Consider the following 72089-nt stretch of genomic DNA (forward strand, 5'->3'; position numbering starts at 1 on the left):
AGGGTTGGGCACTCTTTGGAATGAAAACAGATTTTCGCTGGTGGCAGAGGCATCAAACACCCACTGGGCGATGTTAAAGATGCAGCATGTTATTACAAAAGAAATCCTTTGCCTTTTCAATGTTTATGTTCCAGTAAATGCTGGAGAAAAAAAGAGCTGCTGGGACTCCTTAAGGCAGCAAGCAGATCTGGTTACTTTAGAAAATGTCATCATAGCAGGCGACCTGAACATCACTTTGCATTCTTCTGAAAAGAGAGGAGGCTCCATTGTACGAGATCCGGCAAGGGAATGGGTCGAGGATCTCCTCCAAGACTGGGATCTGCTAGATATCAAGCCCGTCTCAGGTATGTACACTTGGTCCAATAAAAGAATAGGTCCAGGCCATATTGCAGCAAGGCTGGATAGATTCTTGGTGCATAGCTCTTTTCTTCTGCTTGGTCTAGACGCTAGCATGCATATTCTTCCTTGTAGCATCTCTGATCACAAGCCAATCAAGCTCACCCTCCGAGCTCACGTTGATCTAGGTCCCATTCCCTTCAAGTTTAGCCCATTATGGATCAAGGAACCAAATTTCTTGCAGATTGTGAAAGAAAGCTGGTCTCAGCCAGTCACTGGATCTCCATTTTATATCTGGGAAGAAAAACTCAGGAGATTGAAAACAGCCCTGAAGAGCTGGGCCAAATCTATTGCAAATCCAGCAGCTGATAGGAAAAATATCCAAAGTCAGCTTGAAGCATTTCAGCTGAACGCAGAAGAGGCGCACATAACCAGAGAGACTTTAGACAAGGAGGCTCATCTTCAGCAATGCTACCATAAAGCTTGCCTGACTGAAGAGGAAACATGGAGGATCAAATCGCGATGCCTCTGGCTAAAGGCAGGTGACAAAAATACATCATTCTTTCATAAGCACGCGGAAGCCAGAAAAGGTTTCAACTCCATCAATGAAATTAAGGAAGCGGATATCACTCATAAGGACTTTGCAAGTATCAAACAGGCAGCTCATCTCCATTTCAAAGGGCTGTATAGTAAAGATAACAATACGAACCAGAACTTTAGTTTGTTGGACGGGATCCCCTCCTCTATATCTGTTGATATGAACCAGCATCTAGAAAGTAAAGTGTTGAGTCTTGAAAATGTCATTCATTTCCATTACACTTTCACTATTATGTCCATTATATCACCTCCATTTCACCTCCATTTCACTACTATGTCACCACATTCATCCCACTTTCATTATCATTGGGCCACCTTTATGTTTTTCCAATCTTTATTATTTCTAAGTCTTTTAAGTGAATTTGTGGTTAAAAATTAGAAAATAATGTGCATATGCTTATACCTAACAAATGGGTTGAGATTGTTGACATGTGTAGGTTAAAGGAGACTTCTAGAAGACCCTTATGTGGCACTCTAAGGCCAAATTCGAATTTGGTTGGAAAGAATCATGGGATCATGAGGATATGTGTCACATCTCCTAATTGTATTGTAACTCTAAAAAGACATGTGTCTTATCAGTTCCTATTTTGATTAGGACTCTAGAGGTAGAGGGAGAGATTCATGGACTATCATTAATGAGATGGCTCTCATCTTTTTGTATAAATAGGAGATCTCTCTCCTTCATTTGTTAGTCCTTTTTAGTCTTTAGTCCCTAGTTCTTAAGTTTGTAGTTCTTCCTTGATGGCTTTTGAAAGCTTTGGAGAACTTTGTTGTACTTTGTACTTTTGAAGAATTTGAATAAAGCTTTGATGTTCTCAACATGGAAGGAGATGTGAAGTAGATGTCATGGAGCATATTAGGATGTAAGGTAGAGTAGATTTCATTTTGTAAATATTGCTTTGTAGAATGTAAGGTAGATTAGATTTTTCATTCATGCAATTTTAATTCATGCAAGTGTGTTCAATTTTGCTTTGATTTCATAACTAGTGGCATGTGTGATCATCTTGTCTATGTTGCTGACCTTTATTTTTCTGTAGTTTGATTTTCATTAGTATCATTTCTTTAACTTGCACTTTACTTTCTGCTCTTAGATATCAAGTTGTTCATCTATTGATGGTTCTTTTTCCATAATCAAATAACTTTATTGGAGCCAAAATATCACTTAGTACAGCTTGGTTTAGTTTGCTTTAAGACTCACATTGCTGACTTGTTCATAACTGTTCTCACATGATAAATCTAGCTGAAAGGCAAAAAGGTTAAGAAAATGTTAAAGTAGTGTAATTTATCTCCTTTATGTAGTGTCACTTAGATTTCACATTGCTTAGATTAAGTAGTGTGAGATAGTTGTTCTCACTTTTAATTGAATTTAATATAGATTTCATTTTCATTTTAAATCAGCAGCAGAGATACTGGGCCGATGTCATTAGTCCTTTATTTGATGTCTTTATTTTCCTTTAAGCATTTGATTTCATAGGTGGTAGAGGGCCCCTGCCTTGTATAGTTGTCATTTTATTTTTGCATTTTATTTCACCATGTATATTAGTTGTACATAAATTGCTTTCAAGTTGATTGTAGATTAGTGATGCACATAGCCTTTTAATGAACTAATGACGTGATAGAATCATCTTGTCCTTTTGCTGAAGCAGCAAGGATACTGGGTCACATAGTCATTCTATCATTATTTGATTATTGCATTTTATTTTGATTGAACTAGTTGTATATTTACACTTTTGTTTAAATACTAACTCCATCAATAACATGTTTTAAGTTCTTTTGAAGTGCTAAGTTTTGGAAATTACCATTAGGGACAAAGGCCTTGTCTTGAAATCTTTATCCATACTTGTCCTTTAAAAGTATTCTTAAGACCTTAGAATAGGATTTCCATTTGCATTAAACACTTTAGGAAACCAACAAGAACAAAATCCCAAAAACAACATAAACTATAAAACAACGAAGTAAGAGAAAGGTTAACTAAGCACATATAGTGCACCACACTTCATCAGTTTACGATACCCGGATTGATAATTTATGTAGAGCAATTTAAGACATTAAATTGACTAGACATTTTGGCGCCGTTGCCAGGGAAGTGTAATTAGGAGACCTTATTTCTTACATCTGAAAAAAAAAAAAAAAAAAAAAAAAAAAAAAAAAAGAAGGTTAATAATTCTTGAGTATGCTCTCCTCTTGCACTTTGTGTGATCTAGAGGATCAGAAAAAGGATTGTTAAGTTAAAAAAAGAAAAAGAAAAATAATAATTCTTGAGTATGCTCTCCTCCTGCACTTTGTGTGATCTGGAGGATCAGAAAAAGAATTGTTAAGAAAAATAGGAGACAAAATAAACTTCATCACTTCAATTGATTCAAGAAAAGAAAAGAAGAAAAGAAAAGAAGAAGAAAAAATAAACTTGATTTCATTTCCATTTTCACTCCATGCCATCCATTTCATTTCATCAATAAAGGTTATTTCCCCATGATCATTTCCATTAAGATTGCCTAACTATCTCTATTTAGCTAAGTGGTTGCTGTGCCAAGTTTCCGCAGCTGACACTGGTTTCCGCAGCCACCACTCTGTTTTTCAAATTTACAGTCAAGATGTTAGTGCAATAAAATGAAAATGCAGGTATGACTAAGCAATATAAAAATTCAAAAATTCAGAGAAAAAAATGCATATAGAAGTGAGTTAGGTTTTTCTTTGGCTCTGCTGTACTTCACAGTCTTAAGTTTTGGTACCTTGATGACAGCAGCCTTAGAATGGAGAGGTATTCCAACCTATGTGTTGGGCCTTGCCCGTGCAGTAAGTGTGATCATTGGATTCAGTGGCTTTGGTCCATTTGGATTCAGTGGTGGATTTTGTTGCCATGTGTGGCTTCAATTTGGGTTCAAAAGCAACAACTATCATCTTGGATGTTAATGGGAGGAGTGGTTGCATCTCGCTTGGGACTATGGATGTTTGATCTTGTTGTGGTGCAAGAAATGCAGGATTCTGTCCCTGAATCAGATCGTGGTGTTGTAGGTGGTGTTCAAAACTCTCTTCAATCATGCATGGACTTGCTGGGTTATGTCATGGGAATGATTGTCTCAGACCCTAAGGACTTTGGAGTGTTAATACTTGCCTCCTTCCTATCAGTTTCATGTGCAGCGCTTGTCTATTCTCTTCATACATATCGTATATAATTGATGATGATTTTGAGCTTCTTGTAATTTTTGAATCTGTGTAATACACCTGCAGAACAGTAGATCAAACAAGAAAAATGAATGCAGCAATAAAAACATCAACTCAGAAAGAATGCAGAACAGAGAATTGTTAACTCAGGAAAATGCGTAAACAACAGAAAAAACGGCAAACTTCAAACGTTCGATTTGACCAAACAGAGACGAATTTAGAAAAACTAAAACATGGGTTTTTTTTTCCAGGTGGGTTAATTAGATAACCCAGAAACCGTTTGAGGAAATTCGCGGCGGTCTGGGAGAAATCTTCGGTTCTTTGGAGCATCTTTTTTTGCCGCCGCGTGAAAAAAAAAAAAAAAAAAAAAAACTGGATTTGAATTGATTAACTGATAGTTTGAATGCGTGATTCAACTCCGCGTGCCTGAGGGAAAGAATTCTAATTGGGATCAACTGCATGCTAGCATCTAAAACCAATTACACGCCTTCCATCTTATTCAATTCAAACCTGTTTAGAGACGTGTTCCAGTTGAACACGACTCTCTGCCATTAAATCCCATGAAGTCGCTGCCGGTTAAATGTTGGGAGAAAATCATGTTTGAAGAACTCAGGGAAATGAAGGATCCCCTGATTAAGGATAATACCCTGCAGGCCTTGACATCTCTGCGCTTGGCTCTTAAACATGCTGTGGAGACCCTCAAGTTTGGCCACGAGAGCAGCAAGTTGTTCATGGTTCTAGAAAGAAAGCAAGCTGCAGGCAAATTTCACAGTGTAACTACTCAGTTGGAGCAGGCTTTAAGTGAATTGGCTTATGAAGAACTTGGATTGTCAGATGAAGTTCGAGAACAGGTTGAACTTGTACATGCCGTCATTTGTAACCATCTTATAGCCACTTCACATGAATTTTGTGGTTATGGCTCTGCTACATATGGGCAACCTGTTAGGGCTATCCTACTAAATTAATCTTGCATCAATATTACTGACGAAAAAGCCCATGTACATAATGCCTTTACTTCACCAAAGGAGGAGCAATAGAGCAGGCCAGGTTATTGCCATTTTAATTTGGAAACTTTCTTCAGGTTGTAGTTGCCTCTTGAAGGGTTGGAAGGATGTACGATTCACTGATGCAGACTGCTTATTCTTGTTGCTCCCTAAAGTCGAATCTAGTTAAATGCCAAACAATAAACCGGTGATAAAAATGCTGAAGGTGATGAAAGGTGGAGGATTATAGATTAATCCCTTCTGCGTGCATTGGATAGTGTTTTAAGGGACTGAATGCCTCAGTTGGTCTATTTGTTTTAATTTCAAACAATTGACCCGTCTTCGATGCAATCTGTGATTTGACTTGAATTTTATTTTCTAAAAAAAAAAAAAAAATCAAAACTGATGGTTGACTTTTTCAGTTAGCTCAACTTTCCGCAGCTAGCACAACTTTCCGCAGCTAGCCCAACTTTTCGCAGCTGTTTTGTTAAACTCTAGGTTGCAGGTGTCATCAAGCAAAACAAGCCACATGGGTAGCTAGGGGAATGTCAGTACATGGATGGTGTCCTATTCATTTGGTCAAATTTGATGAAAAAGACCCCGGTCAAAAGGAAGTCAAGTTGAGTGTTATCACAAAGTCGCCACACTGAGTCGCCACACTAAGTCGCTACATGTCAAGAAAAAAATAATAATTTTGAATCAATGAAATGAATAAGTTATTTGCTCACTTTTCTGAAGGTATTGATTAATTTTGGATTGATGATGAAAGATGAATGGCTAACTTTGTATTCAAGATTTTTAGCTACAAAACTGTGCACATTCCGCAGCTAAAGTCCAATTCCGTAGCTGTTCTCCAATTTCGCAGTCACAAAAAACCTCATTGTTCAAATCAGCCTAACTTTTTCATACAAAATCAGATTTTGATGATTTAAGTACCATTGGAAAGATCTCAACAAGATCTACACAATGAGAAATCAATCATTTGAGTTTGAAATGGCAAATAATGAAATAAATTGCTGAAAAGAAGCAACATCAACTTGAGGCACTAATTCCAAATCAGGTATAAATTCTTTTGATTTTTCCTTTGAGAATTTGTTTCATTAATACAAATTCTTAGTTTTGTGTGTAAATATCATAACTAGAGAGATTGGCCATCTCTCTCCTTTGATAATCTTACATTCCATTGCAGAAGAAGTATTAGTTTTTTTGCAGGTTCCAGGAGGAAGGACAAATGACTATAAGAGAATGGTGTCTCTCTAAGAGACCAATTTGTTTCATAAGAGGATGATCAACAACAAAGAGGAAATATGCTGATGCAAAATCAAATCCAAACACTTGAAAAACTTTCAGATACTATTGTCTCCATCACATCCATACTTCATAATAAACCATTCACCTTATTCCACTCCATATTTTCCACTTACATTCACATACACTTTCCACCTTTTTTTGTCCATTCATAACCCACAAATAAAAGCAAGAGGTTCATTCACATGCTTATTGCCCATTGACATTTCTGTTCTCCATTGCCATTTTCCATTTTCATCTTCCATTCCTTGTCATTTTCATTCCGCAAATAAGCCCTGCTTCAATGCAAATTATTGAGTCCATAGTCCTTTGAGTCTAAGTTCTTTGTAAAAACACCTTGAGGCTTGCATGCCTTAATGGCAAGTCCTCATGCTGACAAACAATGGGAATACATTAATGTCCCTTGTTCGTTAGATCTTCTAGGTGACTCGACATCAGCAAATTCATTCGTACCTAGCAAGATGTGTTTGGGCATCTTGACTCTCATTGTCATCAATGGTGAGAGTTCTCGTGTTGACTAGTGGCATCTATTAATGGCCACTAAGCCAATAATTTCCTACTATGTTCAACATCAGAACATCTTTTCACATAGTAGGAATTGTGCCAATGAGTTTTGAAGACATGAAGACTATTATTTTCAGCATTTTGGAGCAGATTCAACAAGTTTTAGTAGAAGCAATAAAAAGTCATCTTATCTCTCTATCCATGACTCCTCTTGTTCAGCCACTTGAAGAAGAATATGATCAGAAATTTTCAGCCACTACACATACAACTCATCCATTCCAAAGGGTAAGTGAAGGTACGCCATTTTCTAACTTTTGACCATAGAATTCCATAAAAAGCTAGAATGATAATTGTTGGAAAAACATTTCTCTTCCTCATTTCATAAAATTGTCAATACCATCAGTTGGGGGGGGGATACATTCATATTCATATCTTGCCATGTCCATATCATATTCAGGAGCTCACATACTTCCAACATATATTAATTATTACATTGCTATTATGAGCATACAATGGCTTTTGAAAAAGTTCTTAAAGGATAAATTGGATACAAACAAAATCATGGTTGTCACACAAGAACCAACCATCATGCAATCCAATAAAGATATACTTTGCAACAATAATCAAAATATCATTATGCAAAGTTCAAAGATCAAAATAGAAGAAAAAAAATGGTTGTAACACAAGAACCAACCATGTTGCAATTCAAGTGAAACACTTTGCAGAAATATGAAGTTATCAAATGATATCATGCAAAGTTAAGCCAAAGCTCAAGGATCAAAAGAGTTAATGTAATATATATTGTATGAGGACATGCAATAGCTTCAGTTGGGGGGTATGTTGAGTCTTGAAAATGTCATTCATTTCCATTACACTTTCACTATTATGTCCATTATATCACCTCCATTTCACTACTATGTCACCACATTCATCCCACTTTCATTATCATTGGGCCACCTTTGTGTTTTTCCAATCTTTATTATTTCTAAGTCTTTTAAGTGAATTTGTGGTTAAAAATTAGAAAATAATGTGCATATGCTTATACCTAACAAATGGGTTGAGATTGTTGACATGTGTAGGTTGAAAGGAGACTTCTAGAAGACCCTTATGTGGCACTCTAAGGCCAAATTCGAATTTGGTTGGAAAGAATCATGGGATCATGAGGATATGTGTCACATCTCCTAATTGTATTGTAACTCTAAAAAGACATGTGTCTTATCAGCTCCTATTTTGATTAGGACTCTAGAGGTAGAGGGAGAGATTCATGGACTATCATTAATGAGATGGCTCTCATCTTTTTGTATAAATAGGAGATCTCTCTCCTTCATTTGTTAGTCCTTTTTAGTCTTTAGTCCCTAGTTCTTAAGTTTGTAGTTCTTCCTTGATGGCTTTTGAAAGCTTTGGAGAACTTTGTTGTACTTTGTACTTTTGAAGAATTTGAATAAAGCTTTGATGTTCTCAACATGGAAGGAGATGTGAAGTAGATGTCATGGAGCATATTAGGATGTAAGGTAGAGTAGATTTCATTTTGTAAATATTGCTTTGTAGAATGTAAGGTAGATTAGATTTTTCATTCATGCAATTTTAATTCATGCAAGTGTGTTCAATTTTGCTTTGATTTCATAACTAGTGGCATGTGTGATCATCTTGTCTATGTTGCTGACCTTTATTTTTCTGTAGTTTGATTTTCATTAGTATCATTTCTTTAACTTGCACTTTACTTTCTGCTCTTAAATATCAAGTTGTTCATCTATTGATGGTTCTTTTTCCATAATCAAATAACTTTATTGGAGCCAAAATATCACTTAGTACAGCTTGGTTTAGTTTGCTTTAAGACTCACATTGCTGACTTGTTCATAACTGTTCTCACATGATAAATCTAGCTGAAAGGCAAAAAGGTTAAGAAAAGGTTAAAGTAGAGTGATTTGTCTCCTTTATGTAATGTCACTTAGATTTCACATTGCTTAGATTAAGTAGTGTGAGATAGTTGTTCTCACTTTTAATTGAATTTAATATAGATTTCATTTTCATTTTAAATCAGCAGCAGAGATACTGGGCCGATGTCATTAGTCCTTTATTTGATGTCTTTATTTTCCTTTAAGCATTTGATTTCATAGGTGGTAGAGGGCCCCTGCCTTGTATAGTTGTCATTTTATTTTTGCATTTTATTTCACCATGTATATTAGCTGTACATAAATTGCTTTCAAGTTGATTGTAGATTAGTGATGCACATAGCCTTTTAATGAACTAATGACGTGATAAAATCATCTTGTCCTTTTGCTGAAGCAGCAAGGATACTGGGTCACATAGTCATTCTCTCATTATTTGATTATTGCATTTTATTTTGATTGAACTAGTTGTATATTTACACTTTTGTTTAAATACTAACTCCATCAATAACATGTTTTAAGTTCTTTTGAAGTGCTAAGTTTTGGAAATTACCATTAGGGACAAAGGCCTTGTCTTGAAATCTTTATCCATACTTGTCCTTTAAAAGTATTCTTAAGACCTTAGAATAGGATTGCCATTTGCATTAAACACTTTAGGAAACCAACAAGAACAAAATCCCAAAAACAACATAAACTATAAAACAACGAAGTAAGAGAAAGGTTAACTAAGCACATATAGTGCACCACACTTCATCAGTTTACGATACCCGGATTGATAATTTATGTAGAGCAATTTAAGACATTAAATTGACTAGACATAAAGTCACTATGGATGAAGTCAAAAGAACCCTCTATGCCATGAATCCTGACAAATCCCCTGGCCCTGATGGCTTTTCCGCCTCTTTCCTCCAAACCTGCTGGCACATAGTGGGGAAAGACCTATATAAAATGGTCCTAAAATCGCAGGCTTGCCAGAAATTAGGAGGAAGTACCAACTCTTCCTTCCTAGCTCTCATCCCCAAGGAAAAGGGAGCCAATTCCTTCAATAGGTTTCGCCCTATATCCCTGTGCAACATTGGCTACAAACTGATCACAAAAGTTATTGCTAATAGGCTGAGGCATATTCTTCCTAAAGTCATCCCGGAGAACCAAGGAGGCTTCATCCACGGAAGACATTTAGTGGACAATTTCACACTTGTCCAAGAGGCAATTCTATCAAGTCAGCAACGCAAGGAACAAGGTATGGCAATCAAACTAGACCTAGCAAATGCCTTTGACCGAGTTAATCATAGTTTTCTTTTGAATGTGTTGAAAAAAATTGGTTTTGGGGAGAGATTCATCAATTGGATCTGGGCCTGCATCTCGGAACCATGGATCACCCCATTAATCAATGGTAGATCTGCAGGTTTCTTCAAAGCTACAAGAGGGTTAAGACAGGGTTGCCCCATGTCTCCCCTGCTGTTTGTAATCCAAGCTTCAGTTCTCAGTTTCCATCTAAACAATCAAATGCAAGAGCAGGAGATATCAGGGATATCCATAGCAAGGGGGGTCCAAAACATAAATCATGCATTATTTGCAGATGACACCCTGCTGCTTGGGACAGCCTCGATCCACTCGGCCAGAAGATTTAAAGAGGCGCTCGATGAGTACTGCATGGAGTCTGGTAGCAGCCTCAACAAGGGTAAGTGCCACACTTACTGCTGGAATACCTCGCCCTCTTTGATCAACTCTATCTCCAGATGCCTAGGATTCGCAGCTTCCTCAGAATGGACATCGTTCAAGTATCTGGGGCTGCCCATCTTCCTCAAACGAGCCCACAGTAGGGACTGGATGCCACAGGTAGAAAAGTTTAAAAGTAAACTCCAGGCATGGGGAGTTAATTGGTTAAATATGGCAGGTAAGACAGTCCTCATTAAAGCTGTCCTTAGCAGCCTCCCGTTATTCCAGTTTTCTGTGCTTCTGGCGCCCAAGGGTATACTCCAGAAAATGGAACAATATATCAGAAATTTCTTTTGGAAAGGGGGTAAACACAATGAGAGAAGATTCCAGCTTGTCAATTGGGAGACTGTACTCAAGCCTAAGATGGAGGGAGGGCTCAATTTCAAAAAACTCCTTCATCAGAACATAGCAATGGGAGCTAAACTTCTATGGAGAATAATTGCGCCTAAGCCAGGCTGGGCACAGACAGCTCTCTGGCGAAAATACCTCAAAGGAGCAAGACTGAGATGCTTAGACGGACCCCTGCCTCAAGGAAACACGCCTTTCGTCAAACTTTGTTCCAAAGCCGCCCCCTTGATTCAATCAAAAGCCTATTGGATTCCCGGAAATGGTAAAAAAATTAATTTATGGAAGGACCGGATCATGGATCGAGATCCTATCGGAGAAAGTCCAAATCTGAAATCGCTGAAGGATTGGTTGGTGGCTGCAGGGAAGAACAAATTGTGGGACATCTCCACTTGGAATGGTGCGCAGTGGGCGGGCTGGAGCCTGCCGGATCTGCCCTCAGACCTGCACCAAGAAGCCGCCCACCTCCGCGATCTACTGAATGGCATAGCACCCGCGCGAGTTAACAAGAAGGACAGGCGAGGATGGGGCGATCATTCGACGGGTTATACAGTCACCCAAGGATATGCGTGCCTAGACGCAATTCCAAATGCGCCCATTGACCCGACCCCGTGGAAAGCAGTATGGGGCAATCCCACGCTGCCAAAAATCGATATCTTTTGCTGGATACTGTGCCACAGGAAAATATTAACAGAAGATAAACTTCAGAGGCGCGGTTTCTACGGACCATCCAGGTGCTCGTTGTGCCATGACTCTGAGGAAAGCGCCACACATCTGATTCTTAATTGCAAATTCTCAATTCAGGTCTGGAGAGAACTGATGGAGCATTGGAACCCCAAATTCGAGCTTCCAGCGACCATATTAGACCTGTTTGCCACCTGGAAAACTTGCTATCCCGGACCCCCTCCCAAAAACAAAGGGATCAAAGCGGCCTGGGCATCACTGCTAAAAATTTGCTGCTGGCAGCTATGGCTTGAGCGCAACAGCAGAATCTTCAGGAACCTCCATCACAATGCCAAGACGGTGGTGACCAAGGTAAAGTCCCAAATAAAAGAATGTCTGGGAGGTCACAAAGATGACTCCAACCTTACTCAGTTAGACAAAGATTGGGGGTCCTCCTTGAACCTGAATTTCCAACAAAATATCAGAAGCATGGCTCCTCCAGAGGAATGGAAAATAAGGGGAAAAGGCAGAGAGGACTTTCAAGACTGGATTCTCAACCAGAGGATGCACTCCCTCTTCTTTGACGGTGCAGCAAAAGGTAACCCGGGCAGCGCTGGAGCAGGGGGAGTAATTAAAAACATAGATGGTGCAGAGATCCTCCATTTTGCCTGGGGATTAGGAATCAACTCCAGCATCCAAGCTGAAGCATTTGCCCTCTTCCAAGGACTCAAACAACTTCAGAATCTGGAAATCAAAGAGGCCAATATCCTGGGGGACTCTGAAGTGATCATCAAACTTATGGTGACTAGCTCCATTCCACGAGATTTAAGATTAGCAAGACTGATCCATAGAATCAGAGGAATGGCAAAGATGTTTCAAAATCTGAAATTCTTTCATGTGCTGAGAGACAACAACAAGGAGGCAGATCTTGAAGCCAATAAAGCTGCTCTGCTATCGGTCGGGACATTGAAAAGAGATGGAGAAGAAGCATGGGTTCCAATTCCTTAAAACAGTTCAGAAGATGTTTTTTTGCTTAATTTTAAAGCTGTTTGTATGTATATTTAAATTGGGGCAAATAGGAAATAAAAGCGCAATTGCTGAATCCAAATGGAAGCGGACAGCAAGGCTAAAAGAATCTCAGAAGGAAGAATCCAATTGGATAGTGCCCATACCTATTGTATTCAGAAGACTGGTATTTAGACCAACTCATTCATACAATTCATAACCATTCCTGTTAAAAAAAAAAAAAAAACATTACATATGACGTTTTAATTTTTTAATCAAATTAAAAAAAATTGCATTTCTGAATGTGTAATATCCTACTGCGGTAGGAATAATAAAGTTATAATCTATGTTACACCATGATTTTATATTTTTTCCCCAATCCACTTTAACTTTAAGCAACCAAAATTTGTAGTTATGCTAATAGGCATCACACATGGAAATAAGGTTTGAGTACATGGTAAGAGGTGATTTTATGTGTTTTTCTCAAATTTATTTTTTCTTCAACTAAGTTTGTTCATATATATATATATAAGTTTTTGAAAGATGAAAAATGTTTTGCTATTTAGATCGCTGGTTTAGTTTTTGTTGATATTATTTCAAAAATTTGATGTGTATTTATATTATTATGTAGAGACAAAACTTTGTTACTTATAATAATTCGTTGGCAATTTATAAAAGGACAAATTTATGTTCTTGCCATATATTTCTCAGTTTTGAGCTATTAAATTGTTTCCTTATATTGACGAAAGATGAATTCTTAACCAAGCAAAAGTAGTTTTAGGCCATACTCCATGACTATCAAAATTTATAGCTATATTAATAGGCATACTCACATTTTCACCTTCCTTGAATTTTTTTATATTTCTTAATATAATTATTACTATAGATGGATAATATTAGTCTTATAATCTTCATGAAGTAGGATGGAGTTTCACTAACAATTCAATTGCACCACAATATAGAGATAATGGTTGAAATTATGATACTAATAAATTTCATGATTATGAATCTAAATTGATAAAATGTCAATCAAATTTACATTTACATTGGTAAGCTTGGTTATTTTTTTTAGGCAAAACTTTATATTTTCTAACTCACAGTGAAATAAAGTTGCCACATTGTTATCCATACGATGAATGAAGGCGAGGATTTGTTGAGAGTTTCATATTGTAATATGGAGATTATGTTGATTTTATAAGGAAATATTTTCACTCCACCTTCACATACTTAAGCGAGAATGGTGTTGTTGGTACCAAGCTAGTCCTTATGGAGTTCATCCCTTAGAAAGTTCTAAATGGAAAATAGATTGACTAGCAACTACATAAGCAATTGGTATCCCTAAGAGACGAGATGAGATTTGTTATTGCAACTTATATGGACTTAGCATGAGAGCATCTATCAGTTGAACTAACCATGGGGTTGATAAGAGTCAAATTTATGACAACTTGGAATTTTATTATTATGAATATGGAAATCTATCCTCCTTTTAACACTCACACAAACAACATTTACATTGATAGATGTACTTACCTCTCTATTTTTTTTGGAAAGAAGTGGTATTTTATAATAAAACAATAAGTATGAATGGATGAGTTTTGCTTCATTATCATTCATAAAAGTAAGCAAGGTGGGATTCATCCATGAAGTAAGTGAAGTGAGGATTTGCTGATATTTCAACTAGACCTTGAAATGGAGATCAAAATCAAATGTATTACAAATATTGGATTCCATTACTATGCATTCAAATCTATCAACCTCAAAACTAACTAAATTCATATTTATGTTGGTACACATATTTGCATCAGAGCTTATTAATAAACTCAATTTTTTTGTGAGTTAATTTTCTTTGTCAAGGCAATTTTTGTCTTGATGCACTAATTTTGTTTTGTTTTGTTTTTAGATTCAATGATTTAAGCCATCTTGAAATGAGCTAAAACCCTCCATTGTAACATTCTATTGTTAAAGTTAACATCAATAAGGTAGAACTATAATTTCTAAGAAAATTCTTATTAAATTTGTTAAAAATTTTATGTCACATAAAAGGTTGAGCTTCTTCGCTTATTAAACTTATTCTCACTAATTTCTATGCTTTGAGGATATTTTATATTTTTATTATAATATTTAATTGTAAAATAATTTTTTTATGCTTTGGTCATTTTTTGAGCATATTTTCTGGTTAATTTTACTAGAAAATTTGGTAGGAAATCATTGTCAACATAAGTTTGAGTTATGAAATCTGCATAATCTGTGTGCGACAATGATTTCTTAGGTGTTGAATCCATTTATGCATTCAAAAACACATTTTAAACAACAAAAAACTATAATTTCATAAAAAAATATTATTGTCAAATTCCTAAAAAATCCAAAACATAAAAAAAACATTAAACTGTGCCTAATATAAATAGATGATATTTATCATCTACAAATTTAAAAAAATAACAATTTCATACTCATTCAATAACTTGCAATAATTTTTTGATACACAATTTTATTTAATGTAATTGCTTTTTAAATTTTACCATCCATTTTCATATTTCCTAAATTTTTATATTTAACATAATTATATCAATACCCATTAAATTATCATATAATAATAAATAATATAATATATTTGGTAAAACTTAAGTCACTTATAGCTCAAAACTCTACACAAATTCAAATCCCATACAACAACCAAATAAACCAATTAATAAAAGTTAACACAATTAAATCCAAACTTATTTTATTTTTCCTATTTTCAAAATTTTAAATTTAAAACAATTGCATTAACGTAAACTAAATTATAATCTAATAATAAACAATTGATAATTACATAGTAAATAAATATTTAAAATTGATCGAACTTTACCAACCTATAATTCAAAATTTAAACCACTCTACACCAACTAAATGAACAAATAATAAAAAATTCACAATCCAACCTCAATTTATAGCATATACCAAGTTTAGACCACTTCTACTTTAACCGAACACTTAAATTCCCAAGCGGGAATGAATGTGAGGAGACACTAAAATAGAGGTGGGGAAGTGGGGCCTCGGCCTACTGCTCCGCATTGGGCCCCTGCATTGGAAGAGGAATCACATGAAAAGTAAGGGGAGAGGAAGGAGGGAAGCACCTTTCACTACCAATTTTGTATCCCAAGGCACGTTGGTCCACCAACAAACAGCTCACCTTACTTCACCATTCTATTCTATCTCCAACTTACCTACTTTAATTTCTCTTTACTCTTTCTCTGCTTCCAGATCGATGGTTCTCGTACATTTTTTTGGAGCACAGATTCAAAGTGGCCACTCTGGAATCATTGCATTTGCCATTAATTCGCATTAGGGCGCTCGGTCCTCTGCTTTTTCTAATCATAAAGGATTTTGATAAGGGAACGTTTTTCTGTATTTTTGGGTTACCTTTTACTCCCAAGCCCAGGGAGCCCTCGTGTGACCGGGTGCTGGACCCTTAGTGTTATGGGCACTTTGGAATTGGAGAGAACAGGTTCTGTGAATTTTGTTATGCATTTCGCGTTGGATCCATTGACCTTCAGTTTAGTCTTCAATATGCTGCAAGGAACTCTGTGAGTTTCCATGGGGAAACGGAATAACAATGTGGCAGACCGAGAAGTGGGTGAGAATGAAGAGGAGAACGGTGGGGCGTGTTGTAATGCTTCTGGGGTTTGCAACAGATCAACATGGAAATGCGTTGTGGCAGTGATTATTAGTTTGACTATACTGGTTTTTGGAGTCTACAACCTTCCATTTTTTAGTAAAGGCCGTGGGCATAATGGGCTGATTGCAATAGGAAATACAACAGGTAAGGGTCCAGAGCTCTATTAACCCAATTGAAAACTGAGGTTGTATATGTGTGTGGTCACTGACTATTCATCAATAAAACACTATAACTCAGTTTTGCATTGAGGCCATAAGGTTTCTGTAAAAATAATATAAATCACATTGCAATCAATACCAAAATCCCTTTCGGTCGCATCTAGGGTTCAGATCTGGGGCCTGTCTAAGCCTTGTTTTTGTTGTGTGCCTACTGTGTCCTTTTCTCTTTCCTGTTAAAGTTTTCTCAACAAGAGGGAAGTTTACCAAATTAGCTTTTATAATTGAACCACCTTGAAGAGTTGGGATAACTTTACCTCCTAGCTCGGCCAGGTAAGACCATTTTCAGGACCTTTTTCAAATATAAAGAGTGACTCTCCATTTATCAGCTTGATCGGCGCTAGCTAACTGTCAAAAGATCAAGGGTTGGAATAATCATACCTTGTAGCTCAGGCAGGCAAGTGAGACCTATCAGGACCTTTCTCAAATAGGATGTGACTGTCTCCTCATCAGTGCTAGTAGCTAGCTGTCGAGAGGTCAAGCCTAAGATTCTTAGCTCTAGGTGCTTATGCTTGCAGCTTCCTAAAGGTTTGCTGTCTTTTACAAAATAATGCCGTTGAGGATGCTCAACCTAATTTCACTTGGTTTTGAACTCACAACCAGCCTTTTACTATCAGCCTACCCCAGTTTATGCTTTACATGTTATGCATAATCGTTAATATTTACATTGGTAACGATATAGAATTCATCCTAGTACATAAGAAAATTTGTGTGAACCCAGATGAAATGATGAGAGTATTTTAGCTAAAACACCTCAGAAAGCCCTATACGTTTCTTGGCATGGCAATTGAGAAATTGTACGGGTTAAATGAGATTTTTGCAATTTTTCCAGAAAGTGTATATGGGCATACTTGGAACCATAGATCAAAAATTACCAAAAAAACTGGCAAAATCATAACTCCAAAACGTAAACAAAAAAAAGGCCTTTGGAAAATCAGAGATTTGAGGAGAATGTTATCAAAAATTCCTAACGCTATGAAAGCCAAAAAATTGTGAGGCTGTGATTTTTTCGGAAAATTACCAAAAATTGCAAAGGCTGTGAAAATAGGCCAATACAAGTCTGAAATTTGATTTTTTGAGCCACTTCTCTGGCTTTTTTTTGTTGGAAGCCATAACAGCGAAAGAAATTTGACTTTCTCCTTATCTTTCCTTTTTCTATTCTTTGACTTTTTAGCATTACTATTAATGATTCCAGGATGTTTGAGACTGGTTCCAACCTCATCAAACGTCACATGAAGAAAGTAGAATTTCGTATCCTATTCAGAATTCTGCAGAATTAAAAAGTTCTCGGGATTTGAGTGTTTCAGGATTAGTGCAATTGCAACATTTCAATCTATCATGTATGAGGGTATGGGATTGGCATTTAATCAAGAGCACCAAGCCATATATGTACCCATTGTCAGTGGTGTTCGCTGTTGAACTCATCTGTGGTTGCTAAGTTTTTGCTGATTTTTTGCTAACTGGCAACGATGTCAATGGTCTGATGTCCAGATCCCTGAAATTTTTTTCCCAATGCCAATTTTTTGATCAATGCTTGGAACCAAGTTTGGAGCTAAGAGGGAGGATTTCCTTGAGGCCAGACGCTGTACTTAATAACTTGCTTTCATAGAAATAATTGATGATTTTTGTGGTGGGTCTCAGTTTTACCTTCATTCTTTCATCATCGTTTTAATTTTTTTTAGCTTGGTTTAGGGACCGGAGCTGCAAGTATCTGTCCAATCCACTAGTTTTTTTCTAATGACCAGCATATGTTGACACATTTATAAAATCTCAAAAACAGGTCAGAATTGATGGTTTAATTTATTTATAGATTCCCGTATATACCCATGCTATCCGGAAGAAACAACTTTGCAGTAACACTTAAATGAATTAAACAAGTATGGTAGGAAAAGACGATTAAAAAGAGTATGGTAGTGGGAAAGATGGCAGCAAAATATGCTAAGAAAACTATGCTAGTAGGAGAGAGCAACTATACTGAACCAGCTTCAGAGACGGTTTTTGAGACACCCAGACACCATTCTTCAGCACTGGAGTACTTCTCTGTGTTTCAACAGATATTTATACAGCTGTGTGTCAGCCCTATGGTACAGATTGCCTCAGCATGTTGCCTACGGGAGAATTTGAGGTTATTTACAGCCTGTCCACAACACTGTTGGAGATCAACCCTCTCAAACATGGCTCCCTATGGGCAACACAAATTAGATCCAGATTTACAACGGTGGCAGGTCTTGTGGACAAACTTGTGAAGGTTGAGCTTGAAAACCAAACTCTGAAACAGTCTTTCTGAAAAATTCAGTGTCTCAGTGACCTTTTCAGCCTCCTACAGGAGTCCAAGTGATACGGATACCATATTGCTGCTGTCTGAAATTTCAGATCTTAAGGACATCCAAACAGGAACCTGAAACCAGCAGGAAAATTTAAACAGGAAACATAAGAACAACAGCAAGCCATGCAAAAACAAATTGGTCATAACTCTTGGGTTCATGTGGTCAAGGAGAAAAAAGCACCCTCGATTGTGGACTTTATTGTGCAGGTCAAATTTAAAAATGATGGACTTAGGTATCTAAGGAGTTGAATCTTAGACTACACGGTCTTCTGTCTTCTGACCCATTCCGGCATCTCCCTTTTCTTGACAGCACTTTAGATTTGGAATACATCAAACTTGAGTTGAATTGGAGGTCAACAGATTTTTCTTTTGTCATTTGATTCCACTCTTCCAAGCCTCCCTGTGAACTCTGAGAGCCAAGAAGAAACCTGTCTTACTTCCCGATTCCCACTAAGATTTTTGAGATGTCAATCTTACATGAATGTAGGTGGATGAGCTCATGAAGGCAAGAAAACAAGTTTAGCTGTGAGGGAAAAGAACAAATGAGCAGTGATCTAGAATCTTAGGGCTGTCATTTGTGATTTCTCTATTGGGGGATGGTCATGGCCTTGGCCAACCAATAGACATGATTGACGGGTCAAAGGTGGGTTAACATCCACCTACATTGCTTGCTGGAACTATAATAGGTCAGCGTGGTCCTCTCTGGGGTACTTCTCAAGATGATGTGCTCTCCACATGGGACTTGATTTTCGCATTGAGACACATGAGAGTTGTTGGAACTGTAATGGTTCAGTGTTGCCCTGTTAATTTTAGATAACAATAGTATGTTCTATGCTTAGCACAATTTACTTCAATGTTTCTTTAACAGCCAAATAACAATTCCAATTATTTCCAGTAGCAATCACATTAACCATTAATCACATTGACAGTAAATGCAGATAGAACATAAATCAAGATGTAGAAGACAAGCCAAGACAAGGGAACACCGGATTTGGCGGATGCCAGGGAAAACCCCTTTGATCAAATCTTCTTACTATTATTCAATAGTTCAGCAGAGAGAGAGAGTACAAAAGTCAAATTGATTAGCCCAATGTAAAGTCAAATCAGCCCTTTCAAATTCTACAGTCAACTGCAGTCAAACTTCAGCCCTAACCAGAAAGTCAATGCTGGTGAAAACAACAACAATTCTTCCTTGAAGCAGCTCCGTCTTCCTCAAACTTGGCCTGATCAGGAGGATAAATTCAGCCCAAAGCAGCTCGGTCAAAGGAGAGAGAAGACTTGTAATTTCTGTGGTCAAACAGCAGTCAAACCTGAAGTCAGTGCATGTCAACCAGCCCAGAATTCCTCAATTTTTGTGCCCAGCAATGCAGCTTGAGAAAATCAAATTGTTGACCCAAAAACCGACGTCAAACTCAGTCAAATGCACCTTGGTCAACGCTGGTCAAACCTGTTCCTGAAGTCCCAGGAAATCTGTCCTCCTAGCCACACGTGTGAGAGAGAAAGAGGCTTCCCAAGAGCTGTACAAATCGCTCTGATGAAGAGAGGGAGAAGAATGTGAGTGATGGATGTCCAAATGAGGTGTGAGGTCTCTTCTACTTATACACTTTGTTGTGGGTGAAGAGACACATCCATTGGGCTTCTTGAGCCCACATTTCGCTGAGGCCGACTTGAACAATTTGCACATGTGTGGTCATAAATTCAAAATCACACTTCTGCTTGTCTGAATGAGATGATCTTTATATCAATCTTGGACTTCTCGAAAAGAGGAATCCAATGCAATCATCATCTCCATCAAATGAGCTGACCCAAGGTGGAATTTGGCCCTAGTTGCCAATTTTAACACCCCCTCTCAACTAGGGAGAATTCCACCTGCTAATCCATCTGTTGTCATGTACCATTTTTGTCATCTCTGCTTTGCTGAACCATGAAGTAATAATGAAGAAGAATTGATCGAGAGTGAGTCACAAGACCTTACCACTCTCCACTGACAAAAGTCAGTCCAAAGGTAGAACCTCAAATGATCCCAGATCAAGTTGTTGAACACCATGCATCCTAGACATAGGGAGTACGACAATACACGATGCATCCATCGGTAGTGCTATGGTCCCTATCCACGTTTCCCAACTCATTGGCCAGATGAGAGGTACTTCCCGTTAGTTCTGGACTCCATGGGTAGGATTGATGCTGGGGCATCGGTAAGAGAAGCTGAACCACTCATCCTGCTCATATGCCATAGGAGAAGGTGAATCACTCATCCTATGCATATGTCAATTGTAGGGGAAGGTGAGCCATTCACACTACACACATGTCAACCATCATGGGGTATCACATGGGAAGGTGAACCACTCACCCTGTACATAGCGCACCACTAGGAGAAGGTGAACCACTCAATCTATCGTCACTCATAGCTCCAAGAAGTACCCCAAGCCCTTGGGAGCTTCCAAAGCTCAGTGTCTAACTCATGCGGGACTCTCATAAGAGGGTCTTTCCATGACTCCAAGTCTCTCACAGAAGGCTAAGAATTTGACCTTCCCTAAGGGATTCGTGAGAATGTCTGCGACCTGCTCATCCAACCTGATATGTTGGAGCCTTATTGCTCCTCGTTGTACCATATCCTGGATAAAGTGTTACCTAATATCAATGTGCTTGGAGCTGTCGTGGAACACGAGATTCTCTGAAAGGTGAATCCCACTTTGGTTGTCGCAGAAGATCGTGGTGGTATCCAACACGTGCTCAAATAACTCACTGAAGAGCTTCCTCAATCAAACAACTTCACAACAGGGCATACTAGCAACAATGTATTCGGCTTCGGCGATGCTTAAAGCAACCGATTTCTGCTTCTTGCTCATCCAAGATATTGACGCAAATCCAAATGAGTTGCAACATTGAGACGTGCTCTTACGATCCACCACACTGCCAGCCCAGTCAACATTAGTATATCCATGTAGCCTCAAATTCCCGACAGTGTATCTCAAACCATAGTTGATTGTGCCACAGAGATATCTCAAGAGATTCTTGGCAACAATCCAATGTATGTGATGAGGCTCGACCATAAATTGACTCAATGTATTCACGGCGAAGCATATGTCTAGATGAGAGTTTACCAAGAACATTAGGGCCCCCACAAGTTGTCGATACTCGGAAGGATTTGCCAATTCAGGCCCAACAACACTTCCACATAGCTTCTTGAAGTTGAGTTCCATCGGAGTAGACACAGACTTGCATTCCACCATCCCACATCTCTCGAGTAGCTTCACAATGTATTTTCCTTGAGAAAGGAAAATCTCACCTGGCTTTTGCCAGACCTCTAAGCCTAGGAAGTAGTGCATCAAACCTAGGTCCTTCATCTCGAATTCAGAAGCCAACTCCCTTTTGCATTGATAAATGAGAGGGTTTGCACCTGTCAAAAAAAGGTCATCCACATAAAGAACTAGAATGAGAGGCCTGTCTTTTTCAACCTTGAAGTATAGGTTCAGGTCAACTTCACTCCTTGTAAAACCTAACTTCATAAGATAGCTATCAATCCTCTCATACCAAGCCCTAGGGGCTTGCTTCAACCCATAGAGGGCTTTCTTCAACCTGCATACATGTGTCTTCCGATCTTGAACTTCAAACCCCTCAGGTTACTCTACATAGACTTCCTCCTTAAGTGACCCATGCAAGCAAGCAATTTTGACATCCATTTGGTGTAGGCTACATCCTTGAGAGGCAACAAGAGCTATAATTGAAGAATAGTGGTATATCGGGCAACCAGTGCAAATTTCTCGTCATAGCCCACTCCTTCCTTTTGAGAGAAGTCTCGAGCAACGAACCCGGCCTTGAACTTTTCAGCACTCCCATCAGTTCCATGTTTGATTTTGTAAAGCCATCTTGAAGCGACCACTGACTTGTCCTTGGGTCTAGGAACCACATCCCAGACATCATTCTTCATGATCGATTCATATTCCTCATTCATTGCATCCTTCCATACTTGGTGCTTCGCAATTGCTTCAAACACACATGGCTCAGATTGAACAATGGTACTCATAGCAGCAACTAAGTACTCTCGGTACCTGTTTGGCTTCTTGCTTTCACAAAATGTCCACCTTGGTGCAACATATCTTTCAACATCTTTGAGAGTATCTTTGAGCCACAAAGGTCTTTTCTTTGAGGTAGAGGGCTCACCAGGAGGTGGATCAATGGGATCCATCGGGTCTTCAACATCGGGCGTTAGATCATCTGTCGGAGATTCATCCTTCTTTCCTGCATCATCATCATTGTCCTTCCTAGGGATAAGAAGATCTTTCACTTTCCCAAGGGCAGAATCTTCATCGAAGGTGACATCATGACTTATTTCCACTTCTCTTTGACCACACACAGATTTTATATGCCTTCGAAGTTTCATTGTAGCCCCCAAAAGTTCCTTTCTTCCAAGATGCATCTAGCTTGTTTCTTTTCTGCACATGAAAATATATAGGACAACCAAAAATTCTAAAATGAGAAACATTAGGTTTCTTACCAGTGAAAACTTCTTCAGGTGTTTTGAAGTCCAATGCTTGATGCGAGCATCTATTTTGAACATATACAACAGTGTTGACAACTTCTCCCCATAAGAACTCTGGTAGGCCTTGGTCATGAAGCATAGCATAGGTAGCTTCTATAATTGTTTGATTCGTCCTTTCGACAACTCCATTTTGCTCAGGAGTATACGCAGTAGTGGTCTCCCTTTTAATGCCAACTTCTCTACAATAATCATTGAATTCATTTGACTCATATTCGGTTCCATTATCGGTCCTCAATATTTTGATCTTCTTCCCCGTTTGATTTTCGACCAAGGCTTTGAAAGAGCAGAGCCATTTGAACACTTCATCCTTCTTCAAGAAATAGATCCATGTTGTGCGAGAGAAGTCATCCACAAAATTTGCATAGTACAAGTATCCTTCCAAAGATGTTACAGACAACATACTTGATAGATCAGAATGAACCAATTGAAGAATATATGTAGTTTGAATTTCACTTGAAGGGAATGGTTCCCTTGTATGTTTTCCAGCTGCATAATCCTGACAAACTCCTTCATGATCTATGTTGAATTCGGGCATACCTGTGACCATCTTCCTTACATCAGGTAAGGCTTTGTAATGAAGGTGAGCAAACCTTTGGTGCCATAATTCGGATTGAAGAGAAGTATCACAAGTCATAGCTCTTAAAAGACTTCCTCCAACTTGATAGAGACCTTCAACCCTAAATCCAAGTGTAAATGCATCTTTCACGTTCCTTTGCCAAACACATACCTTCTCATCAACAAATGTTACCTTGAAGCATGTATCTTCCATCGCATAAATAGTTACCAGGTTCTTTTTCAAATCAGGTACATACAAGTACAACACTTCTTGTAGATGAAGGATTTGATCTTGATTCAAGTGAAGAGTGACAATCCCAATCCCTTTCACGGGGTAGGTGGCATTGCCCCCAAGTATGATCTCTAAATTTATCCTCTTTTCAACCAAATTTGAGAGGGCCTTGTTGTACCTAGTGAAGTGCCTTGAGGAGACGCAGTGGTGAGGGCAAAAATAAGATACAATTATTTTTACTTGTCTACAACATTAATTTCCTCATACTTGGAGTTTCTCGACTTTTTGGGAGGACGACCATTTCTATATCGAGCAGCGGGAGCATTCCTCTTTCCTTTGTTGTTGAACTTCTTGTTCCTTTGATTTCCATTGCCTTTGTAGTTGTTGTCATCATCCCTTGGAGTATCCTTCTTATGAGGACATTGTCTAGCATAGTGGCCAAACCTGTTGCAATTGAGGTATCTTCCTTTTCTTCTTTCTTTGAATCCCAGCTTAAATCCTTGACCTTCTCTTCTTGGACCAACATTATTCTTCCTTTTAGCATGAGCGAAGAAAGTAGTAGGATTATTTCCATTTGAGGGCTTATCTCTCACCATCATCCTTATTTCTTCTTCAGTGCATCTAGCCAATTCATCAAAACTCAGAATTTTGTCATTGTTGAGGATGGTGGTGTTAAACACATCCCATTCTCTTGTAAGACCTCCAAGTGCAATAAGAGTGAGCTTCTTGTCACCAACAACTTCTCCAACAGATAGAAGATCATTCTTGATTTCAGTAATCTTCATGAAGTAGAATTGAATGGACTCTCCTCTATCCATCTTGATGTTTTTCAACTTGTTCTTGAGAAAGAGGACTTGATTTGCATTGTTTACTTTGTGTGAAAATTCGGTGACCCCCGAATCCTATTGCAATAAATGATTAAGTTTCTTCTATTTGTTAAATTCACCGAACAAATCATTTGCAGTTTCCTACGGCAAATATCGAAACTAATACACTGCAGCCTTCACAAATAAATATTGCGGAAACTAAATATTGCACGGGAGAGAAATAAACACACACACAATTACGCCGTTGTTTTTGGACCAATGTCCCTGGAAAACCCTAACTTTGGGAAAACTGGTGCAACAGCTGAGGGTTTGATTATTATGCAGTGGTAATCTGAGTACAAATCACTGGATGCCCAAATTGGCTATCCGATATAGAGAATAAACTGGCAAAGAGGTAGTGAAAAAATATCTCACATTGTCACTGGAGATCTGACACTGATCTGGGCTCCGGATGAGCTGCCCTATGCTATCTATGCGTAGTCTCTGTGTGGGCTCACGCAGTCACTGTGTCACAGCTCAAGGGACTGCATCGCCCTCTCCTTTTGATCTTCTACCCATTGGAAACTCGACTCCCTGGTATTCCGGACTCACACCCCGACTTCTGGCTCTGGACCTCGACTGCTTTCCAGCAAAATTGTGGACTCCCTTTGAAGCACTGCGCTGCCTCTGCGTGGCACTACGCTGCCTCTATGGACCTCTCGATGCCTCCTCTGCCTTGCACTCACTGGGATTGGAAAAATCCCTTCCGGTCTACTATCCTTGCCGCTCACTGCAAGAAAATCACTCAATCTCTCTTCGGCAACTCAGCGCCGCTACGCTTGAGAAATACAATCTCTAGATCTCACTATCTCGGTGTGTTCTCCAAGTGCCCATCAAGCTCCTTCTTATAATCTCTTGTTGGAGCACCAACGACCAAGATTAAAACATAATCAAAGGTTAAGATTAACTGGGAGTTGATCCTCGTCTAGAAAATTCTCAAAATATTTAATTAATACCCTTTGATTAATCACATATCCTATGTTTAGACTTAGGAATACATTAAAAAATGATTAATTATTTTAATTAAACCATATCTAGGTGGAAATTTCCCAAATGATTTTTGGGTTTTGGAGAATACATGTGTCTTAGCCTCTCTGCAAAAATTTCGAGGCTAGAGCACATCTGATGCTACAAAAATCAGCACTCCCTCTTAGCGAGGAATGTGCTCTAGTGCTGCAACTCACTGAAGCATCACTCTGTACTCTGTCTTTGCACCATCTCCTTCTACGCTGCTGATGTCTGGCTTTGCTGCCCATCAACTACTACGCAACTCTGGTTGTTGCATCCATGCTGATGTCTGGCCTTGCGGAACTGTTGCCAACACTGCATCTGCATTGCAACCCTCTCCAACTGCTGCTGCTGCAACTGCAACAACTACAACGGAAAAGCATCCAAAATACTGAACCAACTGTGGTCAGTATGATGCATCTGTCACCTAAGTCCTGATTGCTGCTAGACTCTGCGCTATCACTAAAGCCTCTTCGCTGCTGCTGACTCTGCTTTGTGCCATCTGCACTGTTGCCAACTCTGCTATGTGCCATCTGCACTGCTGCCAACTCTGCTCTATGCTGCTTAGTCTCTGACCTGCTACTAGCTACTGCATCTGTCACCATGGCACCTGACTGCATCGACTACCACTGATCCATCCTGCTACTGCATGACTTGGGCTCTCACAGCAAGGTATTGATTCATGAGGTGGACCTCCTCAAGAATCCTGCCCATCCTGTAGCTCTCTGGGGCTACAACTCCAAATCACCCCACCACACCCCTAGAGGTAACTCGGTGATCATGGCAAACTCTTCCTCCAGTTTGGAGGACAACCTGTTGATCTTTGTGGATGCAGCCTGCTGATCTTGGTTCTCCTCCTTGTCCTTCTTTCTGAGAGGACATTGAATGCTGTAGTGACCAAGCTCACCACATCTGAAGCACTTGATCTTTGAAATGTCCTTCTTCCTATTGCGCTGCCCCTTAGATGCGAGGGCCATATCTTCCTTCTCCTTTACTTGCTTCGTCCCACTATTGCTGCTACCACCATTGATGGTGCTCTTCTCTAGATCTCGCCTCATCTCCTCCTGCTACAGATCAACCCACATCCAATCCCACTCTGGTAGTTTTTCTCTGCCCAGGATACTCTGGACGAAAACTTGCCATTCTTTGGAAACACTATTTAGAGTTAATCGCACCAACTCTGTAGGTTGGGGCCCTGACCGTACTAAAGCCAGCCGGTCCCAGACATCCCGAAGCCTAGTAAGGAAGGGGTCTATACGCTCCTCTTTCTGCATCCTCGTGCATATTAGCTTCTCCTCAAGATACATCTTCCGCTGCTCGGAAGATCCTTCGTATAGCATAGCTAGTGCCTCCCACATCTGTCGGGTAGTATCTTTGCCAGCGATGTGAGATACCACGTGATTTCAAACCCCATCGAGAATCAACCTCTTAGCTTTCACCATCTCCTTCTTATATTTCTTAAGCGGATTTGCATATGCAGGTACAACTACCGCACTATCGATGTAAGCTTTGAGATCATGTTCATCTAGAAGGCAGTAAATTCTATCCTTCTAGATCATATAGTTGGAGGCTCCGTCCATCCGATCTTGATTTCTCAACCCTGCTGATGCCATCTCTCTGAAAATGTCGAACTTCTCCTCCTCCCCTGCGCAGCTGTTGCCCAGCTGTTTGCATTCCCTTCTGGAGTGAGAAACTTTGCACACAACTACCACTGCTCTGCTAGGAAAATTTGAACTTCTTGGTTGGAAGTCCCCTGAGGAAAGAATTCCCTCAGTGTGTGCTCTTCCTCCCTCTTGACGCTATTTGCACTAGCAAACTGCTGCAAAATTCGCGTCTCAGCTGAAGATTTGCTCTGCAAGGAAACTGCTGCTACTCCCTCTGCCTTTGGTACTCTTCGATTTGGAAAATTTTATTCTCTGTCGACTCACTCAGAGAAGTAAAATTTCCATGAAAAACTGACCCTCGTGGCTAAGGAAATACACTGCCCCTGGGGTTTCGAATTATTGCCTACGCAGAAATTCGAACCTCCTTTTGCCTTTCTATTATGAGTTCTTCGACTTACGAACTGCGATGTGAAAATTCGGTGACCCCGAATTCTACTGCAACAACTGATTTAGTTTCTTCTATTTGTTAAGTTAATTGAACAAATTATTTATAGTTTCCTATGGAAAATATCGAAACTAAGACACTACAACCTTCACGAAATAAATACTGCGGAAAGTAAATACTGCACAGGAGAGAAATAAACATACACACACAATTACACCGTTGTTTTTGGACCAATGTCCCTGGAAAAACCCAACTTGGGAAAACCGGTGCAACAGCTGAGGGTTTGATTATTATGTAGTAGTAATTTGAGTACAAATCATTGGATGCCCAAACTGGCTATCCGATATAGAGAATAAACTGGCAAAGAGGTAGTGAGAAAATATCTCAAATTGTCACTGGAGATCCGACACTGATCTGGGCTTCGAATGAATTGCCCTACGTTATCTCTGCGTGGGCTCATGTAGTCACTACGTCACAGCTCAAGGGACCGTGTCACCCTCTCCTTCTGATCTTCTGCCCACTGGAAACTCGACTCCTTGGCCTTCTCGACTCACACCTTGACTTCTGGCTCTGGATCTCGATTGCTTCCCAGCAAAATTGCATACTCCCTCTAAAGCACTGCGCTGCCTCTTCGTGGCACTGCGCTGCCTCTTTGGACCTCTTGATGCCTCCTCTGCCTTGCACTCACCGAGATTGGAAAAATTCCCTCATGTCTACTATTCTTGCCCCTAATTGCAAGAAGATCACTCTATCTCTCTTCGGCAATTCAACGCTGTTAATCTTGAGAAATTCGATCTCTAGATCTCACTATCTCGGTGTGTTCTCCAAGTGCCCATGAAGCTCCTTATAATCTCTTGTTGGAGCACCAACGACCAAGATTAAAACATAATGGCTAAGATTAACTGGGAGTTGATCCTTGTCTTCTTCTAGAAGATTTGCACCAGATTTAATTAATATCCTTTAATTAATCACATTTCCCAAGTCTAGACTTAGGAATACATTAAAAAATGATTAATTATTTTAACTCAACCATCTTTAGGTGGAATTTTGCCAAATGATTTTTGGGTTTTGGAGAATACATGTGTCTTAGCCTCTTTGCAAAATTTTGAGGCTAGAGCACATCCAATGCTATAGAAATCAACACTTTGAACATCCCAACCAGCTTGTCATACATCTCCTTAGATGTTTCCAAATTGGAAATATAGGCAACCAAAGGCTTGTGAATGGAATATACAATAATTTTCTTAGCTTTGACCTCACCTTTCTGTTGCCATAACCACCACCCTATTAAAACATGCTCTGGTAGCAAATTTGAATGGGTCCCCTAGAAGTGTGATCTTTCACTTCTCCGAATGATCTGTTTTTATCCCAAGGATTTTAACTCTGTGCTGAGTCAAATCTTCAATTCTTAATGGCCAAGACCCCCTTTAATAAATCTCTAATGCATGATTCATTCACAACCCAATCTAGCCCTTCATTCATATCCTTCATCGGGACTCTTTCAAATTCTCATAAACATTCATGGTGCCCTATGCCCACACATATAATCATCCCCACTCTTTACCATGGTCGTATGTGGACTCAACCCTCAAAACGTTCTATCGCGCCGCTATTTCTATTACAATACTTTGTAATAGAAATACTTTGCAAACATATGTAACTTACCTTTCGGCGCTGTTTCGGTCTTTATGCATTTCTCAATACCTGCCTCTATCGCTATCGCAATTTCTCCATTTCTGCGATTATACTGCCCCTTCCTCTTTCGCATCCGCTTAGCGAGAACCTTCCAGACTTCAAATGCAATTAACAGTAACACATACATTTATTGGGTCGGCTTCCCCAATCGCAAATCGCAATCGGAAGAGTCCATGGCATATACATAGAGCACGATGCGATATGGCGGACCCGCCGATGTTATTAACCACAACGCATATATTTTTCGGGTTCGCTCCCCAATCATAAATCGCAATTGGCGGAACCCGAGGCCCATACACGAGGCGTTCTGTGATATGGCGGACTTGCCGATATTATCAAGCGCATCGTATATATTTCGGGTTCGAAGCCCATCGCATATCGCAATCGGCGGAGCCCAGGGCTTGTATATAAGGCACACTGTGATCTGCGGGACCCGTCGGGATCATTAAACATAATATAGATATTTCGGGTCCGCTTTCCTCTATCGCAATCGCAATCAGCACAGTTCATGGCATATACATAAAGCACGATGCGATGTGGCAGACCTAATGATAACTTTAGACCCGGGTGCATAATATTTCAAGTCCGGCCTTATGGTCGGCCGCGGGTTTTCTCGTGTTTTCCTGTGTATTGCGATAAAAGGCTGTGGTCCGGGTTTTCAAGGGAAAATCCCGTAAAGTGAATGGTCCGCTTTGGATGCATTGATTAAGCAATCCTTGAGTAAAATGAATATTATGGCCAAAGGAAATACATGTCACAGCAGGTTCGGTGGGTTGATAATCCTAGTTGCTTTGCGTTGTAAGATTAAATAGAAATTGTGGTTGAATGAAAGGTTTGTTTGTGAGCATGTTGGTCATATTTTTCATATGAATTATTTTTGCAGGCGAGTTCGAGTGGACCCGGTAACGGATAAAGACGAATTATATCAAGATGACACCTCTGTACCACCGGTGTCGGTATAGCAAAGGCATGTTCTACAGAAAGGGATATGAACTACCATAGTGCATAAGGGAAGCACAATGCCGATACATCAAGATGTTATTACCTCCAAACAAACCTTCAATCATGCTAGATGGGGAATGAAGAGCATGTTGTCTTCAGTTTCCTTAAGGAAATGATAGGGAATAACGTCTGCTCAATACAGGTGCGAAGGGATGACACACAGTCATTCTCTTTTAATCAACATCCATTCATTTCCCTAGAAAAGGAAGCATCGCAGCAGATATGCCTTCTACGTGTCAGTAGTGACACCGACTGTTCTACGTCTGTGTATTTTGATTTGTATATTGAAAAGAACAGGGGGGAGGCGAAAATTCAAGGGAAGACCGAGAGTCATTTCCAGCGGCATAAGTATTACCTCCAGATAGGAGAGGAGGACTTTTTTTGGGCAGAACAACTTTTGATTTATTGTGAATAAAGAAGACTGTTTGGTCGAGAAAGAGCCTTTTTTCAGATCTATTTTCCTTTCTTTCATGTGTTTAGAATCAGACTGTTGTCGCTGGCATAAATATAAATATGTTTTGTTTTTGTGCATATTGATAACAGACCGTTCGAGACTAGTCTTGGTCATTCAAATGTGATTTGTTACCATGGTTAATTCATGAAAGGTCGCTAATTCGAAACCTTGTTAAACATCAGTTGCAAGTGTTATTTATATGGAAAGGAATGTGTATTCCTGTATAAGTAATCAGAGTGCAATAAAGATTGAATACAACCTTGTTCATCTGTGAACTAGTAATTGATTCATTAGGACTTGGAATTTATATATGATGTTTAACTTCCTTTTGTTATGCTCCTACAGGATAGATTAGAATAGTTAGAACTAGCATAAGTAATTAGATTTAGTGTAGATAAGATTTGATACATATAGGTTAGCTGTTTCGTTTGTTGATTTAATTGAAGTCTTCCTCCAAGAAGCAATTTTTTAGCACATATAACAGTTTACGGGATCCTTAAAAACCCGGGGGAACTAGCCATTCCAAACGAAAGTAGATCTAATTGGGGTCTGCAATCGGGCTAGTTCCCCTTGTTGGCATAGCGAACATTCGCCGCGTCAACACTTTCTTATAGTTTGTTTTTGCAGTATCGGGTGCATTTGAAGGAGGCTCTACCATTCTTCCCTTTACATAGTCCATAACATCATTCTCTTCCAAAGTCAAATCTAGAGACATCTTTCATGCATGATAGTCAGATTTATTCTTGAGCTTGTCCTCGGATTTGAAGTATGATGTAGTCATCATTGAAGCTAGTTCAAAATTCTTGTCCAACAACTTTCCTTAGTGATTGTTTTTCTCACTCTTGCTTGGGCTTTTTCTTTACCTGGGTTCCGATGCCATGTTAATTTTAGATAACAATGGTATGTTCTATGCTTAACACAGTTTACTTCAATGTTTCTTTAGCAACCCAATAACAATTTCCAATTATTTCCAGTAGCAATCACATTAACCATTAATCACATTGATAATAAATGCAGATAGAACATAAAACAAGATGCAAAAGACAAGCCAAGGCAAGAGAACACCAGATTTGGCGGATGCCAGGGAAAAACCCCAATGTGGGGAAAACCTTTGGATCAAATCTTTTTCTTATTATTCAATAGTTCAACAGAGAGAGTACAAAAGTCAAAATGATTAGTCCAATACAAAATCAAATCAACCCTATCAAATTTTGCAATCAACCGCAGTCAAACTTTAGCGCTAACCAAAAAGTCAACGTTGGTCAAAATAACAACAATTCTTCCTTGAAGCAGCTCGGTCTTCCTCAAACTCAGCCCAATCAGGAGGATAAATTCAACCCAAATCAACTCGGTCAAACTTTGTTAAAGGAGAGAGAAGATTGTTGTAATTTTTTGCGGTCAAACAACAGTCAAACGTGAAGTCAACCAACCCAGAATTCGATATTTGTGCCCAACAATGCAGCTTGAGAAAATCGAATCTTTGACCCAAAAATCGAAGTCAAACTCAGTCAAATGCACCTTGGTCAACATTGGTCAAACTTGTTCCTGAAGTCTAAAATTTGGCCTGTAATTCTGCCCAAAAAATCTGTCTTCCTAGCCACAAGTGTGAGAGAAAAAGAGGCTTCCCAAGAGCTGAATGAACCAATCTGGTGAAGTGAGAGAAAATAATGTGTGAGTGATGGATGTCCAAATGAGGTGTGAGGTCTCTTCTATTTATACACTTTGTTATGGGTGAAGAGACACATCCATTGGATTTCTTGAGCCTACATTTCGCTGAGGCCAACTTGAACAATTTGCACATGTGTGGTCATAAATTCAAAATCACACTTCTGCTTGTCCGAATGAGATGATCTTTATATTAATCTTGGACCTCTCGAAAAGAGGAATCCATTGCAATCATCATCTCCATCAAATGAGCTATCCCAAGGTGGAATTTGGCCCTAGTTGCCAATTTTAACAAGTCCTCTCTAGGGTACTTTCTAAGATGATGTGCTCTCAACACGAGACTTGATCTTCCTCACTAAGACTCATGAGAGCCTCGAGGTAGCTTTTCCTCCCATTATGGGTTTAATTTGGGTCTCAAAATTCTGCCATTAGACATAGAGATTTGGAAATGTTCATGGGAGTTGCTTATCTCATCTTTGATTATCTTTGATCCAAGGTGTTAGTTATGGTTTTTAACATGCACTCCAAATACATGTGGCTTCGAATTTGATGAGCTTGGTCCTTGTTGGTATGTTTTCATTGTTGTTTGTTACTTTCTCCTTACATCCTTGTGTTTTTGTGCTCCACTCTGATGGGGACCCCTTCCTTGACCTATACCTTGAGATTTTCCATTGCTTATCTTTTGATTTTTTCCGTGAAATATACATACTAGGGAAGCCCATTGGACAATTCACCTCATTCCAAAGATGGCACCTAGGGTAAATTGAATTTCGTAGAAGCTTGAGGCTTTGTTAACATAGGGCTCAAGATAGTTACAACAATATTCTCATCAACAACTTAACATGTCACTGGTGGGAATTGAACATGGGTGGGGAGGATTATACACTCCTCATGATTGCCTAGTCTAGACCCAATTGGCAATACTCCTCTTTAGATAATATCATAATTATGGGTGATTGAAATGTTTGCACCAAAATTTCAGAGGTCTCAATCCATGATCAATGTGGGGATGTGCTTTGTTTTTGTTTCTTACTTTTATAGGTGTGGCTTTTTCATTCCCACTTTTGTATTGCCACATATGTACTAAACAATCCCATTTACCTACTTTTGGTCATTTTTGGACATTAATACGCCTATCTTATCTTATCACATATTTCTCCATGATCTAAATCACTAGTTAGTGGGTCTTTAAAGAGATTTGATAGATATGTCTAGCCCTGCCATGGCATACAAGTGAGTTAGTCCCATGTGCCTTTTATCCTCGTTGGGCTCTCTTGTTTCCTGAACTCTTGTAGGTATTCTTGTTTCCTTCATAGTGGTGGTGCTAACATAGTTGATTATGTCACGATTAACTCCGCCCTTATCCCCTACATTCTATTTTTTTTTGTGTTGCCTCCGCTTCCTCTTGTTGATAATGCTTACATTGTCTTCACTCCGTTGGATTCCTCCCAATGCACTACCCCCTTTATCTTAAACCTATCTAACAATTCATGCATCACCATTCATTTTGACAGTGAGCACATTGATGCTTATGCCTCTCACCTTTCATACCTTCTCCCGCACCTTTCTCATTTCTCATCTCTGAACACAGTTACTGCCAAATATGATGCTTTATTAAGGTTTTATGGAATGTTGCCTTGGACTTCGATTGCTACATCATCTTCCATAGCACCTCCATTTGTCCCATGAACCATTAATATGATGAAGAATACAAGAACATGCATAAACATCTTTGTTTTTCCCTCCTCCATGATTGATCCTCTATCATGTTGAGGATTTTAGTTTGAATAGGAATTTCCGAATAAGTTCAATATGAATGTGCGAGAAGAAGTTCGAGATATTTTCAAAAAGTAATTCTATTTTTGGAAAAATAATTGTGTTTTGTAATTCATTTTAGTAAAGAAAAAGGTGAAAGTCTTACATTAGCAGTTGAATCTAGGAGTAATCTAAAAAATAGATTCTTAGCTAAAAGTATAAAGACAGGTCAAAGTAGAGGCTTTCATCACCACATTAGTAGTTGATTAGGTCGAGTGACCAAGAGAGACAATGTGTAGGTAGCTAGGAAAGAGGCATTTATGGGCTGTGCATTGTTCCATATGGAATAATCTCGTACAATAGTATGAAAGTGCATATAGGCGTATGGACATCACCGTATGGATCCATACAACGATATGGAATCCAATAGAGTTGTGTGATAGTTGTACAATTCATATAGCAGGGCCATATAGCAAAGAACTGTTGTTTTTGTTTCTTTTTGTTGAAAATTGGCAGCTAAGGGATGGATTTCCTTGCATAAAATCTCATTTCTAACAATTCTAGAGTGACTTTCCAAAAATAGAAAGTCATGTCTATCATTTCAAGCATGACTTTCCAAAAATAGTAAATCACCTTGCTTTGATTGGTAATCAAGTATGGATGATGGAATATCACGGGTTTTTGATAATGTCGTGGTAAAAACTCTAGTCCTTTAGGGTTTTCTATTAATGTTTAGGTTATATATAATGAAACCCTAGATTTTTAGGGATTGGTGAATTAGGGTTTATGACTTCATCAATTAGGCCTTCTTGTTTAGCCTTTGCCTCTATCGTGATCCTTTAAGGACATCAATTGACACCATCCAATTTTGATGAAATTGCCTAATCCAAGCCTTAAAATATGGTAGAAAAAACTTAACATGCCTAATTAATTGTTTTGGCTTGAGTGAAGGGTACATTTTTGCTAAGGCCATGACAAAGGATTTCAACAATCAACACCACCAACATTGAGGTACATAGATGGCTTGGTGCTATTGGTTAATGCCAATGCTATACCCACATACATGATAGAATCAACGAGAATTGCTACAATCTTGCCATTCTTGAAATGTTGAAAATTGTTAGGTTTTTTGAATTCTAAATGGGGTATGAAATTCTAATTTCTCCTTAATTCTATAGATGATGGGGGCCTTCTACATTAGGCACTAATATCTCCTCTCGTATGCATATGATGTTGTCCTCTTAGCATCCTCCCCATAGGGCTTACAAAAGTAGTTGGGTTCCCTTGCCATTTTTTGGGACCATTGGTGAACTTTAGAAGACCAAAGTCATGATCTTCAATATGTCTAACAATGCTATGTTGGAATCTCATTTCTTTTTTGGGCGAAGCAAGATTCAGATCACCACAACTTACGCTGATTTGGGAGTTCAATTCACTAACTTGGATTCACTTTAAAGCTTCATGTCCAACTCCAACTTAGCATGGGTATGGGTCTCTAATATCTATTCATGCTTGACCACTATTGCTTCTAGATATAATTTCATGTAAAATCATTTAAGATGCATCTTTTTGACATGACCATCAATTTATGTGTTCTCTATGGGGTTGATATCTGGGTTCCTAGCTTACTGCTTACTTGTTGATTGAGATCACATAGAGTGAGTACATTCCCTCATGTAATGTATGATTAAGTGCTATCAAATGGCCTTGCAGATCATCGAGTTTGGTGCCCATCCCTTGCATATTGAAAGAATTTTTTGTTCAGTTTTCTTTCTTCATAGAGTTTGAACATTAGCGGAGTGCATGAGAAATACACCTACCTAGCCTTTTGCTCTTCCATGGAGATTTCCTTTATCCCTTCAAGATTGAGATAAATGGTTCTCTAAGCTTCCTTGCTACTTTAGCCCATTGGCATCTTTATTGAGCAACTCCCCACTTTCAACGATTCTTTGGACACTCCTAGCCACCTTTTTTTTCTTGAAGCACGAGATTATGGAGTTGTTAGGGATGATATCTATTGGCCACATAGATAGGCTACATGGATCTCCCCTCCTAGGCTCTTGGCCCTAAGATGGCCTTCTACTTGGAGCATTTTGTGTAGTTGAGTGATGGTCTTATCATCCACCTTAAGTATACTCGACATCTTTGGTCTCATGGCCTTAGGTTCCCACTCAAATAGTTCAGTGTATGCTCGCATTAGCTCTAGATTGAGTTTGATCAATGTATCCCATGAGAAGAGAGGATATGTTAGTTATATCATTTATAGGAAGTTGAGGCCAAGAAACATTTCATCTTTAGGTGCCCTCTCTATTACGATATCCAAGGGAGATATCACCATGTTTTTTATGATTTAGAGAGGTCCCTCTCCAATCTTGCTCGGTACCTTGACTAGTGGTGTGTAGGCCTTTACATATGTGAGCTTGTGATTTATAGATGGCAAAACTTATAGATTCTTCTAGCCCCCCCTCTCAAAGTGATTATCTCCTTTTTACAACCAACCTTAACACTTGTTGATGCTAAGCAACAGGAAAATCGTCCACTGCTCATAAAAGCAGGTACTAGGTCAATGAGACCATGTACAACTTCTTGTGCAAGCGCTGATCAAGTCCTCCTAATGGGGGGAATAAAAGAATGCTCATCCTCAACATGGATTGGATTGATGGTCCAATCTAGGCTAGGCTCATATCACGGATAGTAGGAGAGGCTTTGTTCATGGCTCTCGTGCTCCTCTAAGGGTTAACCAAACATGCCCTCCCAACCTTGGATATTCTCCAAATGGCACCATTAGACAAGATATTGGTGCCGCCTTGGTGCTTGATGAACTACTTCCTAGTCTTGACTATCTACCTCCTCATCTCCCCCTATTGACGTTTATTAGATCTTTCTTTCAATATTCCTTTCTTTCTTTAATGCTTTACATATTTTCTATAGTTCTTTTCATTTTTATGCCTTTGGAATAACCTAGTGCATTTCTACAACATAATATCATTGCATGTCTCAAAACTCTATTTTGTTAAAAAAATGGCATGGGTCATCAACTTGTCAAATAGACAAAATTGGGAAAATCGACAAAACTTTGCAAGCATAAATGATGTAGGAGAATCCTTGAGGTAAGGCAATCTTATGTAAAACCAAACATATTTTCAAATTTTGGTTCAAATATTTTGTTTTGTTTAGGTTAAGTTCTAGGGTTTTTTTCTTTGAAGTTGTGAGACAAGAACTCAAGTGAGAAGTTGAAATTGAAAAGAGGATGATGAGCTATCAAAGGTTTGGGAGGAAAATCTAGATTGGATACTTTGTGTGTAATGAAGCTAAACCTCAAGGAGTTGATTGATTAGAGGGATGGGGATTTTTTTTGAATTTGAGGGGATTGAGGAATCTAGGAAAGTAAAGTCTACATGCACAAAGTTGAAAAGTCATGCGTTGTTGTGGTGGGATAAGTTGCAGTTGGATCAACAAATGAAGGGGAAGGAGAAAGGTTCAAGAATTGTGATAGAATGGTGGCCAGGTTGAAGGGAAAATTTCTTCATGTCGACTATTGTTATAATTTTTTATGAATACTGCATAGCTTGAAGTAGATGGAGATGCCAATGAAAGAATATAGGTAAAGTTCTATATGTTGTCCATAAGGTCAAGACAAAGTGAGGAGAGCCTTGAGTCTATTCCTAGGCATGTAAATTGTGTTTAATTTAATATTCAAGATGAGTTTAATGTGTTCATTTAGTAGCTTAGGCTTATCAGTTAGCCCTAAGAGTTGAGAAAAAGTTGACTAGAAGTAGAGTTTGAGGGCAAGAAAACAAGCAGTTGGAAGAGGACAACTTAGAGAGAAGAAAGATGAGGAGGCAAGTGTCAACACTATAGATTAGCTTGTTGGAAGGAGGTACGTTGCCTATATAGAGGAAGTGATTCAATGAAAGATAGAGGTGGAAGTGGCAAATTTGATGGAGTTTGTTTTCAATGCTGAGCCCATGGATGTTGAGTGTATGAGTATCCAAAGAGGTAGAGTGATCAATGAAGACAAGATGTAAGGGCACATGTTGTTGAAACAACAAAATCAATAGCAAATAAGGTCACCCCATTACAATGAACAATGAGAGAAGTTGATGTTGCAAATAATGTTGTTGTAGCCAGATAGGGAGATTGAGAAATAACCAATGCAATGAAAAAATATTTTCAAGGACAAGAGTAAAGCTGGAGGTAAGTGTTGTAATTTAATTGTAGCTGGAGGATGCACTAGGAATTTAATTTCCACTTAGGTTATTCAAAAGTAAATTTGAAGTGTACTCCCAAATGCACATAATGTGTCATGGTTGTAGAAGGGGCATAGGTCATTATGTTTGAGTAGTGTCTAATTGACTTCCATAGTGAAGGCTGCAATGATAATGTGTTGTATGATGCATGGATGAATGCCACATCCTATTAGGAAGACTTTGGTAGTGTGTAGAGGAGTTATCCACAATGATAAAATGAATACTTACCAGTTGGAAAGAAGTTTAGGTGCATCTGATGGAAGAAGGAAAAAAGGGGGGAATAACAAAGTGATGTTGTGCTTGATAATGAAGTTGGTGAAGGAAGTTGAGAAGCTATAGATTTGTTATGTTGTTGTGAAGGTAGAGGGCAATGATATTGTAGAAGATAATGATATGTTCTAGGAGGTATTGGTTGGTAGTTTTCCATAAAGAGGTGAATGAGTAGTTTAGATGACATTTGTAGCAAAAAAGTCTCGAGTGTCACGAAGAAGAGTGATGGGGGAGAAAAAGATGATGATTCTAGGTGTTGGAAAGGTGCTTGCAACAAGACTCACTGTAGATGGGAAATATGAGAAGGTGGGAGATGGAATGATTAAGCAATGTTTGAAGAATTTGTTGATTTTTCAAGACCTTCTAATCTAATAATTACTTCTAATGATTTCTTAGTTAAATGCTTTTGTTTTCACATTAATTATTAAACAATTACATAGAAGATCTCAACAATAGAACAAATAACGATGGTAGGATCATAAAGAGACAACCAAACACAAGAGACACAAATATTTACCTTGGGAAAACCCACATGGGGGAAAAACCTAGCAACCTTTTCTTAGAAAAATCATTTAATTCAACAAGAGATACAATCTGATCTTCCAGTAAAAAAATAAAGTCAGACTAACTGCAAGCATACCCAAGTCAAACCTTGTCAACCAGAGAAAAATTTGGCCTCCTGAAATTTCGTCTTGTTGCCTCAGAAAATTTCAGTGTATTGTTACCTCAGGTAATTTTGGCCGTTTGCCCAGAATTTATTTTGCTACCCAGAAACTCGTCTTGTTGCCTCAAAAACTTGTCCTTTTTCTACCTCAAATGGTGATCTGAATTGGTGTCATGAAGTGGCGAATGAGTAGCCTCTTTATAGTCTTCTTTGGGAGGCCAAATGGGTGTCTCTATATGCTTGTCCAACTTGAACATTAGGAGGGTCGATTTGATCTTCTAGGAGCCAAAAATTCAAATTTGTAAATTCAAAATTCCCTCTTCTTGAAACCCACATGAAGAACATGTCTTATATTTATTAGTACATATATTTGGAGGGCTACAAATATTAATTATGAAGATTGACCATAGCTACAAAAATCAACACTCCCTCTTAGCTAGGGAGGTATTCATAATGACTTCTTTAAATGTTCTCTTGTTGAACAATTTCTCTAAGAAAGGTGTTCTCTTGTTGAACAATTTCTCTAAGAAAGGTGTTCTCTTGTTGAACAATTCTCTAAGAAAGGTTGAATGAGCTAGCTATGTTGATGTATCTACCCATTACTCGTGGAAAGCATCCCGCATCAACACCAATTATCCAAGTCCTAACTTGGAACCTGGTCAACACTTGTGACCTATGGTGAAACCCTGGGCTATTACCATTCCTGCACGCTAATTGAATGTAACTCTCCTGCTTGATGCCATGGGTAGTACTCCATGTCTTGTTGCTCTTTGGGCCATTCTTCCCTAGCCACATTACATGGTCCTTGGTCAATAACTTTGACCCGTCAATATCCTGACCTAGGGAGAATGTCTGCCCCTTGATGCTGCAACATTTACACTCCCTTTGACTGAGGGAAGGATTCTCAACTAATCTAAGCTTGTCCTTGAAGTTTACAAACTTCTCAAGCTTGTCCCTGAAGTGTACAAACTTCTCAAGCTAGTCCTTGAAGTGTACAAACTTCTTAAGCTTGTCCCTGAAGTGTACAAACATCACCCTGAGATAGAGGCTTTGTGAGAATGTCACCCAAACTAGCTGCAATATACTTGGCTTTTGTAGTCCCGAGTGCGACAAATGTCTATTTCTTGCCCAAGCAGAATCTAAAATAAATCATCATCCTGATGTGCTTTTCCTGTCTTCAACACTCTTTGCACAATCTGAATCTATACATCCTTGTAGTTGTACTTCTCAATTCACATCCAACTGTACAATGCCGATACCTCAACACATGTTGTGCCACAACTACTTTCCGGTCACCTTGACTGGGTGCTCCCTTTGACATTGAAACAGATCCTGTTGTAGCAATATGGATGCTCCCTCTACCACTTAGCTTCATTAGATTAGTTACCATGGAAGTGACCATGGACTGACTGTCTATCATCCCAACTCTCTGAAGGATCATGATAATATGCTTACCCGACTTCTGCCACACTTCTAGTTCTAAGAATGTATACAACCAAGATCCTTTATCTCAAACTTAGAGGTCAACTCCCTCTGACATCAAAGCAAGGCTTCATTGCTCCCTTCATCACGGAAGCAAATCGTCCTGCCACTGCTGCTCCCTGTATCACGTGGGTCCTCTTGCTCCCGTCAGAAACAAGTCATATGATAACAAGATCAATCGGGACTCATCAGATATCCATCTATCATGCTCAAGGCCCGTACAAGGCTTTCTTCAGTCTGATATCTGGAGCAAACGATTCCTCATAATCCTCTCCCTCGTCTTGGGAGAATCCTTGCTTTGTACTTCTGTATTTTGCCATCTGCTGCATGCTAGATCTTGTAGATATACTGATTTCTCTTCAGCACAATTTCCTCCATCATAGCATTTGCTCTCCTGCCTGCTCCCTCTAAACTAGGAGCTATCAGTACAGTTCGCCCCTCTTGAACACAAATCATTCTTTGGAGAATCCTCTTGTCACAGGCTTTGCTTCACTCTTCCCAATGCTTTCAAAGCCTTGACAGCCTTTACGATGTAACTGCAACCCTCATTATCTTTGAGGAAATTTGTTAGCTCCCTCTTGTTCCTTGCTTTCTTTGCAGAAATCAGAGCAATCTGTCTGCAAACTCATCATCTTCGTCCTCGTCATCAATCATTAATGCATGTTGCTGCCTCTCCTTCCTGGCATGAGCTAGGGTTTCATTATTCAGCGGAATCTGTCCATCTACGTCAAAGACTCAGCTGCAAGACAATGAGCTCTTTCTAGTATTTGGCATCCTTGGATATGAACTAGGGTTTCACAAACCCTGATTCAAGTTATAATCTTTAGATATTCTTGGGTATAAGAAACCCTAAATCTATCAGTTCCTCTAAGAAGGGGTCACACTTCAGCACAAGAGTTATGGCTTTATATGTGAGAGAGCCTTTTCTCCTTACCCTATCATATCAGAGCAAGAACCAGACCAACAGAAATGATTTCACTATCAACCAATAACTCAAGTCATCTACTTCAAGTACTTTTGTACCAGTTTAGTGCAATGCTACAGCGAATCGAATTAGGTCTGTCTTCCAGCACGAAACCATTTAGGACAATCAGTGAACAACATTCAAGGTTCCCAACTTTACACATTATTCCAGATCAGCCATGCACTGGGTCTCACGCATTTTGATCACCAAACATTGGGACATCTCTGCTTATCCACGCATGCATTGAATCAGATCAATATGATTTTCACACAATGTACTCGTTCCTTGATCAGATCATACCCATAGTCATCATATCAAACCCACAGTTGTAAGTTCTTGTGCCTTTATCAAATCCACAATTAACTGCTTCGTATACTTGCGCATGTAGCTACACTTCAATCAATGATTTATTATTGAACCACGGTCTATTGCTGAGCAATGTGAATAACAATAGAGTCAGCGATCAATTATGTGGAGTCTTGACCTTGTCTTTCAGACCAACACATCTTCTCATTTGATAGCTCTTAATAACCCAAGCAATGCCTTGGCTAGTCTTCATAAAATTATGCTTCCTTATGCTCACTGAAGAGGGGCTTTTGGCCTCTTCTAGGCTTGCGGCCTCCTTCACCAATTCTTGTATTCGTAATTAGAATTCTTCAGTCAAGAACTTGTTTTTTCAACTCTGCCCTAATCACTCTGTTAAACTTGTAGCCAAAATACGTCTACTACTACGTTCTGCTCTTCAACAGCCTTGAAAGAGGTCTTGACCGCAATTTCTTTGCTGCCAAACTTGGCCCTAGATGTGTGGCCAAAAAAGGCTAGCCTTGGTTCCCTCTTTACCAAGCCCTTTTAAAAATCTGAAATATTATGAGAAATTTGCTCATGGGATGAAGGTTTGTCTTCCAGGAGCCCTTCCTCACAAATGGATTATAGCCATTCTCCCAATGCATGCAAACAAAAAAAAAACACAGATCAATCTTGCAAAGGGTCTTTAGATAAATTTTGATCCTCATCCTGGTCACTCTGACTGGATCCTTCTAAAATTTGATGTGTAGGAACCAAATGTTATTAGATGATTTCTGCACAGGAATGCTAGCGGCCTAAACCTTTTCTAAACCTTTTCACAGGAACCTCATCAATATTAGATTTGTGATCTCAATTTTTTTTCCACTCACTTTAGAAGAATATTTCTTTTCTGCTTATGATACTAATGCAAACACATCAATCATCAGTGTAAAACGGTCAGGCTGTAACAATATGAAGATTGAAGAATCAATGGCTCTAGAAAACTATTGCTGAGCTTCGAAAGATTATACAATATCCCAGGTGTTGAGGCATGATAGTTAATGTAACTGTTGTTATTGTGCTTTATATTCTGACAAATAAACTTGACAAGTTTTGTGAGGCATTTCGGCCTTCTGCAATTAGTATTGAGGTTTTTCCAGACTCTTTTTTTTTTCGGCCCTATAAACAGAACTTAAATTCTTTGCAAATTGATCAGAAGCTAAGTAGAGTATCTTCCTTGTCTAGCAAAAAGATTTTGTCTCTCTTCTAGGACACAATCAAAGTCTCAGATTTCCCAAAACTATCTTTTATCATCCTGAACTTTAGAGAGAATCAAAACCATCCTGATCTTGACTTTTCTTGACCATCCTTGGCTACAGTTTTAATGGTTGCTCCTTGAAGTTTGCTCTGATTCCATCCTGATTTTTCAAGACCTTCTAATCTGATAATTACTTCTGACGATTTCTTAGTTAAATCCATTTGTATTCACATTCATCATTAAGCAATTACACAAAAGATCTCAACAGTATAACAAATAATTACAGTAGGATCATAAAGAGACACCCAAACACAAGAGACACAAATATTTACCTTGGGAAAACCCACATGGGGGAAAACCCAACAACCTTTTGTTAGAGAAATCATTCAATTCAACAAGAGATACAATCTGATCTTCCAGTCAAAAACAAAGTCAAACTGACCACAAGCATACCCAGGTCAAACCTGGTCAAACAGAGACAAATTTGGCCTCCTAAAATTTTGGCCTCTTGAAATTTTGGCCTGCTGCCTCAGAAAATTTCAGTCTACTGCTACCTCAGGGAATTTCAGGCTTCTGCCCAGAATTCATTTTGCTGCCCAGAAACTCGTCTTGCTGCCTCAGAAACTCGTCCTTATTCTACCTCAGATGGTGATCCGACTTCGTGTCATGAAGTGGAGAACGAGTTGCCTATTTATAGTCTTTTTTGGGAGGCTGAATGGGTGTCTCTACATGCTTGGCCGACTTGATCTTCTAGGAGCCAAAAGTTTAAATTTGTAAATTCAAAATTCCCTCTTCTTGAAACCGACATGAAGAACATGTCTTATATTTGTTTTTACTTATTACATATATTTGGAGGGCTAAAAATATTAATTATGAAGACTGGTCATAGCTACAAAAATCAACAAAATTGAGGTAAGAAGGAAGCAGTATGAGTGTTTGTAGTTGAAGTTGGTTGAGGCAAAAGGCCATTGATTTTTTTTTTTTTTTTTGTTGGTTTGTGTGTTATCCTATGAGTAGCATGCTCACTTCTTTTGTAATAGTGGAGTCTGATGCAGTATCATCACTGGTGTATGGCATTTTTGCATAAAACCAAAAATATTTTTAAATTTTCAATTAAATGATTTAATTTTGTCTAGGGTAAGTTTGAGTGGTTTTTCCCAGAAGGTTTAGTCCATACAGATGTTGATTTTTGGGTAGCATCGGATGTGCTCTAGCTCCGAAATTTTGTGGAGGGGCTAGAACACATGAGATCTCCAAGACTCAGAAATCATTTGGAGAAATTCCACCCGGAGTGCATGTTATTCAAATAATTAATTATTTTTAATGGTGCCTAAGTTAAAACTCAGGAAATTAAAATAACTAAAGTGAATTAATGTAAATATGGGTGAGAAGCTTCTAAGTGACGAGGATAAAGTCTAATTTAATCTTAGCCGTTGATTAGAGATTAGATCACGACCATTGATTTCTCAACAGGAAAAATATAAAGGAAGGCTTGGGGTCAGTTGGAGAACACACACAGTAGGAGCAACACTTGAGCTAGATCGAAATTCTGGGCTGTGGTTTGCCGAGGATTTTAGAGTGAGCTTCTAGTGCAGAGAGGGGCAGTGCGGCAATGGGACTTTCGTCCAAGGCTGAGAATACATAACAGAGAGGCAACACAACACCAGGGAGAGACAACGCAGCTCTAGGAGGGTGACGCAGAGGCTGGAGGGCTGACGTAGTCCCTTAGAGGTAGCGCTGGGGTTTCTGTGAGACGGATCGGGCATCAGTTTAGCAGATCGATTTATGAGCTGAGAAGGCTCACTAGCGGGGGTGACGCAGCTCCTAGAGGAGGTGTCGCAATTGCAGCGCAGAGCTGGGAGCAACCATCGCTGCACAACAATGGGGATAACGCAGTCGCTTGTGGGGTTTGTTTATCCAGTTGCTTGATTTGCCAGAATATCTGTCTCGGATAGATGTACTTCTGTCGAGTTTATTCTCTATTGGGTGAGTCAGATTTGGCACCCAAGTTGTATTAAAAAATCTGCATAATAATAAAACCCTCATATCTACTGCACCGATTTTCCCGCATTGGGTTCCGGGGACGTTTAGTCCAAAAATAAGTGTCCTTTATGTGGTTGTCTCATTTATTTTTCAGTACTTGATCTGTATATTGGTGTAGGCTGTAGTGTATTTGCATTAATATTTTCTGAATAATTTTGAAAATAACTTGTTAAAATGAAGAACACAAGTAGGTAATGCAAATCAGTTTACTGTAGTAGGATTTTTGATTTTTTAGATTCATAAATTTTCACATGGTATCAGAGCGATTGCAAATCAAGGAGGATTGAAGCCATCAACGAAAGGACAAACGAAAAATCTGTGCGTGAAGACAACTATCTTGAGAGACAACGCAGTTTCAGGCCAAGAGAGCAGAGGAGAGGTGATGCAGTGACCAAGGAGGTCTCACGTAGAGCTTGTGTTAGCTTGATTGGGTGATGCTGTTGTTGCAGAGGGCAACGCACTCGGTTTTCCAGTTCCAGTGGTTAGGGGTGCAGCGCAAATTTTATCTGGAGTTGTTGGTGGGGTGCTAATTTTGTTGGTGCATAATGGTACCTAGTGGGGTAGAAGCAAAGTAGAGGCAATTAGTTTTTCAAAAGATTTCTTGCCAAGAAATCTAGATCCAGTACTGAGCAGCAACTTAGAGAGATCAAAGAGGGGTGGTTCGACAGTGGTTGGCAGAAGGATTTCTGTGAAGGAAATCGAAATTCAAAGGGAGCTTGTTCCTTAGAGGATTTCTAGTGCCAAAGAAATCCAGATCCAAGTTTTGTTGGGGCAGCAATGAAAGAGGGAGAAGAGAACCAGTTCAACATTCATTTGAGCAAAGATGGTTGTTAAAGGATTGAGGGATAAGGACAGGTTGGATGGAGCATCCAACTTCGTCATCTGGAAGGGCAGGATCTTGACAGTTTTGGATAAACATCACATCAAGGATTATGCCTTGAAGACGTTTGCTATTCCGGTTGATGTTGATCCTCTCAAAAGTACGAGGAGGCTTAGGGAAAAGCAAAGTGCATGATATTGGATAGGGTCAAGGATTATGTGATCCCACATATTGCTGAGAAGGACACAACAAGGGAAATGTGGGAGGCCTTGACCACATTGTACAAGGGAACTTCCGTTCAGCGGAAGATGTTGCTTGAGAGTCAACTGAGACAGTTTTAGATGTAGAAGGGAGAAGAAATCGATCCCTTCCTTCTCAGGTTGCAAAGGATCTGTGACTAGCTAACTTCCATAGGGGCTACACTAGATGCTGAATTTATGGTCAGGACTGCCCTGAATGTAGTCTCTGAAGACTGGGAAACCTTTGTCCAAAGCCTCTTGGGCAAGGCTTCTCTTCCCTATTGGGAGGAGATGTGGGCATCGCTTCGACAGGAAGAGATCAGATGATGGACCAAGGTGGGAAGCAACAGCAAAGGGGTCAGAATCAAGGAGGAAGAGGAGGATGCGACTCTCGCATCAGCAAGGCATCAAAGGCAGCAGAAATGAAAGAAGGACATATCCAAAGTCAGATGCTTCAGATGCGGAGAAATGGGTCATTTCGCTACGCAGTGCCCTCAGAAGAAGAAGGGCAAAGAAGAGAAGTCTGACTCGAAGGTTGCTGCAGCGCAAGCTGACAAAGAGGACGATGATGATTTCCCTTGGGGAGATTGAAATTTTGGTGGGTAGCTTGAAATACCATTGCCCTCATGTTATCCCCTATTAGTACTTGTGCAACTAGAGCGTTAAGATCCAACGAGATTCCATAATGCTGGGCTCATTTTAGATGCATGTAGACATTGACATAGATCAAGGCTCCTTCCAAAGTCAGTTTCATTAGATTCTATAAGATTGCTATTTAGTAGTTTGTTTTTTTCTAGTATTCTGAGAGTAAGAGCCCGCATTGTAAAGATGATTAAATATTCTCGATCCTTGTAAAAAGGTGAGTCTAATGAGATTTCTTTTACTGCATTTGAGATGATCAATCTTGCCTGCTTTTTTAGAAGATACATTTATGTTCCATCTCTTTAGTACTCTTCAGTCTTACTTTTTTTTCCTTTTTATGGAGGAAGATTCTTTTTTGGGCACATCTATAACTAGTAGTTTCTATTTATCGAAGGTATCCGTATGGTTTGAATGTTTAGGTTCTCGACATGTAGTGTGGAGTGGTTTAAGGTTTCCAGTGGGTGAAGAGTTATGAGTCAATAACAGTGTTGTGCAAGTGGATTTTCTCCCAGGGTGACATGTGGCAGCTTAGTGAGGATGTCCATTTTGCATGAGAAGACCGAGTTTGACTCATGTCAAAACCCTAATTCAAGTATGATATGTCATTCTTGTCAAGATTGATTTTCCAAACCTTGATTCTATATGCTAAATTTGACCACTTCACAACCTAGTTTGACCTCTTGGCTACATTTGGCATGTGCTAATTCTATCTAGCCTAAATTTAAGTTTCAAATAAAGTGTGTTATTCCCTAACTCGACTTTTTCAATTTCGATTGGCAAACATGCAAAGTTACCATGCTGTTTTTTCAAGAAAAGCTTAAAGCTCAGCTTTATCCAATTATTTAGCTTGAAAATGATTGCCAACTCCACAAAAACTAAAACAATTAAAGTAGAAGGTTTTCACCAATTATGTTTGCATAGAAGGAAATAAAGATTGGAAAAATGATTAAAACAGAAGAGGAAAACCTGCAAATACAACAAAAAACTCAGTGGGCAGCCATGCAAAGGATGACAGAATTTGGCATGTTTTTCTTGCTTTCATCCAGTGGTAGTAAGGGCAAATTGATTCCCTTAGAGTGAGCTTCTATATATATGCAAAAAGAGGACAGAAATTGATTCCCTTAGAGTGAGCTTCTATATATGCAGAAATAGAGGACGGAAAGGAGGTTAGACAGTATTCTTTCAGAGAAGACTGTAGCAGTGGACAATGCTTCACTCTTCCATCCTCCCAGATCTTAAACCACTTCCGCCACTTCAAGCAAGGAGATCCATGGCACTTGTCACCTCTGATACAATCAATCTCTTGAGTGCTATGTGATTTGGTAAAATTATGCTTTGTTCTAACTCTTGAATCTATTGGATATCATTGATTAAGTTGGTTTGCAGTGTCATGGTCGTTTACAGTGCACTTATTTTGAATCTTCTTCACCTAATGTGCACATTCACTTTTTCTCATGTCTATTAAACTTGTTGTTATAACTATCCTTAGGATCCGAGATCAACCAATCTTTTTTTCAAGTTTAACTCACTTTAGATTGCTTATTGGCAGTTCAAGAGCGAGCTTTTATTGTGTGCTAATTAGTTGGAGTTTTATGCCAAAATCTTAGTTTGATAACAGCATACATTGCCTAGGGACACCCCCCCAAGATTGGAAAAATACCAATCTGAATGGAGATGCTTCCAACGATGATAGGATGATAAGGTTGGTTGTGTATAATTATTAGGCAGGTTTTCTGGTGCAGATTTGCATGATAACACCTCAAGCAACAACACCATTGGCACAGCTGGAGATTGTCACAATAAGTGGTGGTGTATTTATATATCATCATACTTCTTGAATGAATAGTTATGTCTCTAAGAGCTAATAGATTAATAATATCATTATTACTGATGTATTTATGATTATCGTAGTTAGGGTTTTATATTACTACTGCTATTGTATTATTATTATTATCCTCTTCTTATTATTGTGTTTAGATATATTTTGGACGTTAGATAAGAATATTCATTCCTAATATTAAATTAAAATGATAAAACTTACTCAAAATCTTTTGGAGATGCCAAAGTATGAGAAGAAAGAAGTTTAAGCTTTACCGTTATGTCTCTGAATTTTCAAGTAAATGCATTCGAACATTTATTTTGGGAAGCCGGCTAATCTCCAATAAGCAGTAAACTGCTAATGGGATTCAGTAGATCCAGATTCCATCCTAATATATGAATAATTATATATGTTGTGTGTATCCTAGGTATGTATTGCAAGTGAACTTGTCGTTAGGAAGGTACGGATATCAATTGTTTTATTGTATATTATGACTTAGGGCTATATATTTGAATATTTACCAAAATCAAAGTAAGATTTATAATCTAGTTCTCCTCTGTAATAGATTTCCTCTAGCACTTTGTTTTGTTCTTCTAAAGAAGGAACCAAACCTGGTAGAGACTCGTCACTGAGCAGCAAAACGTATCTTAATTTTTTTGATACACAATAACCGCCATTAAATTGTTTTAAGGCTATCAAAATATTCACTTTGAGGGCTTCCTGAACGTTCTTCAACTTTTAGTACTGATGTTTATAACTATTTCTATGCTTTTTTATTCATCATAAGCTGAAAGAAAAACGATCATTTGTGACTATATCCAGTGAACATTAAATTTTATGCCTATGATTTGCAGTTGGAATTCACTCTAACTTTTCTAACTTCTGCCAAACTCTTGGCAAAAGGTATCAATTGTTTTTCTAGTGCCTATTTATATTGGTGCTAGTGATGCACGTTCTAATTGGGATGAACTTTGGTTGCTATCATCAGCCCGAGTGCAAGCAAGCTTCATTCTCACAAAACCCTTTTCAACAGTCAATGCACATGCTTTGGAGTTGGAGTCAGACATATGGGATGAAATAGGCATTCCAGATGCAAAGGTATGCCTTGCAGATTGTTTTGAGTATCATTCAGTTAGGCCTGACTTCTTTCTGTTCCCGCTAATGTTGAATGTGTTGAATTTCACATAGGTGATCATCATATTATTATCTGCTCAATCAAACCAGACGGAGGTGGTGTTTGGGGTCGTACCAAGTCAAGAAAATACATCAATTTCTTCACCTAGCCTCAGTGTCCTAAAAGAGACTTTTGAATTCTTAGTCTTGGGGGTGTATAATCTATCTTTAAAGTCATCTGATATATTTGGCAGAGCTTACCACTTCCAAGTATTGGGGTTCCCAGGAGGGATTACGGTTGTGCCCACAAACCAGACAAGTTATCCTTTGCAACGTGTGCAGGTGCTTTTTAATTTCACACTGCTCAACAGCATTTACCAAGTTCAGCAAAATCTACCTCAGCTGAAGCAGCAACTGAAGACTGGTTTACATGTTAGGTCAGATGAGGTTTGTCATCTACATTTTTCCTCGAGAATAAATGTTTTAGTTTTCAGTTAGCGTTGACGAGTGTAATAACAATTTCTATACTTGTGGTGCTTGCAAATGCAGAATTTGTATGTTCAATTGACAAACCTAAATGGGTCAACTGTGGACCTCTCAGTTATTGTCGAGGTATCAATCATGCCAGTGGTTGGGAGTCTTACAGCCCCAAGACTAAAGCAATTGGCACAAGAAATCACTGGAAATGATGTAGGGAACTTGGGACTAAACAATACTCTTTTTGGTAAAGTAAAGCAGATTAGGTTGTCATCTTATCTGAAAGACCCTGATTTAGCACCATCTTCATCACCATCGCCGTCGCCATCACAGTCACCATCACCATCGCCATCACCAGCACATTCTACCTTTTCACCAATACCAGCGCCACTATCAATTCCTTATCCTGCAACTTCAGTCCCAGAGGCTCCCCATCAACAAGCTATGCCTCCGTCCTATCATCATGCGTACACACCTTCTAATGATATTCCACCATCTCATTGTCACCATCATCATGATTTTCATTCTTCCAAATGTAAACATCAACATCATACAAGACATGTTCCAGCTTCTGGATTAAATGGTGCACCTTCCCCCACACCTTACATTGATCACCATGTAGGAGTGGCCCCCGCACCTATTAGTATTACTATGTCTCCTCCACCTCCTCCTTCCCAAAGTGCTTCTCCTTTAAAATCTCCAACATATCATAGTCACCGGCCTTATTTTCCACCAATTTCTCCTAAGCCTTCTCCTGGCCCCTCACCATCAGGCTTTCAGTTCATACCTTCTCCTCCTGTTTCTCCATCTCATTCTCCAAGTCATGCAGATATTTCCAGACCTTCATCAGATACTGCTAGATCTCCATCAAACTCAGGCACCAGGGTTCCCTCTCCAAAATCTTCACCGTTCTCACCTGTAACTTTTACTAATGTTTCGCCTCCTGAAAGCAGCAGGCAGCCACGTTCAGAGTCTCCACAGGGGAATCCTCCAGTTTCACATATCCCTCATTTCTCATCTTCATGTGAGTATTCTTGGATTTATGCAAGTAATACGGTGTGCTTTATATTAATTCTCTCAAGTTTAAGTTCTAAAAATTTCAAACTTTGTTGTCTGTATTTTGCAGCCTTTGATGTGGGTATTCCTGTTAAATTAATCGTCCATTCAATAGTTTTTGTGGGAGCCCTTTTGATTTATTTGCTGGAAGGCAGCTGAAGGATTCACTGTTTGGCCCCAAGACTCCAGCCATGAGGTGGATGCTGTTTCAAAGTTTGACCAAATGTTAATAGCTACACAGATTAAGCAAGGCTCCAAATGGGCATTCCTGTCCTCAACCCTTAGCCAGCAGTCTAATTTGGTATCTGTATGACACGGATACAGTGCAAGCACAGTTTTGTAATACGGTTTATGTAACTGCTAGATTGGCCAAGCTTGCACAATTACTAACTTGTCATGTAATGGTCTGATGGCAAGTTGCTGCTGCAAGCAGGATGGTTCAATCTCAGGTAGGATGGAATATACTGCTGGATTTTTTCAGCTGATTGCATCTATCTGTATATAACTACGATACTTATAAAAGTTCTTGAAGTTATGTAATTTTTGGTCAAAGCCACAAGTATGGCAGGCCACTAATTATAACAAAAGTCAATAATTGTAGCATTTTTTGTTTGAAACTGTAACCCGAAGATGGGTTTAGTTTCATATGTTTGTGGTTACTAATCAAAGCAAAGGCATTTCTTAAAATAAGTTGAGCATGACCTTCGGAGGATAGTTGTATTGTGGGCATTATCACATCATCTTTTGGAATATGAAGGATGTATTTGGGTTATTTTCCTTTATCTGCTCTGAAATATCACTACAGTGTTTTTCTGGGCCATGTTCTATATGATGCACATGGAATAATCGAACTGAGCTGCTTGGTCAATTTCTGGCAAAATTAATAACTGCCATTTGGCTTGGTTCTGATACTACTGACCTTAGAATATCTGCAATTAGTATTTGCGTACAGCGGGAAGCTGTGCTCAGTCTAAATATTATATAGCGTGTGTTATCATTATGGTTCAGAGTGATAGTCTCCAAGTTATTTAATAGTTTTAGGCTTGTGTTTTTTAAAAGAAAATAGTACATCTTATTAGTGTTCTTACTTGATGTCTCTTTATTTTTTGTGTGTCTCGAAGTATTTGTAATATGTGTGCTCACCTGAAAACAGCATCCCTTGAGCTGAATTGATTGTGTATCATTTTACTCAAGGTTTAATTGACCATTGTAGCCGATAGACACTCATATGCAATGAAACTGAATAGTCATGCATGACATGGTAAAGGAGAAAGAGTGATGCAATTAAATAATAAGGTGATATACCAAAATTAGATTGGAAAATTTCAAAGATTAATTTGTATTAAGAAGATTGAAGGTATGTGGGGTAGGTGTGGGGAGGTTGTCTTTGAACCAGATGAAAATCTAGAAAGAAGTTTTGAATGGGGGTTGGGTAGAGCCACTAATAATTAGATTGAAGCGTTTGTTCCATTTCAAGGCCTTAGAATCTTGGACTCTAGGAGAATTAGGAATCTTATGTCATAGGAACTTCATCAATTGGACTAAGGTACATGTAAAGGCCTTATTTGCTAGAGTTGTATCATATATTATGAGCTCAAAACAAGTTAGTAATTGTAAGGGTCTTCAAATGTGCCATGTGAACGTTAAAAAAAAGTGGGGATTTGTCTTTCTCCCTAATTTCTTAATTTTTCAATAGAATGTCCAAACCAAAGTTTTGCATGGATGTCGTATTTCAAGGCAATTCACAGGTGGCAATCAAATCACAAGAACACACAACCTTCATAACTTCCAGAGTACCCCACAAACTCTAGGTTTAATAGAGAGTAGGCATAATCAAGCGGAGAGTTGGTTAAAACCTTGAGAGTAGTGGGATTATGAATTTTGTAGGCAGAGTAAGTCTTGGTTTATCGTAGGTTACTTGTAGCTTGGAACGATATCCTTCGTCTCGTGTTTGGCCTAGAAACCTTGACACCCTACCAATCCCTCCTTGTGTTTAGTTTGCTTCACGCTTGGCTGACTCGGTGGATGTGTGGCTTCTCAATATAAATTGAACTTGCTCTTCATGCATTGATAGCATTGCAAGCAACCATGGGCTTGGCCTAAAGACTATGGATTGGAATAGGCCACCTTGTGAAATTCAAGTAAGTTGTGGGCTTTACTTTCTTTGGTTGGAAGGAATTCATTGGCAAATTGAACTTGCCCTTCATGCATTGATAACATTACAAGCAACCATGGTCTTGGTCTAAAGACTATGGATTGGAATAGGCCACCTTGTGAAATTGAAGTGAGTCACGGGCTTGACTTTCTTTGGTTGGAAGGAATTCATTGGCAAATTGAGGGGAAAATGGAAATGTTTGTCCCTGTTGTTGAATTACATTGCAGATGGCTATAAGACACAGAATGTCATGGTCAGATGGGAATGTCCCTATTATGAGATCTGATATCCACAAGTTTTCATAGGCATGGGGACGTAATTGCAGATAATAGAACCTCCATCACTTTAGTAACTAGCAAAATTCATGTTCAAGTGATTTTAAGATAGGTGATCACAAGCATGCCTAGGAATGCTCAATCTATTGCCCTCAAATTTCAGGATATCTCCATGCCTCCGGAAAACGAAGAAGAGAACTTTTGTTCAACAAGCACGGTTGGATGTGGATATGGTTGGAGCCACTTAGGATTCTTTACACTGTTCAAAAGAAAATGAAGAAGCAAGTAGTGTGCATGTTTCTAGTAATTTAGGTTGTTATGCATTGTATTACATGCAAAATATTATGCTTCTTTTATAGGGTCTATACAAGTAAAACAATGAATTCTCTATAAAGGCTAATATTGCTTCTTTGAAAGACTTGCAACAAGTTTTTGGAAATTTTTTTGCTATAATTTTGGTATTATTATGCTGACCAATAAAGCTGACACATTTTCTAATTTAAAATATAATCATTTTTGTCAAAGAAGGTTGAAGGTAAAGTGAATAGTCATGCTTCCAACTATGCTCGCAATAATTTTTTTGCTATAATTTTGGTATTATTATGCTGACCAATAAAGCTGACACATTTTCTAATTTAAAATATAATCATTTTTGTCAAAGAAGGTTGAAGGTAAAGTGAATAGTTATGCTTCCAACTATGCTTTTAACAAGGAATAATTTTTTGACTTTTTCACCATGCTACATTTTTATATTCATGCCCCTTGAAGAATTGTGTTCACCATTAATTGTCATTGCTATGTTTTTATATTCATTCATCCTAAATTTCAAGAGAATATTTTCAACACCTCCCATGACTCAACTGCATCTCATGGTTTTCATGTACATTTGTGGATAAAAAATAATGGCTCTCTCCATGATGTATCATCTCTAATATCTTTGTTTCTAACTTTGAATTGAACATTTCAAGTGACTACATATCATTTCTTATTGCAATTGTATCATCTACACTAAGTAATAAGCTTATAAGCATGATTCAACATTTACATATATATATATATATATTCAAGAGATGTGAATATACATATTGTGCTTGCAAAAAGAGGACTGATCTGGACTTGAAAACCCTTCAGGGACATGACCATGAAGACACCTTTAACTCTCACTACATTGAGACAACTATTCAACATATCCTTAATCCTTCACAACAAAAAAAAGAGCATTACAATCATCTGTTTTTTCTTTGTAACACTTAGGCCATCACCTCCTAAAACACCTATCTTCAATCACACAAATAATCAGAGATGGAAGTCCATAGAGTCTGTCTTGACCCTATCAATAAACCCGGAAATACCAAAGATCTAGCTAGGAGAAATGATACTTTCTTGGAAAGCTTGTTTTCTTTCCTATTGAGTTCTATATAGATGTAGCAGAAAGAGAGCCATTTGAAAGATTAAAGAGTCTCATGAAGATCTTGAAGGAATTCAACATTTATATCTATGATCATGCTCGAAGCATTCTTTGATCAACTATCCATCTTTTTGTTCATAATGCCTTGTGAAAGACTACTACAACTCATATGGCACTACCTTCTACAATTTGCACACTAAATGCATCTTGTACATAACCTTCTATATGTTCCATGCAGATTTTCTCCTCAAACTAGCAGTTTAGAAAGGTTGTCTTCACATCAAGCTAGTGAACATCTATTTCTAACACATTTACAATTTCCAACAACAATATGATTAAAATAATTTGCATGACTTCATTTTTTTTGTGTGTTAAGCCACACCTTCAACTTGTGTATATCCATTTTCTAATTATCAAGACTTACACAATACAACAAATCCATTTATTTTATACTTCTTTTTGAATGCATTCTTATTCTAACTAAATACTTCTTTTTGGATGCATTCTTATTCTAACTACCTTCTTGTCTAGTGGAGGCTTTGTAAATGTCCAAGTCATTATTCATGAATGAAAAATATTCAATATCAATTGATTGATTCTATTTTGTTTCTTCTTATTTCCAAGTAGTATTTCCATAATTAATTGCACAAAATCACCTATACAAATCACATGGAATTCAATTCTCTTATGTGTAAGTGAATGGTTTTCTTGTCAATTTTTATTTGTTGAGGTTCTCACATGATTTCCTCAATTTTGTGGATCAATGGATTCATTCATCCATCTTTCTTACATCCTCCAATGAAGCATAACACTACACATTAGATTCAACATATCTAGTTGACTCTGTGAGGTCCTTTCTCTTGCAATACTTTGCATGCATTTTAAGGATTTCACAAGTCCTTTGGGCTTTAAATCCAACACATCACAATCTCTTGTTTCAAATCTGTCTTTCATTTCCCACTTCCACACGTCGTCTTTTTTTTTTTTTTTCTCTCTCTCTTCAGTAAAAAATGACATCTGGCTTACCACATATTTAGCACTGTCATAAAGCATATAAAATTTCGCATCTAATTCACAATCAATAAATATGTTTTTCACACTCTTATCATCAAACTTCTTTCTCTTTTCCTTTGATATATTTGCATATCTAATTGTTATTATTAGTTAAAGGCCATGCAAGGGTTTGTAAACCCTCATCTAATACCACTTACAATGTCCAGAAAGTTCAAAATAAACATTAGCGTGAATTTGAACATAATAATAGAATGAAATCAATAATGAAAATATAAATACGCATACAAAAAAGACCATATGGGGCAGTTACACACCCAAGTGGATTTCATATGCAAATCCAAGAATCCAAAGAGACTTCTCTTAGAGATCTCTATTAAGGGCAAAGCCCCTATTTCTATAAAGAAAGTGAAGCCCTAACTTGTGACCCATTAAGGGATAAATAATAGAAAAACATAATATCAACTCAATTAAAAAATAATGAAAAGCAAAAAATAATGAAAAGTAAAAAAATATATATATATATATATATATATATATATATATATATATATATATTTCAGAACATATAATTAATTCTCTTATGAAAACTTTATATATATATATATATAATCCATTAGCCCATATAAATTACAATAATGATTCATATATATACCCATTATATTTTAGAATTTTATATTTAAATTTAATTAATACACAAAAAATTCAATATTTAGATTTTTTTTTTTCTAAGTTATATATCTATCTATATATATCATCAATGCGATGCATATTACATATTTTTTTTATAAAACATGTCAAAGAAAAATGCTACATATATATGTGACTGCATGAATTATCAAGGTTTTGATAAAGTTAAAAATATATATAGAAATGTGAAATATATATAAATATACATAATAATATTAGGAACTAGCATAGATTAATCTTAACTCTAGATTTACAAGCTTTGAGAGGAATCGAATCTCGAGGTGTAAATCTCTTAAATTTTGCATTGAAAAAGAAGTTTGCATATTGAGAGATTTGATCATGGTTGGCGGTTGATAGATCCGAAGTTAACATGAATCTATAATGGTTTGGCGCAAGTGATATCACAATGATACACCAAAATACTAAAAGACCTAGGGCTATAACTCTATTATCTTACATTATAACACTATCAATGACCAACAATTCCTCGACACCTCTCCACTTTCAAATAATATATTTATTTATTTAGATATTAAAGTACATAACATTTTTTTTTTCTCGTGTTGACGTAAATAAATATTAAAAATAGATTGTGATTCTTGCAGGGCTTTAGCAATTAGGTATCCCATTGTTATATTTAACAATTAAATTATGATGCTATCTAGTTGTTATTATTATTTCCTTAATTTATCTAATTGCTATCTTTAACAATTAGACTATGATGCTACCTATTTCTTATTATTATTTTCTTAATTATCTAACTATTATTATTATTATTATTGTTTATTTATATATGTTATGTTCATTACATTATTATTATTGTTTATTTATATATGTTATGTTCATTACATTGTCTCTTCCTTCAAGGATACTTTGAAAGAACTTTATGGAAAATGTTGTCTTCATTTTGACTTGTAATGCCTTGGCATAATTCGTTATTCTTGAGGTTGAAGATATGCACAATGCCTTGTCATAATTCTTTAAAATGTTGAGCATAATCGTTGAATTGTAGAAGTGTTTAACTGCTATAATTCAATCTTCTATGGAACTGTGTTTATAAGGCTCTCAAGATGAACTTTTTGTATTGTGATTACCAAGATGACTACTATTTTGATATCCAATTACATTGGTTTTAATATTCTTTGAAATGTTGTTTGAATATTGCCTTCATTTGAGTAATGTTGATAGACTAATTTGTTACAATATCAATTCTTGTGATTAGCGTGTTGATATGGTTTCTTTGTAACACGATCTTTCTTGTTTATACTTGTATTATTTTCTTAATTCACTTTTGGTATTATATTTTCTTCTGACACTTGTGTCACTTTGTAGATAACTGAATTTTTATTAGTAGAGACACTTGTATATTTTTCCATTTGTATTTCAAAATTTGAAGATATCCTTCTATTGTATTTGCATATTTATGATTTATGATGTTCATTAAGATCTATTATATTTTGTTTCTCAACGCCTTGGACTTTGACATCCAATGATCTCTCTTATTCAACATGACCGATCATTGTTTCTTATTGGTCAAAGTTTCCTTGATGGTAAGTTGTTCTAACTTTTTCTTTCATGATTCAATTTTTAGCATCATGATTCAAGCAACAAAACATTGATTGTGGTTCTTGAAATGAGAAATTATTTATCTTTATAAACAACAATCTTGTTAAATTGTTTTATTTGTGATCTTGCAATATTAACTTTTAGTTATTTTGAAGGATCATATATGATACATCCTTTAGGTCTTTTGATGAGGGAGCTTCTTAGCTCGAGTTCATTGTAAAACTCGCAACGCTATCATTTCATTCTTATAGGAGAACGTCAAAAATTTCGTCTTCGCATTTAAGATGAAGGTCCTCAATGTTTCCATCCATTGAGAACCTAGAATTATCTCAACATTTAAATATTGTATTGGGATATGAAAATATAATCGTTTCTTCTTAGTTGGAGATTGCTTATTCCATGTCCATTTGATTAAAAATATCTATTTGTTCAAATATACTTCACTTTGAAAATGATAGCTAATTAGCAAATCAATGTTAATGTAATTGTCTTTTCACATGGATGAGTACCATTGTTGATATTTTTTCCTTCAATAGTCCCATTAATTTTTATTAGGGGAAATAATTCTTTCAATAGGTCCATGACACGTACACACAGAGGGAAAATTAATTTGTGATTTAGTTTATGCATTTACATGTTCCCTTGATATCCTTTCGTGCTAAATAGTCTAACAATTTTGGAAAATAGTTTTAAAAGGCCTGCATCCACTTGAACTCTATTGCAAAAAAGGACATTTAGTATATATAATGGACTTCTTTGTTGAATTCATAGTTCATGATTTACTTATTCCTATTTTTACTTTTCCAATGATAAAGGAGCATAATATGTGCAAAAGATTCACAAATTAAAACTTCAATGATAATCTATTCTACTTATGACTTCCTTCATGTGTCTTCACTCTTTACTAATATATATATATATATATATATATATATAATTTTTGGAATTTGAATCAAGACTTCAATGTTTTTTTTTGGAATATCATTTTTTTTTGTTTGCTAGACCAAGTTTTGAACCAATGACTTTTACACAAAGAGTTCCTTAACAATACACCATATCTCCCATTGTTCTACACCATGTGGGATTTGGTTGGTATATATTTATTTAAATAAAGAAACAATATTTAATCCCCCTCTCTAATTAAGTCTTTTGAATTTTAACCCATATGTTGTGTCATAATTTGGTTGTCTTGAGAGTCATATTGTTAAAATTGGCAACTAGGGTCAAATTCCACCTTGGGACAACTCATATGATAGAGACGATTATTGCGTTGGATTCCTCTTTTCGAGAGGTCCAAGCTTGATATAAAGATCATCTCATTTGGACAAGCAAAAGTGCGATTTAGAATTTATTCTCTCACATGTACAAATTATTTAGGTCGACCTCAGCTTAATATAGGCTCAAGAAGCCCAATAGATGTGTCTCTTCACCCACATCAAAGTGTATAAATAGAAGAGGCCTCTCACCTCATTTGGACACCATTCACTAACACATTCTTCTCTCTCTTCATCAGATTGGTTCATACAACTTGGGCATCTTCTCTCTCTCTCTATCTCTCTCTCTCACACACACACACTCACGTGCGACGAGGAGGACAAAATTTATGGGCTAAAACAAAACTGTATTTGAGACTGTTTGACCAACATTGACCGATGTTGTTTTGGCTAAATTTGATTGCGGTTTCGGAGGCAAAATTTCGATTTCTCTAGGCCATATTCTCTGGCACAAAAAACGAGGTGTTTGGGACTGTTTGACCAATGTTTATAGCAGGGTTGACTGTTGTTTGACTGAGTTTGACCAGTACTTGTGGGACTATTTTGGGTTTAATTTGACCCATGATGGAGGTTGAATTAATCTGCCTTTGACTGAGCTTCAAAGGAGGTGACTTGCTGATGATTTGACCAACGTTGACTTTCTGGTTAGGGCTGAGGTTTGATTGCAGTTGACTACATAATTTGATAGGGCTAATTTGACTTTGTATTTGGCTAGTCTATTTGGCTTTTGTACTCTCTCTCTCTCTGCTAAACTATTGAATAATAATAAGAAGATTTGATCAAAGAGTTTTCTCCATATTGGGGTTTTTCCCTGGCATCCGCCACATATCGTGTCCTCTTGTCTTGGCTTGTCTTCTGCATTTGTTTTTATGTTCTATATGCATTTACTATTAATGTGATTGCTACTGGAAATAATTGGAAATTGTTATCGAGCTACTAAGGAACATTGAAGTAAATTGTGCTAAGCATATAACATACCATTGTTATCTAAAATTAACATGGTATCAAAGCCAGGTTAAGACAAAGCCCAAGCAAGAGTGGGAAAAGAAATCATTAAGGAAAGCTGTTGGACAAGAATTTGAAGCTAGCCTCAATGACGACTACATCGTACTTCAAATTCGAGGACAAGCTTAAGGACAAATCCGACTATCATGCATGGAAGATGTCTCTGGATTTGACTTCAAAAAAAAGTGATGCTATGGACTATGTCACAGGAAGAGTGAAGGAGCCTCGTTCAAATGCACTCACTGCTGCAAAAAAGAAGTACAAGAAAGGTGAGATAAAAGTTAAGAAAATTATTTTTGATTCTATTCACAAGCCTTTGGTTGCCTATATTTCTGATTTAGAACCATCTAAGGAGATGTATGACAAGATGGTTGGGATGTTCAAAGTGAATAATGAAAATCAAGTTCTCTTTCTCAAGAACAAGTTGAAAGGCATCAAGATGGATAAAGGAGATTCCATTCAATCCTACTTCATGAGGATTTCTAAAATCAAGAATGATCTCCTATCTATTGGAGAAGTTGTTGGTGGCAGGGAGCTCACTGTTATTGCACTTGGAGGCCTTACAAGAGAATGGGATGTGTTCAACGCTACCATCCTCATCAATGACAAAATTATGGGATTTGATGAATCACTGGCTAGATGCACTCAAGAAGAAATAAGGATGATGGAAAGAGATAAGCCCTCAAATGGAAATAACCCTATTTCTTTCTTCGCTCATTCTAAAAGAAAGAACAATGCTGGTCCAAGAAGACAAGGTCAAGGGTTTAAGCCGAGATTCAAAGAAGGAAGGAAAGGGAGATGCTTCAATTGTAATAGGTTCAACAACAAATTTAAGAGGAATGCTCCTGCTGCTCGATATGGAAATGTTCGTCCTCCCAAGAAGTCAAGAAACTCCAGGTATGAAGAAACTAATGTTGTAGATAAGCAAAAATAATTTTATCTTATTCCTGCCCTCACCACTGCCTCTCCTTCGGATACATTGGATCATTGGTTAATTGATAGTGGTGCTTCAAGGAACTTCATTGGGTACAATGAGGCCCTCTCAAACTTGGTTGAAAAGAAGACAAACATGGAGATCATACTTGGGGATAATGCCACTTATCCAGTGAAAGGAATTGGGACTGTTACTCTTCACTTAAATCAAGGCCAAACCCTTCATTTACAAGAAGTGTTGTATATACTTGATTTAAAAAAGAGCTTGGTCTCTATTTTTTCAATGGATAGGTGACATTCGTTGATGGGAAGGTTCATGTTACCCAAAAGATGCATTTACACTTGGATTTAGGGTTGAAGGTCTTTATCAGGCTGGAGGAAGTCCTTTGGGAGAAATGACTTGTGATACTTCTCTTCAATCCGAATTATGGCACCAAATATTTGCTCACCTTCATTACAAAGCCTTACCTAATGTAAGGAACATGATCACAACTATGCCCGAATTCAACTTAGATCATGAAGGAGTTTTTCAGGTTTGTGCAGCTGGAAAACATACAAGGGGACCATGCCCCTCAAGTGAAAGTCAAACTACTAATATTCTTCAATTGGTCCATTCTGATCTATTAGGTATGTTTCCCATAACATCTTTAGAAGGATACTTGTACTATGCAATTTTTGTAGATGAATTCTCTCATAAAACATGGATCTCTTTCTTGAAGAAGAAGGACAAAGTGTTCAAATGGTTCTTCTCTTTCAAAGCCTTGGTCGAGAATCAAACAGGGAAGAAGATAAAAATATTGAGGACCGATAATGGAACCAAATATGAATCAAATGAATTCAATAACTATTATGGAGAAGCTAGAATTAAGAGGGATACCACTACTATATATACTCTTGAGAAAAATGGAGTTTTTGAAAGGAAGAACCAAACTATCATAGAAGACACCCATGCCATGCTTCATGACCAAGGCCTACCAAAGTGTTTATGGGGAGAAGCTGCCAACACCTTTGTGTATGTTCAAAATAGATGCCTGCATCAAGCATTGGAATTCAAGACACCAAAAGAAGTTTTCACCGGTAAGAAACATGATGTTTCTCATTTTATAATTTTTGGTTGTCCCGTATATTTTCATGTGCCGAAAGAGAAGAGAAACAAACTAGATGCATTTGGGAAGAAAGGAACGTTTGTGGGCATATAGAATTTATGTGCCTGGTCAAAGAGAAGTGGAAATAAATCATGATGTCACTTTCGATGAAGATTCTTCCCTTGGGAAAGTCTGATACCTTCCTATCCATAGGAAGGACAATGATGAAGATGTAGGAAAGTAGGATGAATCTCCGACATATGATTTGATACCCGATGTTGAAGGTCCTAGTGAGCTCTCTACTTCAAGAAAAAGACCTTTGTGGCTCAAAGATACTCTTGAAGTGCTGAGAGACATGTTGCACCAAGGGGGACATTTCATGAAAGCAAGAAGTTGAACAGGTACCAAAGGTACTTAGCTACTATGAGTACCATAGTTCCATACGAGGCATGTACATTCGAAGAAGTCGTGAAGCACCAAGTTTGGAAGGATATGATGAACGAGGAATATGAGTCGATCATAAAGAATGATGTGTAGGATGTGGTTCCTGGACCCAAGAACAAGTCATTGATCACTTCAAAATGGTTTTACAAAATCAAACATGGCGCTGATGGGAGTGCTGAAAAGTTCAAGGCTAGGTTCATTGCTGGAGGCTTATCTCAAAAGGAAGGAGTAGATTATGATGATGTATTTGCACCAGTTGCTCGATATACCACTATCTGTTTGGTCATATCCCTTACTGCCTCTCAAGGATGGAGCCTACACCAAATGGATGTCAAAACTACTTCCTTGCATGGCTCGCTTAAGGAGGAAGTCTATGCAAAAGAACCCAAGGGGTTCAAAGTTCAAGATCATAAGACACATGTATGTAGATTGAAGAAGGCCCTCTATGGGTTGAAGCAAGGCCCTAGGGCTTGGTATGAGAGGATTGATAGTTATCTTAGGAAGCTAAGATTTACAAGGAGTGATGCTGACTTGAACCTATACTTCAAGGTTGAAAAGGACAAACCTCTCATTCTGGTCCTTTATATGGATGATCTCTTTCTAACAGGTGATGATCCTCTAATTTATCAATGCAAGAGGGATTTGGATTCCGAATTTGAGATGAAGGTCCTAGGACTGATGCACTACTTCCTAAGGCTAGAGGTATGGGAAAATCTAGGTGAGATTTTCCTTTTGTTGGGCCACCAAATTAACATTCACTTTCACTCTATTTTTCACCTTTATCCTCATTTTTTCACCTCATTCCATCACATTATCATTACATAAACCTACATTATCATTACTACATGAGTTCACATTTACATTTTCCAAAGTTATTAATTTTATGTATTTAGAGTGAATTTATGATTAAAAGTTAGAGAAATAACATGTATTTGCTTATACCTAAAAGTGGCTTGAGTTTGATGACATGTGTAGATCATTTGGAAGCTTCCAAGGCACCCTTATGTGGCCTTCCAAGATCAAATTCGAATTTCAACTCAAGAGGTGGACCATATTCCAAGGAGAAAGATCATGGAGATCTTGATGTGTCATGGGATTTGTATCTAGTATTTAGGGATAAGTTGAGACAAGTATGGATCTAATAGATATTTAAGGGATCTACATTTATTGAGTAGATATCCATAATTCATGTATAAATAAGAGGAGCATCCTTCAAAGGAAGAGAGAACAATTATCAGTTATTCATTAGCATCAAATTTATGTTCATTCAGCATGAATAATATCATTTTCTCCAAATCATGAGTTATGAGTGTTGTTTGATTCTTAAGGTGTGATAGTTCATGTGTGCTCATTGAGGAATGGAAGGATATCCATACCGAGATAAATACACTTTGTTGTAGAGTAATGTTGTAAATATACTAATTTTAATTCTGATGTTCATCTTATTTTTTTTTGCTGTAAATATTTGTACATATTTTCAGTATGAATTCATGTTATGGCCATGTTTTGTTGTGTGAAGGTTGATCTCCTTTCAGTAGATAGTTTTTATGTGAGAAGGACAACCAGGAACTCCTAAGTTAGGAGCCTCTTCTCCACGAGCTAGACTGAAGTGAAACAAGATTTACTTTCCCATATGCTTTCCTAGATTACATTTATGTGAATATTGATTTCCTTTCAGTAGCTAGTTTTTATGTGAGAAGGACAACCAGGAACTCCTAAATTAGGAGCCTCTTCTCCATGAGCTAGACTGAACTGAAACAAGATTTACTTTCTCATATGCTTTCCTAGATTACATTTATGTGAATATTGATTTCCTTTTAGTAGCTAGTTTTTATGTGAGAAGGGCAATCAAGTCCTCCTAAGTTAGGAGACTCTTCTCCATGAGCTAAGAAATGAACTGAAAACAATATTTACTTGCTTTCATTTCTTTCCTGCTTTCTTAGATGTTTGGTAATGTTATTATAGAAATATTGTAGAAGGACAATCAGGACTCTTGAACAAGAGACTCTTCTCTATCTTCTAAAGTAAAATAATTCCATTGATCAAACATTTTTATGCTTTCATAAAATAGATTTGATAGTTTAGATTTGTAATATGCATTTCCATTCTAAACAAACTTCCTACACCTGTTTCATCTGAGGTCCCATATATTTTGGTTTACTTCTAAGTTTACGAAACCCCTGGGTTGACAAATTAAATGACAGGGATTTAACAGACAATTAAATCGCCCAACACCTTTCTTAAGGAAAATACATTGTGAATCCGCTTGAGAGACGTGGGATGGTGGATTGCAAGTCCGTGTCTACTCCAATGGAACTCAACTTTAAGAAGCTATGTGGAAGTGTTGCTGGGCCCAGATCAATGAACCCTTACGAGTATCAACAACTTATGGGGGCCCTGATGTTCTTGGTAAACTCCCGTCCTGACATATGTTTCGCTGTGAACACGTTGAGTCAATTTATGGTCGAGCCTCATCACATTTATTTGATTGCTGCTAAGAATCTCTTGAGATATCTCTGGGGCAAAATCCACTATGGACTAAGATATTGTAGGAACCCTAAATTCAAATATCAGAATATATAATTAAAGCACAAAATTTAAATAATTTAACTAATGAATACCAACCTGTCTGCTCTGCTGCGAAGCTCTACTGCAATTGTTCAGCTGTAATTTTGTCTCGGCCGCAATTCTTGTTCTGGCTACGTTACCAAAACGGCCAAAACCACCCTGTCGAATTGGGTACAACCTGGGTACACAGTCTCAGAATGATTTCCAATTGAAGCAATCAGATCTCCCGTGCCCAAAAACTTCAGTACAATCAAGACTCAAGAGTGTCTGTATCTCTATGTTAAAATTGTTCTCTGTTTTTCCTCCTCCCCCTTCTCAAGATTTCCTTCCTCCTTTTAATTCCTCGTCCACCGCCTTCCTCCCATCTCCGTGTCATTATTTTGTTACATGTAATTTTATAAAATCAAATCTTATTTGATTTTGTTGATTTTATTCGGATATGGAGATTTGATAAAAGTTTATTTATTATTTTAATAAATTAATTTGATTTATAATTTAAATTAATTATATTATTATTTTATTAATTTATATATATATATATATATATATATATATATATATATATATTTTAAATTTAATTTGTAAATTAAAATTAACATTTTCTTTTAGTTTACGGATTTATCATATATATGATATTCTGGTGAGGTATTAATTCATTACTTTAATTTATATCTTTTCTTGTAGTAACCGGCGTATATATAGTGTGATACATGTGGGTCCATGCATACATAGCTATCATATGGAGGTCTTGTATGTATGCTAATATTCGTATTTTATTTATAGTTATAGGTGGGTCATTACATACATCCCTCCTTCCAAAAACTTCGTCCCGAAGTTAGGGTTTCCAAAATATATTAGTGATTAGTGTAAGTATATAAGTCTTTGTATTTCAGGATTGAATTTGTTTTATATGGGTACTTAAAATTTGTTTTCTTGAATATTTTAAGATTTTACAACTATAATATTCATGTTCTGCCCCTGTCGGGTTCCCAAGCTATTCTAGAATCATCCTATCCTTCCTAATCTCTTCCACTTCCATCCTATCTATCCTCTACTAGAGTGTGCCATGGCGTCAGCTATATTGACTAACCATTCATAGGTTCTCAAGGGTATCAACGTTGATTATATCAACCTGATTGCCCAGTGGGCATTTGGTAGTCATCATCACACGTCTAGGGGAGCGTGATTTGCGCAGTCCTCCCATGACTCTAGGTTTTGGAGGATAAACGGTGGGCAATACCTCCACCCCCCCTAATGGGACCTGAGTCAATTCTCTTTCATGGAACCTCATTGAGCCTTAATTGTACTGAAGTTTTTGTCATCACGTGATCATTTTGGTAACCTACAATTTAAACACTTGTCCATATATTTTTTCCCCTCGGAAAAATCGTAATTTTCATTAATATAAGAAAATTACATGTTGTAGATGCAAAGTGCATATGCATAAGATGTGGCTGTGTGCCAGTTCAAAAATTTTTAGATCCCAAAATATGATCTCCACGCAGGGAGACAGTCTTTAAATAGTACTGCATAATTGAGTCAAAATTTAAACATACTCTACGCAGAGAGTATTCCTAAAAACATGTACTGTTATGTATATACATAGTTCAAAATAGACAAAATAAGAGAGACTTGTTTTTCATAAGTTCAGGTTCCTATTGAGCCTGGTCTGCATGGTCCATATACGGCCGGTGGTAGTACTGGAAATGTTCCTCTCCCCGCTGCTCTTGTATCAACCAGATGTTGCGTGGCCTGATCGCTGCCATTTTGGAAAGTTGGTCAGCGATGGTGTTTCGTTCCCTGTAGATGTGATGACAAACAAAACTGTCAAAATGTGAGATGCATCTATGAATTTATGCCAATATATGTCCCAATGTGAATGTGTGGCATGTTGTGGTTTTGTTTATCCAGTCACAAACAATTTTGGAATCACCGAAGATTTGCAAATTATGACAGTCTTTCTCTATAACAAATTTGATTATGTAGTATGCCATGAAGAGTTCAACAAAGTTATTGGTGCCAATCCCAAGTCCCATTTGAATATGATAATAATGGTTTTCCGAAATGTGTAGAATAGCCGCACCACCTTGTGCAGAGCCATCAAAATATGCCCAGGGTTTTGAGTGATCTATGGATTCAGGAATGATATTCCTGGGAGGTGTGCTGGCCAAGTCCTAAGGGAGAGAGTTGTATTCATCTATAATTTTAGCTGAGATGGAAGTCCAATGAGGGGCGGTGTCACGAAAGATGTAGCGATTTCTGGCTATCTAGATTCCCCAACAGATGAGGAGGGGGAGGTTTCTAGTTTTGGCCAATGTAGTAGGTGTCCACCAATTTTCCCAAGCTTCCTTGGTAGTCCGTTCCCCCCAGATAATAGGCAGGTGAAGGTGGGTAAGAGTGGAGGTCCATAGGCCGATAGTGACTGAACATGACAGAAAAATATGATCCAGATATTCAGAATTGTTCTTGTAGAAGCAGCACCAAAATGGGCCATATTTCCCTCTCTTAATCAAGTTTTCCCGAGTCAACACCTTGTTTTTTAGGATAGACCATAGGAGTAGTCTAGTGCAGGGAGGTGCTTTTAGTTTCCACATGTCTTTCCACCATGATTCAATGAGCTGTGGCTTGTGATTATTTGCCAATAGTAGGTACCCATCTTTTGGGGAGTACCGACCACTCTTGGCAATGGCCCATATTATCTCATCCTCCCCTTCTCTAAGCCTGATGTGGGATTCCTATAGGGCAGAAGTGTAGGAGTGCCATGCTTGATGCCATTATCGGGGGAGGAGCAAGCTACGGGTTGTCTTCCATGCTTGATGGAGAAAGGATGATTACTCCAGGTCCACTGCATGATTTATATGCGTGATTCCTTTCTCAGAGAGGATTTGTAGCAGGTCCAGGGGGAGCTGATGTGCATTACCACATCCTATCCAAGGGTCTCAACCAATTTGGACAGAAGTCCATCAGATATTCTCCAAGTTAGTCCCTCCTGTATAAGGGGTAGTGCATTCAAAACCTCTTTCCAAATATTAGATATCCTTGATTTGTCCCAGCTAGGCTGTCTCAGCCACTCCATTGGCCTAAGCGGGGTGATATATTTTGTAGCAGCAATTTTGGTCCAGAGACTAGTGGAGGTAAGTAGATGCCACCCTAGCTTGGCCGCCAATGCAGTGGAAAAGTCCTCCAATTTTTTTATGCCCCATCCACCCCATTTCTTGGGTATAGATAGGAGGTCCCATCTTGCCCAAGAAAATATTCTCCCAGGTTGATTACCTTTCCAAAGGAATCTGCTATAGAGGTTTTGTATTCTATTGAGGATGCCTCTAGGAATCCATGCAAGGGACATCCAGTAGACCGGGGTGGCCTCAAGAACTGCTTTGATGAGCACCAGTCGGCCAACTCTGGAGAGATATTTGTGGTACCAGATATGAAGTCTTTTCTCCAGCTTGGTAATTAACCATATCCAGTCTGCAATCTTGTATCCATGTGGTTTCAATCTATATCCCAAATATCTAAGGCCCTCGTCTAAGTGATTTAGAGTGAAAGGAAACCTTTGTAATGCAAAGTTTATTTCATGGGGGGAGAATTCAGAGACAGTTATAGTGGATTTGGAATTGTTGATGGCCATGCTTGTAGCCGATTTGAAGAGGTTGATAGTGTTCTGGATGGTAGAGAGATCACCTATTCCCCCGTTTAGAAACATAAGAACATCATCCACAAAGAGAAGGTGGGTTATAGTACAGTCCTCAATTATTCTGATACCAGAGAGTCTACCCCTGTGATGCATGTCCTTGATCAATTTGCGAAGGCCTTCCATAACAAGGAGAAAGAGCAGAGGTGACAGGGGGCATCCTTATCTAAGGCCCCTTTTAGAGCCAAAGAAGGGTGAGGCTGCCCCATTGACCAGAACACTGAAGGATACATGGGTGATGCAACACATAATCTATTCGATAAATCCAACAAAAAAGCCTAGATGGGCAAGGAGCATTATGAGATATAACCAACTTACCCTGTCGAAAGATTTGGATAGATAAGCTTTGAGGATCATGCCTTTGATCTTTTTGGATTGTATTGAGTGCATCACCTCCTGAGCTGATTCGATAGCTTCGTGAATATGTCTATCTTTTAGGAAAGAAAATTTTTCAAGGGAGATGTGGGCAGATAGGATGGGGCAGATTCAATTGGCTATGATTTTCGAAATGATTTTATAAAGACAATTACAAAGGGAGATAGGACGGAAGTCATTATAGGATGAGGGGTTGTCAGTCTTGGGAATGAGGGCTATGAAAGTGGTGTTTATGGACTCGTGCATGCTTTCGGATATCCTGAATTCCTCTATGACCTTGAGTAGGTCATTCCCTAGAACCTCAAAGAAAGCCAGGTAGAATTCGATTGACCACCCATTTGGACCCGAGCTTTTATCCATTTTGAACCATTTTAGAGTGGCTCAAGCTCCCCCATGGTAACTTCTCTATTGAGATGCTCAGCTTCCTCCATATCAATAAAACGAGGAATTAGTTGCGCTACTCTGATGACCTTAGCAAGGATAACATTAGGAGGGTTATGGTAGACTTGCTTAAAGTGTGTGGTGGCCAATGAGGCCATCTGGGGGAAGTGTAAACCATAGCTCCTTGTTCATTTGTTAGGTTCCAGATGGTGTTATAAGCCCTTATTCTGTTTGTGAATTTATGGTAAAACTTTGTATTTTCATCCCCTTCTCTAAGCCAAATAGCTCGACTTCTCAGTCGCCACGTTTCCTCTTTGTCCTTATGAATTTTCCCTCTTAGATCTGTTTGCTCCACAAGCTTGTCCCTGAGCTCGGGCGAAGGGAAGGTGCCTTTACTATTTTCCTCAAGGTTGGCTATCTATTTTTCAATTTCGTTCATCCGATGTTATTCATCACATCTCTTATTGTGTGCCCAGATCTTGGTAATTTTCATTAGTTCCTTTAGATTGGCCATGAATCCCTCAGTGATGTGTCTGGTCCTATCCGGAGGGTGGAACTTCCAAAAGTCTGTCACAAGACTGGTGTAAGAGATGTCATTCAACCATGAGGAGTTGAATTTGAAGGGGGCTCTAGGTTTGTTGATGATGCCACAGATTTCCAGATGAATAGGCAAATGGTCTTAGAGTCCCCCGAATCCCACCCATTGGCAATAAGTATACCCTTGCTCCAATAGATGTTCCTTGATGAGGAAACGGTCTAGTCTCCTTCTGAGGCTGGCCTCCCCAATTCGTTTGTTGCTCCATGTTGGGGTTAGTTTTGCCACAGGGATATCAATGAGTTGATGAGAGTCAAGGAGCTGCTCAAAATATCTCGCTAGGGGGTCGACCTGTGCCTGAAGACCCCAGGATTCTGAGAAACCTAGGGAAAAATTTAGATCTCCCCCTATGATAAGATTGTCTGCCTGTAAAATGTTGGTTCCCAGTAGCCTTTCCCAGAAGATCTCTCTATGGTGGCAGGGTCCATAGATGTTTAGAATTCTAATCTCCACACCCAACTCTGACGAGTATATGTCAGCCCCTAAGAACCCTATGCCTCCCCAGGCTCCCAGTAGTTTAATAGAGCGAGGGTTGTAACCTAGGGCTATGCCTCCTGATCGTCCATTTACATCCAAGGCATGGAATTGCCAACCAGGGAGCATGGACTCCAGAAGAGGTGTTATGATAGTAGCTGTACCCAAGGTTTCCTGAAGAAGAACTAAATCACCTGGCTCCTTTCGAAGGAGTCTCCTCAGCGCTAGTTTTTTATCGGGACT

The 72089-nt window shown here is 38.2% G+C and overlaps 1 protein-coding gene across 1 annotated transcript; it reads left to right on the forward strand.

Moving 5' to 3' along the window:
* The first annotated feature begins 15668 nt into the window (after positions 1 to 15668).
* LOC149175059 (uncharacterized) lies at positions 15669 to 52688 on the forward strand. The gene is made up of 5 exons (XM_089419507.1): positions 15669 to 16313; positions 50259 to 50368; positions 50459 to 50830; positions 50933 to 51884; positions 51987 to 52688. Exons 1-5 carry the CDS (start codon positions 16088 to 16090, stop codon positions 52073 to 52075), a joined length of 1749 nt encoding a protein of 582 aa, XP_089275633.1. The 5' UTR covers positions 15669 to 16087; the 3' UTR covers positions 52076 to 52688.
* The last annotated feature ends 19401 nt before the right edge of the window (positions 52689 to 72089 follow it).

Source organism: Pinus tabuliformis, chromosome 4_1 (genome assembly GCF_031772625.1).
Source record: "Pinus tabuliformis cultivar Carrire ecotype Pingquan chromosome 4_1, CPIR1, whole genome shotgun sequence".
In the NCBI taxonomy this organism is placed as follows: Eukaryota; Viridiplantae; Streptophyta; class Pinopsida; order Pinales; family Pinaceae; genus Pinus; species Pinus tabuliformis.

What these genes read in the sequence shown, in the direction of transcription:
- LOC149175059 (XM_089419507.1), top strand. Translation starts at nt 16,088, where the DNA reads ATGGGGAAACGGAATAACAATGTGGCAGACCGAGAAGTGGGTGAGAAT. An exon ending in TGCAATAGGAAATACAACAG is followed by an intron (nt 16,314 to 50,258) that starts GTAAGGGTCCAG and finishes TGCTATCATCAG; the next exon opens with CCCGAGTGCAAGCAAGCTTC. An exon ending in CCCTCATTTCTCATCTTCAT is followed by an intron (nt 51,885 to 51,986) that starts GTGAGTATTCTT and finishes TGTATTTTGCAG; the next exon opens with CCTTTGATGTGGGTATTCCT.